Source organism: Monodelphis domestica, chromosome 3, assembly GCF_027887165.1.
Source record: "Monodelphis domestica isolate mMonDom1 chromosome 3, mMonDom1.pri, whole genome shotgun sequence".
Classification (NCBI taxonomy): Eukaryota; Metazoa; Chordata; class Mammalia; order Didelphimorphia; family Didelphidae; genus Monodelphis; species Monodelphis domestica.
Genome location: NC_077229.1, coordinates 219,903,219 through 219,975,307, shown reverse-complemented (window position 1 = coordinate 219,975,307; position 72,089 = coordinate 219,903,219). Strand labels below are relative to the sequence as shown.

Sequence of the window (72,089 nt, the reverse complement as noted above, 5' to 3'; positions counted from 1 at the left end):
GCATGTTTTTTTTTTCACTTTCTTTTTCTGTTTTGTTTTACAACATAAGTAAAGAAGAAATGTTTCTCATGACTTTATATGTGTAAATAAAATCATACTTCTTGTCTTTCTAATTGGTGGGAGAGAGTCAGGAGGGAAGGAGATAATTCAGAACTCCAAAGATTTTTCAATTAAATTACATTTTGAAAAATGGTGGTGGTGGGGGAAGCTGGGTGGCTCGGGTGATTGAGAGTCAGGCCTAGAGATGGGAGATCCTAGGTTCAAATCTGGTCTCAGACACTTCCCATCTGTGTGACCCTGGGCAAGTCACTTAACCCCCATTGCCAGCCCTTACCACTCTTCTGCCTTGGAACCAATACACAGTATTGACTCCAAGTCATAAGGTAAAGGTTTAAAAAAAAACATCGGTGCTGAGTTTATTCAATCGGAACATTATGACATCTTTTTTTTTGGTTTTAGAGAGCCTTGCTGCTTCCATTAGATGGACTTGCCTCCAAAATAAGTGGTAGTTTATTAGTATTTCATTGGGATGACTGATCCATCAATAAAGGAGTTCCTTCCCTTACTGATGATGGGGGTTGATGCAAAATCAATGATCTGAAGAATACTCCTATTCTAGAGTTTTGGGGCTTACTACTCATTGCCGGATTTTTGTCAATTGGTGGTACTGGTAGTGGCAATGAGGAATGATCCCTATCTCCACAGGGCAACTTATCTAATTCTTAAATAATTTGCATTTAAATTCTGATTTCCCTGCAACAATTCCTACCCTCTGCAGTCTGAGTTAATGTTCTCTGGGCATTATTCTCCCATTTCTCTTATATAATTGGAAACTCTTCTCCCTTTTCTTCAATATATGGTCTAAATATTCCTTGGTTTTATCAGAAAACTTTTTTTTTCTAAATAAAGTATTTGTTCCCAGTCAATTATATCATTTCTATTTCTTGAGCCATGGTTCAGAAAGCTAAATCCTGTGTTCTATTATTTTCTCCTTAGTTCGTTTCTTTAGTTTCTTTTCTTTTCTAAAAATGTAAACTTCTATTGACAGTAGAAAAAACATAAACCATGACAAAAATACATATCTAACTCCAGTATTTGTCCTCAACTTTAAGAGTATGGAGAAACCAGCATATTTGGCAAATGCATATACTATCATAGATATTATGTACTAAGCAAGGAGCACACTTCTGATTAGTTATGTCAGATCTACTTATGGCTATCTTCAAAGTTACCATGACATACATATTTCTTATTCGGGCCAGAATCAAATTTTCTTAAACTGTAGAGTTTCTTCACCAATTCACAAAGTACAAGATGCTGGTTCTTCCTGTAAAGTGCTGTAGTCCTGGCCTCAGCTTTTAATCTCTTGGTAAAAGCTTCATACTTATTTTGAGTTTAGTGGTTCAGAGATTCCCTTTATTAACTGACACTTGTTTGGATTATGTTTTGCCTCATGAGATTCATTTTCTTCTTGGCTTTCCTATCGTACTAGTTCTTCTATTTCATTTCTCCATTCCTTTTTTATTTTTCCTATACCTATATGACTATTTGCATTTATACATAAAGGCTGATTGTCACTAAATAAATTATAATATAAGCTTTAACTATCAGTAGAACTATTCATTTGCTTTCTCTTTGTCTTGCTCCTGACATCGTTGGCAAACTACCATGCATGCTGGGTGTATTGGAGACTCAATTACTAGGGTATTTAAGGGAAAGAGAAAAACTGAAACAATGACTCTAAGAAATAAGGTCAAGGAGAGTCTGAATTCTCAATTCTCCTCCCCCCACCCATTTCCTGTTTCCTCCTGTTGATCCTAAGGGCTACTAAGAGATGGTAAATTATAGCAGCTTTCAACAGACTAATTTCACTTCAAAATACTGGAAAAGGATTTATTTTAAAGTAATAAAGTGTAGGGTGTGAGGAATAAGGATAGAGTGAATTTTGGGTTTTCCTAATCTATTATAAATTCAATATCAAGAAAGTAGAGTTGAATGGTCTTAATTGGAATATTGTTAATAATTTGAAAAGATCTTCAGAGCTAAGCCCAAGTCTTCAAGTTGAAACCAGTAACCAGAAACTACAAAGTAAATCTCTCTGTCAGCTTTCCTCCTCAGAGTCTCAAGGAAGAAGGTGAATAAAATCAGTTTGTGTGCCAGCTTATTCAAACTGCCTTCTCCCTGGCCACATTCTTCTCTGGAATTTTTCTGATTGACAGATCTTCAAAGGTCCATGGTTTGCACTTGCTTGCAAGTCTTTTCTGTAGCAGTAATCAGTTTTTTTCACAAAATCCCCCTTTTACTTTTTTGCACAGAATACAACCCGTGTTCTGTATCAACAGTACTTAACTCTTAATTATATCTTGAAGAATTCCTAACTGTCTAATCTTTAACCTATACTATTTTTAAAATATTCCACTACCCCCCAAAATAAAAAAACCCTACTCAGTCTTAACTATTCTGATTCTCATACCCACATTTATTTTTTCATTACATTTCAAAGCAAATTCATCCATTTGCCAGAGGTTGTTAATTAGCAGATTACCAAATCATATTCCTCAGTTTTCTGCATATACATACCATTGTACTATTATATGTAGCTAAGTTTTATAGTGAATATTGTATTAGACTTGAAAGAAAAGAATAAGTTTAAATAATGTATTAGAAGTTTAATTCTATGATATCAGGGATATCACATATCCATTTTTTACCTTGGTTACCTCATCTATAAAACATATATAGCACCTACTTAATAGAGATGCTGTGAGGATTAAAAGAGATGGTTTTTTCAACTTCTTTGTAAGCCTTAAACATATATATGTATATGTGTATACATATGTGTGTATGCTAGTAATAATAATGATTATCATTGTTCTAAATTCCATCTTCATTTCCCATCTTTTTTTCTTCTTCCAAGTCCAAATTTGTCTGTATTCCTCTTGGCTTTTACACAGCCTGTGAAGAGCTTGTATCTGCAGTGGACCTGAGAGATGTCCTCATCCAACATTTTCTGCATAGATGATAGTGATAAAGTTCAGGGAAGCTAAATGATTTGACAAGGTCATACAAATTATTGGTGGAAGAACTGGAATTAAAAACTGTATTTCCAAACTCCTGTTTCAGTAAGTTTTCGACCACTTAACACTACTTCTCATTTGGCCCAGTTTCTATCTTTCATTAACCATGTACTAACATAACACCTTTTCCTTTGCAGCTTGAATTGTCCTTGAGATCTCATATTTAGATTTTATATTTAACTTTTTACTTGTTTGTGTCTCATCTCTCCAACTAGACTGTCAAGTCCTTGAGGAAATAGACCATGGAATTTATATCATTTTATATGTCATAAACAATAATACATGGTAGGTGCTTAGTAAATATTTCCCAGTCTAATTAATTGCAGAATTTGATCATTTATTTCAGCTAACAAGAATTGGTTCTTTCCCAGTTTGCTCTAAGGCAGCTGACATTTGATATACTTTTAAATGTAGTGCACAGTTAATAGGGTCAAAGAAATTTGATATGCTTTTAAACTTCCCAGGTCTCTTGTTAGAAAACTCAAGGGACTTTAAGTATTGACTTTTCTTAATCTGTTAGTTCATTTTAACCACGTTCATATTTCGAATACATTATGAGATGAAAAGGGGCTCCACAAATTTTTGGATTTCTTTAGAATAAGCCTTATTTTTTTTTCTTTTCAAAAGTATTTGGGGAACATTCAGCTGACAGATCCAAGAGGGAAAAATGATGTTCTTGACACTGCTCTGTGTTGTCTTATAACCATATTTCTGACCCTGGAGCATAAAAATAGAAGATAGGTAAAAGAAAAATGAAGATGATAATAACACCAAAACACACTTAAATTCACTCCCAGGAGATATCCTTTATGATTCTCTTTTTTCTCTTTCACTTCTCAAAATTTTTTGAATTTTATTTGATATATAATATAATATAAAATATAGTATAGTATAGTAGTAGTCTATTGGTAACTGAGAATGATGATTGTCTTTGTGTGTTTTCATCTATGGTGTACCCTCATGTGACTTTGAAATTCAAGATAGATAAGTGTGCACAAAGACATTTGTGCGTGAAGGAGATTTAAGTGGAAAAGTCGATGCACAGAGACAGTCCCACTCTCTCGGCGTTGGAAGCCTGGGTCCAGTGGCACGAAAAGTCGTTACACCTGGAGACTTCCTCAGCTGCATTGGATGGCCCTGTTGTCTTTTGTGCTCCAACACGCCCTAAGCACTCCACAGTGCTTTGCTGCGTCGCCCTCTCAGCCGTTGAACCTTCTTATTGGTTTCTTCCGTCTGTTCGGCCGAAGCAGTCTTCACATGCTGGGTGAGCAAAGCCCTGGTTCACCAGGGGTTGACGATGACCCGATGGCTACACAAGGTTTAGCCTGCCTGTCGAAGCCATTGACCGGGGTGTGGCCTCTGCCACATGCTAGCAGCTACTGGGAGCCACAAGTGAGAGCTGTGTGTCAGGTGGGGGTCAGTGGCTGGAGAGCTGCCCTAAGAGGGCACGACAAGCCCTCCATACCAGAGTTACTACCCCTTCCTGAACACCTCATACACCCCTATATAAAATATAAAAGAACATAATATAATACATATGATTTGCTATAAATATATGAATATAATACATATGTTTATCTGAGAGAAATAAATTCTCATATTGGGTGTGTCCACAAAAATCTCTGTTTTATTTTTCCCTCCTCCCTTCCACCCATCCCCTCTCCCCACAATGGCAGGTAATACAATAGAGATTGTATATACCTACATTTTTTCAATTCACCATAGTGTTCAAAACCTAAAAGGAAAACAAAAAATTTTGAAATTATTTATGGTCAGACCATCTGCATCAGTGATGTCAAACTCAAATAGAAATGAGTGCCACTGCATATCATTTTGAGAGACACATATTAGCATTATGCTTTATTGTACTTTTATTTATTATTTCCCAATTACATTTTAGTCTGAAAATTAGGCAACACTTAGGAGTACTTGACTTCATATTTGACACCTTTCTGGGCTAAATCATGGTTAAATGAATGGAAGTTTAATTTATATTCTTTTTTTAATGCTGTGTTATGTATAGCCCTGGAGTTCTTTCAGCTAGCAGTGTTCACACATTACTACTGTATCTGTCTATATCCATGCCAAACATCAAGCTGAAGAGTGAAAAATTCAATCATCTGGATGTTTTCAAATATTCAGATGTTTGGCATCATGTAAAACAAACATTCTGCTGCCTGCTTGAGTGGATTTTTCACTTTTCCTCCAAATTAAAAAAAAAAAAGGTGGAGGGGACTCCAGGATCATGCTGACATATCCTGAGCTTCATAATTAATGATAATGTATGGTCTGCTGGATCTTCTTTCTAAAAAAGCTAAGGATGTGGATCTCTACCTCCAGCCTCCACTTAAAAAAAAAGGAGGGCATAAGGAAAGTGAAAAAAGGAAGAAAGAAAAGAAAGGCACAGCACATATTTCTTTGCACTGTGTCTCTCCTACTAGACTATCCCAATCTAGAAGTAAGTGAGGAAGCATTCCTTTCATTATTACCAATCTTTTATTTGTACCAAAGTGACATCCCATAGATGTTATGTTGATAAATGCAATAGGAATGCATCTGGACACAGAGAGATAAGGGGGCAGTGAGGATATGAATTCTAAGTCATGGCAACTCTCAGGTCATTCTTCTCTGAATCATTCTGAATGATTTAATAGCTTTAGCAGTTTTGGAAACCACTAACATTTTGGAAGTTATTTCTGTTTTTGGAAAAATTCTTCATTTATCTTCTTGCTATTATATTTACAGTTTCTCATTTAAAGGCTTATGATTTGTGGTTGACATAATTATAAGAAACATGGATAATACGATTGGGTAGTGATAAAAATCATATGCAATCCTAGGATCAAAAGAATGTGTGTTTGATTTTATTCATATTGTGAACTCTTTTTCTGATTTCTTAGGCAACTCCCTTCTTCTAAAACTGTAGTTTTCCAGGGACTGCTATCTAGTTTGAGCTGTCATCTAGCCATTATCCCAGGGAAGGACCTCCTTCAGTTTCACAATTTAGAAAATCATGTAATGCCCTCGGAGTTCACAAAATGATGGGCACCAATTGACCATAGCTATTTTTTCCCCTTTGACTTCTTTGCTCAGTCCATGATAAAAACAGGATGCTCAGCTCTCAGGCATCAATGCTGGGACTGGCCCAGCATTATCCAAGCAGCCTTTTCCTTTTCCTCAGACTTTCCTCTGTATTTTTTTTAGGGATGTAGAGATGACATCATGCCATTGAAAATAGCTCTTTCCTACTGTAGATGATTTGAGATTCATTTGCTTTATATTGAGCAAAAAAAAAAAAGTTTAAATTTTTTACTTATTATGAAATTTTAAAAAAACAGGATATTTTTATCCTCTCCAGGTTCCCTCTTCCTTTCCTGATGTTTCAAAATAGAAGAAACTAAAATTTAAAGATAAAAGCAAGGAAGATAAAATTAATTTAAAAAAGGAAAATTGCAGCATGATTTTCCCCAGAATGGAAAAAAGTCCAATGACATTTTACAGTCCTTAACTATGGATTTCATCATCAAAACAACATTTTTTATGAATCTGAAAGAAAGAAATGCTACAAGAGGAAAATACCAAAAGCTAGAAACATTGCACCCTTGTACTTTGGTTAATTTGAGTTTTGCTTTAAGATGAAAATTAATATAATGCAATGAGTCAGATTAATATCATTCTTCCATCCTCATAATACTTATCACTACAAAATCTCCAAATGGCTAGCAGATCCTCTGAGGCAGTGTGACTCCAAGTTTAGCTACCCCCCGGATGATTGCTCAGTCAATTATAATCCTGAATATACCCTCACTGTCACTGTTGGGTGGGGTGAAGTGCTGGAAGATGGGGGTAAGTCATGTTTATGTTAAAGGGGAAAATGCAGAGCCATATCTTGCAATGGGTGTAGATAGGACTCAGTGAACTGAGAAGCATAATACAATTAGAATATCAATACATGATTTGCCACCCACCTACCCCAGGACTCAATCTCACATCCAGACTCCTGGTTTTATAGTTATCACTTCACAATCTGGGCATCTTTGGTGACAGATAATTTTTCTTTCTTCTCCTTACTGGACCTTATGCAAATAGACCCTTGCCATCTTTCCCCTGCTATTTTTTTTTTTCAGAAGCCATCCACATGCCAGGATCCAGAGTTGGGCTCACTTGGATTTAATTATGGCTCTTTTCACCAGCATGGCCTAGGGCTGGCTTTTCACTAGACATTCTGTGCCTTTGAACAACTAGCTTAACATTTCTGTGGTTGACTTTCATCATCCACAAATGTAGATAATAGCATTGCCTTACCTCAAAAAAGGGAAGTGATACATAACTAATATTTGCAGAGGTTTTGTAGATTGATGCATGAAAGTTTATGATTTAAAACTTTAGAATAAAGACATTTAAAATATATGTATATGTGTAGTAATGTATGTGGATGTTGTAGTGCATTTTAAAAAATTTTCATCTTCAAAACATGCTAGCAGCAAGTTTTGTTCCTATTTTTTTAAAATTCAGTGTTTATGTAAGATAAACACAGAATGTTTAAAGGCTCCAGAAATAATCTGCACACCATTTTCAAAATTCATTTGTAAATAAATTCATTTTTCTGTGACCAGGTATTAAAAGACTAGACTAAGATGAACTCCAGAATGTGAAACTCCATGGGTCATAACCATTTGCAGTTCTTTTTTTTTAATTTTGGGAAATAATAGAAGTTTGGAGTATATACCTCAAGTAATATTTCCCCTTCTTTTCTTCTCAGGCAAAGATAGACAATCTTTAACCAGTTAGATGATCAACTTGTCTGTGCGGCTTTTGGGCCCATATACTGAAACCTAATGTCTTAAAAGGGGCAGCCAGGAGAATAGTTAGTTATCTCAAATTGCTGTTAAGATAATGACTACAGAGGGTGACAATTTATAACCACAATGTTCTTCAGCTTGTTCAGCTACACAGGGTAAACAGACAAAATGAACAATCTGAGTAAGGTGACTAGTTTCAATCACCAATGGTACATTGCCAAATGCATGTTTTGCCTGATACTTTAATCCTTCATCTCATTTGTATTCACTTATTTGCTCACTTCTTTCATTTTCACCAATGCCTTCTTCATTTGAGAAACTGTTCTCTGCTGAGAAATAATGTTTTTTGGGTTGAATACATTTCAAAATCTCGCCCTTAAATGACCAGACACATAGCTGCAAAATAGGATCTAGTCTCAGAAAGAAAGTGTCTCTGAATGATTACACATTGGATTTATTTTTTTTCCTTGTGTTGTGATCCAGTTACCTGAAGTCTACTATCCAAATAAGTGTTAGAGCTAGTATTCCTTCATAAAACCTTATCACTAGAAAGGATAACAAAGATCATATTCCCCACTGAGTTCAGTTTAGAGAGAAGTGAAAAGATGCCCAAAGAAGTTGGGACCAAGCTCAGAATTAATTTGTATCAGCCCTCAAATAGAAATCAAGTTCCTTGAGTTGTTGTTTATAGGTCTTTTCACTGCCAAACTCTACACCTATTGAATAGTCAATCTCTATTCCTTACCTGGTGCTCCATGAACGTAATAGCTTGTCAAAGACTAAAATTCAAATGTATTAATATGGTCATGTTGACTAACATGATGGCATATTCCATCTACTGTCATTTGAAGTAAGGATTGGTCTCCATCTATTAAATATCTTTTAAACTTGAAAGGACTGTGTTGTGGCAAATTTGGTTGTATAGAGTAGACAGAAGGTTTGTTGTGCCTTTCCTAGTAAACTTTAATTAAGAGCAGACTCTGGGACCCAGCAGAAAGGGAAGACAAACATATATCTAGAGACTGAGGCTTATTGTTTTGTTTGTTTGTTGTTGTTTTTTTTTCTTTTTTTAAAGCCTCCTTTATTAATCCTCTCCTGGTGACTGAATGACAGTTGACAGCTATCAGTCACACCAAACTTATTCATGGCATATGTGGACTAATTTGACTCACTTGATTAGTTAAATATTTTGACAGGAAATTTCCTCTTGCTATGGCCATACAGACTAGTTGGGAATAAATGTTTTGATACTTTGATACCTTGATAGATTTTGGAGTTCATCTTTATGGGCAGTATTTCCATGGATGAAGATTGTACTCTCTATAACTGCTTATGCTTTGTAATTATTTTCTATATCTTTGAAGAAATCCTCCTAAGAGGATTTACCCAACTTGTTAGGGATGTTTTTCCAATGAAACTCAAGGACTAACCTACCAATTCTGTAGTCTCTGAGTATCTGTATATAAATAACTCGTGCTATTTTCTGATTTTGTATATCCTTAGTAGAACCTTTTACAACTTTTCATAAACATGTCATTGTTGATCACGTTGCAATTTTTATAGTTCCACATCTCTTTCCATCACCTAATGAATTTTTAATGTTGTTCATTCTAAGAACATGGTATTAAATGATACACAAGTAGGTAGTATCACAATGACAAAATTCATATTAAAGAAATGTTTTATTTTTGGCAATAAGATGTTTAAGCTCAATGAAAGAACATTAAACATTCCAATATTCAATACAGCATAACACAATTCTATCTTCTAGATTCAACTCATTGTTTGTTCTAGATCTAGGACAGACACACACAGAATCACACATGCAACCAAACAAGTTTATAGATACATAGGAAATGGACTGTGATCTCATTAGTATAGGGAATTCCAGGGAACAAACTCGCTCTTCCCAATGTCAATAGCAACTTTCTCTTTAGCTTTTAATGTTGTCAAGTTGACGAGAGCAATGAGATGTTAAGTGATTTACCCAGGGTCACTCAGCCAGTATGTGTAAGAGGCAAGTCTTGAACTCGATGTTCCTTGATTAATGTGTAGTTCTGTTCCCACTGTGCCATGCTGCACAAAACTGCAGAATTCATAAATACACCCAGATAGATGGAAAACATTTTTTGGTTGCTTATTATGGTATCTATCCCCTTCCCCCAATTCAGACTCTGAAAACATTAATTCAAGCCCTTATCACCTCTTCCACAAGCTCTGAAAAAAATAGTCTGCTGTCTTGGCCAATATTTGTTTATCGTAGGCCCTAAGGAGCTGGTTAGGTGGCAAGGTATTAATAACTGGAAGAATATAGAAGCTGTTCATCATCAAGATTAGGCACAGAGACTGACCAAATGTACTGACACACTTTCTCCAAACTACACGTTCTCTCACACATTTTTGAGAATCCTTAAATAAATTTGTATTAAAAAGCAGGCAGTTCTTCTTGACTTGGATGTTACTGATGAAGGAGCCAAGTAATGGATAAAAGTACTAAATCTGAAATAAAGAAAGCCTGAATTCAAATCCTGCCTTAAACTATTATTAGCTGTATGATCAGAGGCAAATCATTTAATCATTCTGAAAGGTTCAGTTTCTTCACTTATGAAATTATGATAACAATAGAACCTATGATTCAAAGTTGTAAGGACAAAATCTGAAAATATTTGTGAAACTTGATGTCATCCTTAAAAGCACATCAAAAATCAAAGCTATTATTAAGATTCTTTCTTCAGTCTAAGTGATATATTTTTCATCCACTTTGTTATTTCAGTGTGAATAATTAGACAAATTATTTCACATGATTTTGATTTAATTGAGGAAACTTTACAGTTCAATGTGATTAGTATGACATCTTATCTGAATTTATGTGAAATTTAAATATTCTTATCATGAATAAATGACTAAATAAAAATGCACAGTAAATACTAATTATGCACACATCATTGTCCTTCAAACATCATAATCCTTAATATTTTTTTTCATTTTCTTCTGAGGATTCATTTACTAGTATGCTAGCAAACACTTTAGGTGAGCATGTTTTCTTGTTTTTTTTTTTTTAATATAACTTGATATTGATACTAAACAAAGAAGTAAACCAAATTATCTCTGTGGTAGTGACTTTCATAAACTCATAAAATTCATGGCACACCCTCTGTGTTTGGAGGGCATTTGAGGCTGTCTTTCATTCTAGACACAGGCTATTTTATACCATTGATTCCATTGTCATCTATTCTTGAAATTACTTGGCCCTATGGGTTTTCATGTCTATACTCCCAAAAGAATCATTTGCTCCCTACCTGTTTTTTTCCTGTCTTATGAAACAGCAGTGTTCAAAATATTTCATTTTCTTCTTTCTTATTGTTTTTTAAAAGACCTTAAATTCTAAACTGATAGTGGCCTTGGTTTCCATGTTCTTTCATGTGGTAGGATACAAAGATTTTGCTGGTGAGGTGCTGGGAATATTTTGTTTTGGTATTTTAACATCCTTTTTGTTAGGTCTTTTTTTTGTCTTGATGGTATATGATTTTATTAAATGTCATTATGTCTTACACCCTGTGATCCTCTTCTAGGAGTAGTTTATGTAGTTTATGACTTGGGAATAAGGCTTTTACATATTTTATAAGATTTTGTATTGTTCTCCTCTCTTTCATTTCTTCATCAATTTCAATGGATCCTTGAACCATTATTTCCATTTTTTTCTCTGAATTAGGTCATCAAGGATCAAGGTCTGTGTTAACTTTATTTAGGAGTTTTGTCAAGTTGTTCAAAGAATTACTCTGCTTCTTCATCCTTGGCAATGGCAGGTAATCCATGAGGTACAATTACCTTCATGGCAGTCTATTTCCTCAAACTCAGTGTTTGACTTCAAGGCTAGGTAATAAAGGTTCATAAAATTAATGATCTTTCTTTCATCCTTTCTTTCTTTCATCCTTTCTTCCTCTCTTGGTGTATTTGGATTCTTTCCAAGGAGAACCTATGATTTAGTTTTCCAATTTAAAAGCAACTTTATATTTTCTTTATGTCATTATGAATTTCTACAAAAATCTCACAGTCAACAGCTGATAACAGCTTCTGTTTGCATTAAAGTATTGGCAGGCATCTGCTAATTATGATCAAACTCAGTTGAGCAAGCCAAAAAGTATCATATTGAGAAAAAAAGAAGGCAAAGACACACAAAAAAAAGATGTTAACTCCATCTCCCAATAAAGACTCCTGTTCAGGGGTTGTTGACCTATGGCTAATAAACTTTTTTTAAAAATATATTTGTATAACTACATTTCACTATAATTAGTTTCTGTTACAACCCTATGTATTTCATATCACACATTTAATAAAATTATTTTGAGAGATGGCCCTTAGGGGTCACTATATTGCCAAAGGTGTGCAATAGAGCAGGACAAAGGTAGAGAGATAGAGACAGAGAAAGAGACTGAGAGAAACACAGCTTTTATAAGAGCTTCAATGATGGCCCTTAAGAGAGAAAGATTTTTAAAGTAGAAAGTAAGTATAGTCTGATCAGTAGGGAAAGGAGAAGAGATCAGGGACTGGACAAAAAAGAAGAACATAATGGAAGGTGAATTTATCCATAAGAACTTGGAGATAGTTAGTTAAAGAAGCTTCTGTTACATTATGATCATGACGAGATTCTAATAAAAGTAAAAATGTAGCTGATCAAAGTAAGTTGCCTCAGAGCCAGAGAAAGCACATGAGGGGAACGAAGCAAAACAACTGTAAGAAAGCCAATTCTTCTGGACAGTGGAGATCATCTAGGTGTGATAATGTTATAGCCTGAATTTTTTGAGGTAGGGGTCTAATTTCTTATTCCTATTATTTTCTATCTTTCATAGTTGGATGACAATTATCTTTGGATAGAGGAGAGAAAAAGATTTCTACTTTCTCTTCAGCATATGATCATCTTCCTTTCTAGCCTGCTCAGCAGTCTCATGCTTTCTTTGATATTACTCTTATACCCCACTAAAATGATTTAAAATCAATTTTTTTGGTGTCCTTAGTGCAGCAGATGGCATCAATGACTTGAATAGCTAAAAAAAACCCTCCTTCTTTTCTTTGCCAGAACCTGGGAAACTAAGAGGCTTGTGAGAGTCTGACTGCTGAATGTGGCCAAGATGTTGAGACTTCAGATAGAGAACTGAGCTAGGATCTGGAGGAAATACTGACCAAGACAGAATCAGAGAATCCATAGAGGCAACAGCAGTGGCTACAATAGCTGTGAAGAGGAAGTGACAGTTATTCCAGAGGGGAGCAGAAAATGTCCCTGTATTGTTACCCCTGTAGTGGGATCCTAAAGCATATCCACTATGTTCTAGACTATATGAGTTTGTGGGTATCATACTGAATCATGGGAAAAGAGGTACTCACCAAAAGGGAGCTAATTTTATTGCCTGTTGTGTCCTTACTCTCTCTAATAATCCATTTCACAATTTATTTCTTCATTAGCTTCAGTACTTCCAGGGAAACAGTACTCAAGATGATATTCTCAGTGTTTATCCCCTACATAGTCGCTGATATATAAGGATCCCATTGAACAAACTATAGAACATATGGTTTACAAAATATAATTGGAAAATATTTAAGAAAATATAACACAGATAATGTTAATATGTGGTTTTCTAAACCACTGTGCCACAAGAATGCTTATTGATGGATCCATAGTGGCCAAATTTCTGTTTGAATTTATCTACCCCAAGCTTAGGAAGACTTGCCCTGCAGAATGATCAGATGAGACCAATTTGTTTTATAATAAATGATAATTAATCTTGAAGACTTTGAACTAGATTTAAAATTATTTATTAGTAAAGAGAAAGAGAAGAAGAAAAGGAAGGGGGTGTTATCAGCCTAACTACTCAAAGTCTTTGTCCATATATTCCTGCTTCATAGAGTTCTAGATTCCCAACAAGTCCTGATCCATTTCATAAGCAGCAGCAAGGGGGCCCAGCTAACTACATAGTCAGGCCAGACAAATGAAGGCCAGTCAAAGACCAGGCTTGAGTTCAGGAAGGGACCAGAGACAAAGAAGATAACTGAAATTCCTAGATTCCCAGTCAAGCGTGGTCTGCCAGCCAATTTTTCATTACTTGCCAGAGATGGCTTATGTAGATAAGCATTGGACCTGCTCCCTTCCCCTAAGACTTTCTAATTGGCCAGGATTTCATTTCTGTCCCTAGGCATCACATCCCTTGACTTCTGTCTCAATGGAGCATATGAGCATATGTCATTGCCCTTCATAGAAGCAAAGTTAATATTGATTTTATAATCAATCCTTGAGAAAGAGATTGAAAGTTGAGAGGAGGAAATCTCATATCAACAGGTCAGTAGTCTGTAGTCTTACTTCACAATCAAGTTCAAGTCTTTGTACCAGTCCGATTAGAAGCTTAGAGCAGTGATGTCAAACTCAAATAGAAACTAGGGCCACTAATTTATAAATAAGCATTCTGCATGGCTGAATATTATATTGATTATATTGATAACAGATTTCAAATGAAATATTAGAAACTAGGGCCACTAATTTATAAATAAGCATTCTGCATGGCTGAATATTATATTGATTATATTGATAACAGATTTCAAATGAAATATTATCTTTATTTTATTGTATTTTATTTATTTCATCAAATTTTTACCAATTATGATTTAATCTGATTCTAGCAGTACTTGGGAGAGTTTATGAACTATATTTTTGACATCTCTGTCTTAGAAGGCCATATACGTGTTTTATATTCCTCCAAGGTTGTCACATTTCTATATATGCCTTTTGAAATCATAGACTGGGTTATTAGTTCTATGTGTCCTAATAATTATCCTTTTAGGCAATTCCTTCTTTCTAATAAGAATCATGCTTGTCTCCAAAATGTGCTTCCTAGCAGCATCTCATTGGTCTGGCTTTCATTGTAGAAATTTAGGCCACTGTGTCTAAACAATCAATCCTCCAGAATTTTAAAAATTTTCTTTCCCTGAAATCTAAGAGTATATTAGAAGATACCTTACTTTCTTCTCTTTATAAGTCAGAAATATAAACTGGAACCTTCACTTCTTCTGAAGTTTTCATCAATTTTATTCCTTTTCTGGACCTTTTTTTCCCCCAAATAAGAATAAAGTTCAGAATAATATTTGCCTTTGTTATTTCTTCCATATATTTTAAGAATTAAATTATCAGGAATATAACAGTAATTCATCAGCTACTCTGCTTTTTGTCACAGAAAACAGCTGCAAATATCTAGAGAGTTAAAAAACTTTAAAACTACTATATCATTCCTCTAGGTCAGTTTTGTGAAATCTTTTCTTAACTCATTTATATTATTGTTTTGACTATGTGGCCTAAAATCAATAGCTCTTCTTTTGGATCCCTCCATAGATCTTCACATAAATACTTTCCACCATGCTTCACCTCTTTTAGTTAGTGGCCTTTCTGACATGATTCTTAGTGTTACTGCTATCTAATGCTATTCTGTTGACTTTTGAAATTGAATCCATTCTTTGAACTTGAATTTCATTATCTCCATGCTAAATTTCCTATTCTATCTGCTACTGTCTATGTCAAGGCATGGAAGACATCTTGATGAGTCAGATGGAAGGTGAGGCAGGTGAAACAGCATTCTTCTTTCTCCTTTATTTTCAGTTTAAAGTCCTTTTGATAATATTAAAAAATATTCAGTGAAAATGAGTAAATTAATAGAGCCATAATTTCATCTGTGTGGATAGTTCTTCTGTTGATATATATATCAAAGTATCTATACACCATTTTGGACTTCTTTTTATAAATAGCTTCATCTCAATAAAAGAAAAAAAATCACATTGTGGCTAATCTTCTGAAAGTGAGCCCTGCCAAATTTGCCTAGGATTGCATTAAAGCAATACTTTTCTTCAGGCCAGTATTTGCATCTTTGCATTTATTCTAGCTTTAACGAACCTAGATTTTGGACATTCAAAAATCACATCTACGTGTAGTTTCCATGTAAGTCTTCAGAGTAGGTACTCATGTAAATCTGAGCCAAACATATAATGTATCTTGAAAAAATGCATATATGCACATACATTCACATTTTTACATATACATACATACACATGTAGACATGCTATTTGGCTTATCTTTTCCCTAGTTATATACCAATGATTCCTGATCATAATAAAATATGTTCTTTTCAAGGATATTTAGTAATTTTATGTTAAGGTAATGCCCCAAAGCATTAGCTTTTCTGTAGATACAAAATAAAACACTTCTTTGCCCTAGTTATTACATATAGCTCTCAGTTTTCCATTAGCACTCCCACATTCTGGGTAATCACTATCACTGGTACTTCTTAGAGAGGTATTAGAAATATTTTCCATCCACACATCAAAAAGGTTAGAATCACTTTGCTCCCATAATTGTTAGTAAACATAAGAAAGTATGACTTACCCAAATTAAATATCAATCAAGTGGACAAGGCTGATTTCTCATCTGTAACATGGCCATTACACTTGGATGTTGATAAATACAGAGACATAATGTATATGAAAAAAAGAACAACTTTTGAAGGTTTTTGAAAGGATGGCTTAATATCACTACCAGATGTTGAAAATGATCTTTCTGTTCATAAGATGCATACAAGGTAATAATCTTAAATAAAAATCTTTCAACTTCTGTTACTAAATTTGCTGTGAGTAGGTATACTTTATGCTGATATTGATACAAATTTCCTTTCTCCATCATCAATTGACAAAATTTTTAAAGTACCTACTAATATAGGATCTGAATATGTAATAATGCTGACAAGAAGCATAGATTATTCCATAGCTTTGGGCAAAAATTAGATCCAGTTCAGCATTGTGTAGAATAAATATTTTTTAAGCCTAGAAATCAATTAGGATCTTACTACATATAAATTTAGGTGTTAATATTTACTTAGAATAAGATGACAAGCATGGTCACAGAATATTGAGTCACAATATCTGAATTCAAATGCTGACTCTGTTAATGAAGAGAGCAGATTCAGAGCAACAATTTATACAATAATGTCAATAAAGGCAAGCAAAGATTAGTATTTTAATCAACGCAATGACCAAACAATTCTAGGGAACTCATGATGAAATATTCTCCCTACCTCCTAATAGAGAAGCAATAGACTCAAATTATAGAATAAAACTAGTTTTTTTTTTTTTAATGTGCTCAATGCAGGTATTTGCTTCATAAAAGGGATTTTCTTTTTCTTGATTTCTCAGTTAGAGGTTGGAACACGTTGAGGGAGAAAAGGCAGATCAAAAATGAAATAAAATTAATTTAAAACCCAACAAAAGATAGGCAAACAAAACAAAAATCCCGGGGTACAAACTTAACCAGAATTCCTGAAAACTATGAAATAAGAGGTTTTGTTTTGTTTTTTTTTTGTTTTGTTTTGTTTTTTAATTAAAAATGATTTTTGTTTTGTAAATAGAATAAGAGAACTTGAGGGAAAAACAGCATCAGTGGTATGATCAAGACCCTAATTGCTGAGCAGTATCTCATTTAGAACATCTTACCCTAGTCTTCAGAGGGATCTCCAGTGAAGGAATCCCAGACCAAAGTGAAGAATACAATTCTGCCACTCAGAACCAATAGAGTTTTACAGCTAGCTGATTTGGGTTTAGCAACAGTCTACTATTGCTCAGACCCAAACTCAGCAGAAATGTACAGGGCTTAGACCTGGGAATGGGAAGTTTGGGGAAGTTTTGGGTCTTTCTTTAAAATTCTAGAATAATAGAATATACAAAATCCCAAGAAAGCACAGGCTTTCCTCCAAAAGTGGGGCAAAGCCCAGCATAGACATGAAGTTCAAAGTCAGAAAGAAGGAAAGAAAGATAGGCAAACAAAACAAAAACCCCAGGGTACAAACTTAAAGTTTTTATCTCTTGTTTCCACATGGAGTTCTTATGTTCTCTTTATTTTATTACAGAATTTGAAATGAGATTAACAATCTGACAAAAAAAGTTACAAAATACTGGCTATTTAACAAATTCATTAAGGACTGTAATAAAATAAAGAGAACATAAAAACTCCATATGGAAACAAGAGATAATCAAGATAAAAAGACTAAAAAAAAAAGAAAATATAAGGTGTTGTGAAAATTCATTTTTATATATTGTATTAATTCCTATATTGGGGCCTGTATTCTAGAGCGGAAAGGATTTTTGTGCCAAGAACAGGCACCATCTAGATAAGGGATCCCCAAACTACAGTCCACGGGCCACATGTGGCCCCCTAAGGCCATGTATCTAGCCCCCACTGCACTTCCAGAAGGGGCACCTCTTTCATTGGTGGTCAATGAGAGGAGCACTGTATGTGGTGGTGCCCCAAAGCGAGGTGTTGCTCACATATAGTACTACTTCCCGTGACATCCTTTGCGTAGTGCCTTGTTCTGAGGGTACCTGAAAGAGAACGAGGCGCACAAAGGATTATATGGCTGCACAACGCATGGTGAGCAGCGATCTGGGGGAGGGGAATTCCACACTTTGTATACTGCTGCCCAGTTAGGGTTAGGGTTAGGTTTTTATAGTCTGACCCTCCAACAGTCTGAGGGACAGTGAATTGGCACCCTGTGTAAAAAGTTGGGGGACCCCTGATCTAGATTATAGATTTTTACATTTTCTTTATTCTTAGGAATCCCTAGGAATGTGTTTCCTTTAACAAAGAATTTTGTTAATAAATGAAAAGGACAAGGTTCTTTTTCTCTCTGTGTGTGTGTGTGTGTGTGTGTGTGTGTGTGTGTGTGTGTGTGTGTGTGTGTGTGTGTGTATTCTCTATAACACCAGGACTGGGAATGGGTGTATAGTGTGGCCTACCTATTTATTAGTCACCTACCATTTAAAGATGAATTGGTATGTTCAAGGGAGGGGCTGAATAATGAACTCCTAAAATATTTATTGAGCTTCCTGGCCAAGCTTTGCAGTTCCTTGTCATTGCAAGAGGACCATTGACCTCTGTCACTTTATTGATTATGATGCTGGCCTAATCAATAAACTGATGTGATCAATAAACAGATATTCTTACAGAAAAAACATTCTCAAGATATTTTAATCATTATAGTATCTCATAATGAAAATAACTGATTTGGGAAAATAGATCAATTTTTTAAAAATTAATCATTATAAATTAACCTGAATATCATGACTTAAAAAAAGAAAAGTCGAGGCAGTTCAAGACATTAAAAGAAAACTCCGATATCCCTAAGAACCAGGGTGTAATACAGGAAAAAGAAGAGTTCCTTGATAATTTTATAGAGGAAACCACAACTTGAAAATTCCCAGGAATATCATAGCCAAAATCCATAGCTTCTAGTCAAAGAAGAAAATACTGTAAGCAACCAGAAAGAATTCAAGTACATAACCACCATAGTAAGGATCATGAATGATCTATCACCTCCATTAAAGAAGAGCAAAGAAGCTGGAATATATTATTCCAAAAAGCAAAGGATATGGGCTTTTAGCCAAAAGTAACTTAACCAGTAAAACACAGTATAATGCTACAAGGAGAAAATTGGCAGTTATTTACTTTTTTCTTTTTTCAATATTTTCTTTTTCCCAATTATATGTAAAAGCAATTTATATATATATATATATATAAATTTGAACTCCAAATTCTTTCCTATACTTACTACCTGTCTCTGCTCCCTGGAACAGCAAGCAATTTGATACAGATAATATATGTATAGTTATGTAAAACATATTTCCATATTAGTCATGTGATGAAAGGAAGCCCCCCAAAACTAGAAAACTAAAGTTAAAAATATATCATTTGATCTGCATTCAAATTCCATCAGTTCTTTCATTGGAGATGGATAACATTTTTTTTCTTCCATAAGTCCTTTGGAAATGTCTCTCATCATTGTATTACTCAAAAATATCTAAGTCATTTACAATTGATCATTGTATGATATAGCTGTAACTGTGTACAATATTCTTCTAGTTCTGATTTCATTTTTCGTCAATTCATGTCTTTCCAAGTTTTTTCTGAGACCATTCTGCTTATCCTTTCTTACAGCACAATAGTATTTCATCAAAATCACATACAATTTTTTCATCCATTCCCCAATTGATGGGCATGCCCTCAGTTTCCAATTCTTTGCCACCACAAAGAAACACTATAAATGTTTTTGTGCAAAAAAAGTCCTTTTCCTTTTTTAAACATTTCTTTGGAATATAGACCTAATAGTGGTATTTCTTGGCCAAAGTGTATGCATAGATTTAGCTCCCTTCATATGTAGTTCCAAATGGTTCTCTAGAGTAGTTGAATCAGTTCACAACTCCACCAAGTGCATCAGTCTCAATTTCCCCATATCCTCTCCAATATTTTTTTTAATTTTCCCTTTCTGTGATATTAATCAATCTGATATGTGTGGGATGGTACCTCAGAGTGTTTTGATTTGCATTTTCCTAAAAGAATAATGTAGAGCATTTTTTCATACAATTGGGTAGTTTTGATTTCTTCATCTGAAAATGACTCATTCATATCCTTTGACCATTTATGAATTGAGGAATAACTTTTCTTATATATTTGACTCCATTCTCTACATATTTGATAAATAAGGTCTTTATTAGAGAAATTTGTTATAAAATTATTTCAGTTATGATTACTATGCATTTTCCTCTCTCCTATTCCCCATGTTTATTCTACTCTCTCTCTCCTTTCACCCTACCTATCCTCAAAAGTATTTTGCTTCTGACTACTGTAAAGGGGAAATTTAGGTCTCTGGGAGAGGGTTATAATATTGTAATGGCTAAAATGTGGCTACAGGATTTATGTAATATTGAACAATGGCCGCCAAGGAATTTACTTATGAAATTCCTAAAATGAACACTCAAGTCAGAATGGAGTTTATGGAGGTTTAATCACAACGGGAGTAGGGAAAAGGAGAGGGAGAGAAGGAGAGAAGAGAAAAGGGAAAAGGGGCTACTCAACCTCTGACCAAGGCAGAGGGAGTTTAGGCCTAAAGGCCCAGGTGGAAAGAACCAGTCCTTAACTCACGTGACCGATCTGAAGGAAAGCTGTCTGCGGGCGTCCTCTCTCTCCAAGCTCCTAACACCAACCCCCCCTAGCTCTCTCCCCACAGGAAGTGCGCGAATTCCAGAGGCTGTTCCCTACCTCACTTCCTGTGTCTCACAAATCCAATGGTTGGCTCTAGCTTGGCTTAGGACAGCCCAGGTGGGCAGTTAATTATTTCTGATTAGTCATTGACCAGCGCATGCCCGTGTAGGTGGGTGTGCACAATTTTTTGGGTGCTAGACCAAGATGGAGACTTTTAAAATTCACAATCCCCCCTGATGATGATTGGGAGACTAGTCTCCCCAATTGATCACTAAACATAAGCATACTGCACCCCAAAAATTTCTAACTATAAGTGTATACAAATTTTTTCCACTAAGAGGACAATTATAATAGTTGTAAATATGGGGAAATAGAGGAGAGAGAAAGACAGCAAAAACCAATGTTTTGCTGGGCGCATTGACAAAAGCCAATTAGGGGGCAGTCCCCTTTGGCATAAGAGTGTACATTCAAAAATGTTCAATCAACCACACCCCAAGGTTCATTCTGGATCTTCCTGTAGTGAAAAGGTTTAGATATCTTTCTGCAAACAGTTCATTCTCTGGATTCAGTTAGTTAGCAAGCTTCTTCTCTGAAGATTTCTCTCGAACAAAATTTAAATCTTGGATTTTATGAAATACAATCCCCCCTGAAGAAAGTGTTGAAAAAAACACTGAGTCCAGCTGAGGATTCAAGTTTTAGTTGTGGGGGTGTGTGAGTTAATTCAAAAGAAAAACAAAAAAATATGAAAATAAAATCAAAAATCAAAATCAAAAGAAGAAAAAGGGAAAAAATTAAGGGAAAAATATATAAACCCTTTTTATATGCATATTTATATTAAAGAAGAATTCAAATTCAGTATCAAAATTCAAAAAAAAATCTATGTATACAAAATTTGAGAAAGCAAGAATTAAATTTTTTTTTCCACAGGCCCCTGTATTAGGGTCCAGTTAAGTAATTTCTAATCCCACAAGTCTGTAGGACAGAATGTAGCATATTTTACTTCCCCATTTGCAGCCAAGGCTACAGGAAGTTGCCATACTATAGGAGAGAAAAAAGAGGACCAGATTTTTTTTTTTTTTTTTTTTTTTTTTTTTTTTTTTTAGTATCTAGGGAAGTGTCATTCCCTCGTCTGATTTTACCTTCGTTCTCAGGGATGGATGGAGCCAGGACGGTAGCCAACCTTAGGTACTTGTCTGTAGGTACTTTCACGAAGAGTGTGGATACAGGGAAGGCCTACATCTTAACGTCTGTCAAGTGTCGCAACCCCGAGTCTCACACTAGGTTCAAGTCCTTAGTATTGGCTTAGAAATGCATTAATCCTACCTGGATTGGTCTTTTGATTTTTAGACCTGTGAGCTCTTTTGGCATTATCCAGGTTATCTCTGTGCTCCTTGTTTGATCTCATTCCTAGAATCAGACACAAACATTAATCATAGTCCCACAACAATTATCAATAACTGGCAGGTTCCCATAGTCTAAAGCTGTTTGGGTGCGTATTAGTAATAACAGCAAGTATATATATTTAAACTAATATTGTAGAATAAAAATTAATATTGATCATATGTACCTTAAGTACATAGAAATGAGAAAAAGGGAAAAAATAAAATAATGTAAAAATAATAATAATAATAAAATAAGGAAAAGAGAAAAAAAAGGAAAAAAGGAAAAAAACTAAATTTAGGAATTCAATGTGTCAAAAGCAGAATAAAACATTTCCACTTGTCAATGGGTAGTTATCTCCAATGCATGTATAGGATAGAGTCAATCAGTCTCAACAGAAGATGCTCTCTTTACATGAGAACAGTGAATCCAAGAGTCCTTTTCTCCAACCTTTATAGATGTTGGAGTAGTTAACAATATTTGGAATGGTCCTTCCCATGAAGGTTCAGTTGCTCCAGTACGCTTGAAATTCTTTATATACACGTTGTCTCCTGGGTTCAGGTCGTGAAGTGAGAAGTCTAGTGGTCCAGCTTGTACTGCAGCTCCGGATTCATGTAGCTCACGCAGTTTGTGCTGTAATTCCTGTATATAGGAAGCAATAGTAATATCTCCCCCTAATAGCGATGTATAAGCCGGGGAGAAAGGCTTAGCCTGTATAGGCGGATGTCCAAAAAGCATCTCAAATGGTGAAATATGTAAGTCTCCTCTAGGCCTGCTTCTAAGATAAAATAGGGCCAGAGGGAGAATTTCAGGCCATTTTAAATGGGTCTCAGTGCATAATTTTCCAATCATAGTTTTAAGTTCTTTGTTCATCCTCTCAACTTGGCCTGAACTCTGGGGATGATATGGAACATGGAATTTGGGAGTTATCCCCAAGCAAGAATATATCTGGTTTAGAACAGAATCAGTAAAATGACTCCCCCTATCGGAGTCAATACGTGCTGGTAGGCCAAAGCGAGGAATAATTTCTTTTAAAAGCACCTTAGCAACAAAATCTGCTGTGGCTCGGGCAGTAGGAAATGCTTCTGGCCATCTGGTCAGTTGGTCTACTATGACCAAACAAAATTTATATTGTCCAGCCTTTGGCATCGTTATAAAATCTATCTGCAGGTGCTCAAAAGGTGTGTAAGCCAGAGGACGTCCACCAAAGGCTTTACCACGAAAGGCATGTTGGTTATATGCCTGGCAGGTAGGGCAGGATGAACACACTTTAGAGGCTATGGTAGTTATACCAGGGGCTATCCATACTCTCTTAACAGAGTCCACGATGCCCTGGGTACCAAAGTGGCCATTATTATGAACAGATTGGCAAATTTGGTGATAGAAACTTCTAGGGAGCAGGGGTTTTCCTTCAGATGACACCCATACTCCATTAATCTGTTTTGCTTTAAATTTTTGTTTCCATTTTTCCACTTCCTTTTCATTATAGGAGAGTGATAAATTTAAATTATCAGTGGTTGTTAATGTTAAAATTAATCCAGGTCCTTCTATGGCTGCTAGTTTTGCAGCGGCATCTGCTTGGTCATTTCCTCTAGAGACAGGGTCAGAGCCACCTGTATGGGCAGAGCAATGAACTACAGCTAGGGCTTTAGGCAGTTTGAGAGCAGAAAGAACTTCATTAATAATTTCTGCATTAGCTATGGATTTTCCAGCTGAGGTTAAAAATCCTCTTTGGAGCCATAGCATCCCGACTGAGTGACAAATGCCAAAAGCATATCTAGAATCTGTATAAATTGTTGCCTTTTTATCCTTGGCAATTATACAGGCATGTTTCAGAGCTATGAGCTCTGCTCCTTGAGCGCTAATGTTAGAGGGCAGTGAAGCTGACCATTCAGTGGCAAATTCTGAGACTACGGCAGCTCCAGTGTAACGTATGCCATCCCTCATAAAAGAGGAACCATCGGTAAATAAGATCAGATCTGCATTGTCTAAGGGAGTGTCCAAGAGATTATCTCGAGGCTTTTCTGCCATGGACACTAATGTTTCACAGTTATGTAATGGTTCTCCTGAAGTAGGTAAATCTGGAAGCAAGGTGGCAGGGTTAAGAGTTGAACAGCGTTTCAAGGTAATATTTTCACTATTTAATAAGGTTATTTCATACCTTGTAATTCTCTGATCCGAGAATGCCTGTGTTCTATGTTTTACCAATAATGCTTCAATCTCATGTGGGCACATTATTGTTAATGGACATCCCAATACTAAATCAACGGTTTTTGTTACTAGTAAGGCTGTAGCAGCTACTCCTCTAAGGCATGGTGGTGCTCCTGCTGCTACTGGGTCTAGTTGGGCTGAATAATAAGCAATTGGACGCTGAGAAGGTCCCAAAGTCTGAGTTAAAACACCAGAGGCTACTCCTCTTCGTTCATGTACATACAAAGTAAATGGCTTGTTGTAATCTGGGATGCCTAGAGCAGGGGCAGATAAGATAGCCTTTTTTAGCTCTGATAGAGCTGACAGGTATTCAGGCTCTAATTTGAGGGGTTCCGGGACTGCATCCCTTGTTAGTGCTATAAGAGGTTTAGTAATTTCCCCATAACAAGGAATCCATTGTCTGCAAAACCCTGTTGCTCCCAGAATTGCTCTTAACTGTTTTTTAGTAGTAGGAGCACTCAATTTTTGAATATTCTCAATTCGCTTGGGAGAAATAGAGCGGGCACCAGCTGTCAGAATGAACCCCAAATATTCTACTTTGGGGAGACACCACTGGACTTTGTCCTTCGAGATCTTATGACCTCTTTTGTGCAATTCCAAAAGAAGGTGTTTGCTATCTTCTTGACATGTTTTTGCATCTGTTGAAGCCAAGAGTAGATCATCTACATATTTGATTAATTTGCTATTTTTAAATGTTATATTGTCTGTGTCTTGGCTCAAAATTTGCTCAAATAAGCTCGGACTTTCGACATAACCCTGTGGCAGCCGACACCAGGTATATTGTGAGCCCTTCCAGGTGAAAGCAAAAATATGTCTGGAGTTTTCATGTATTGGTATGGAAAAAAAGGCTGAACACAAGTCTACTACTGTAAAGTATGTAGCTGTGCTAGGAATAGATGAAATAATAGTATGTATGTTAGAAACTACGGAGTGTCTTTTTATAACGTGATTATTTACTGCCCTTAGATCCTGTATAAATCTATAGATGTGCTTGCCATCGGGCCCTTTTTTTGGTTTTTTAATTGGTAGGATGGGCGTGTTGTATTCAGATTTGCAAGGGATTATTATTCCCTGTTCTATTAATGAGTTAATAACTGGTGTAATACCCTCAATTGCCTCCTTTGAGAGGGGATACTGAGGGATAGAAGGAGGTGGGCTAGATTTAGTTTTTATCTGCACAGGAACAGCAGATTTAAGTAATCCTACATCAGAAGAAGATGTGGCCCAAAGAGACTCAGGTATATCTTTAGGTATTTCGAAAATGGAAGGCTCTTTTGCGTCCTGGTTTTCCGAGAGAAGTACAGGGAGTAATTTTAAAGATTCCTCTGGTACTTCTAATGATAATGAGCCATCTGGGGAGCAGGTTATTGTGGCTCTGAGTTTGCATAGAAGGTCCCTCCCCAGCAAATTTAAAGGGGAGTCAGGCATCAAAAGGAAAGAGTGTTGTACCTCTAGGGGTCCTACAGACACCATTCTAGGAGGAAGTCTTTTAACTCTTTGGGTTATTCCTGATACTCCCATTACATTCTCTGAGCCAATAGAATAACATTGTAAATCAGGTTTTCTCTTTAATACAGACCAGGAAGCTCCGGTGTCTAATAGACAATCATAATAGGTGTTACCCACCTTTAAGGTAACATGGGGTTCATTAGTATGGGGAGGGCAGTGGATAGGGACAACGGGTAGTAGGACATCAGGGTCCGGGAAATCAAAGGTTGTATCCTCTGATTCCTGTGCCCCAGCCCCCCCCGGGCACCATCATTGTTTTTGGGATATTCCTTGGGCACCCCCCTGAAGGGCACCTCTCTGAGGGTCATTAGTACCTCGAGTAGTTTTTGGACGAGCGCCATTTCTCATATATTGTTGAGTATTATCATTAAAATTTTCTTCAATTTGAGCATTGTCATTAATTTCCCAATTCCTATTTCTATAGTTCTGGTTTCTAAAGTTCTTATTTCTATATTCATTATAGTTATTATTTCTAAAACTATTATTAAACTGTGTATTCCTTCCAAACATCTTAAGAAAGGTTCTACATTCCATCATTTTGTGGCCCTTCTTCTCACAGAAGTGGCAAGTAATGGATTGATAATTGGATTTCTGGAGAGGGGCAATTGTCGTTGGTTCATTATCATGCCCACTTTCTAATTTAGTTATCCTATCTATTAAATATTTCATTTTTTTCTTCATTTCCTCCATGTCATCATTATTTTCTATCTCCTTTTCTTCGTTTCCCTTTAAAACATATATAGCTGTTTTTCGCAATTCTTCAAGGTCCATATCTGACCATCTTGGGCATTGTGTTTTGAAGTAATTTTTAATTGCTTTGCAAGAATTGTTTACAAAGATTCTTCTAACTTGTCTTATACTACTCTCTTTAGTTAAGTCCCAATCTAAGTATCTGTCCCCAAACTCGATAATTCTGTCCATAAATCTGGAGGGGGTTTCTTCGGCCTTTTGCTTAATTTTTTCCAGTTCCATCCACTTATCTGTATTGTCTGCACATTCCTTCATGGACGTGAGGATGGCCTCTCTACAACGGTATAGTTGTAGATAATCATCAGGATTGTTATAGTCCCATTCGGGATCCTGAGATGGCCAATGTGCTGCATTACGCCCCCTGGTTTTGTTGACATGAGCAATTATTTTATTTTTTTCACGTTCACTTAAAAAAGCCTGTAGTAAGCTCTCAACGTCCTTGTAAGACGGATTATACTGAAAAAATATGTCTCCCATCTTTTTTGTTACTAGAAAAGGATCTTGTTCATATGTGGGGATATTTCGTGTAAATTCATTTATTTCTTGGGGAGTAAACGGTATCCTATGTCTTAAAGTCACCACATCCCCATTTCGTCCTATTTCAGGTACTTCTCTTAGAGGAAACAGGCCTCTAGTTGAATTTTGCACCTGTGGGTCAGTTTGACAAGAACGGGTTTCCCTAGGAGGACAAGATTTCTCTTGCATTGGAATTTGGTTTTCTGTAGGAGAAGGAACATGAGAAGCTGGGATTGCAGGGGGAGGGTTTTGGGGATTAAATTCAGACAAGATTTGCACTGCACGAGAGAAGCAGTCTGTTAACTGGGCTATAGGGAGGGTGCTTTCCATCTCTATTTCAGGGAAGGAAATTTCCTCATTCAAAGGTTCAGAAACAGGTCTGTTTCTGGTAGAGTGGTTGTTTTCCACTTGATCTTGTAAGAGACTTTTTAGATCTTCTAATTGGGCTTGCATTTTATCCTCAATTTTTTTTATTTTTTCATCTCTAAATATAGTATTGAGGATTACAAAAATGACAGTACCTATTAATATAAAAATTTGGAGGTATCCTTCATTCCTCAATGCCCCTACTTCTTCAGCTGCCATATAATTGTCAAAGAATATAGTAGTCATTTTTATATGTATATTTTGTAATTTCACAAAGCAAGTGGGGAGCAGGGCAAAGCAGCAAACTTTCCACAGGCTTTTTCTTTTTACAGTAGGTGGCTCTGAGATACAGGCTAAGGGCCTATTGTATTGTAAATTCTCCTTCTTTACAAAGTGTATGTGGGTGGGTCCCAGCAATCTTCTTTGGCCCTCAGGCTAAAGCCTCTAGGACCATGTGCTATCTTCCTTGAGCAAAGCTCACTTAAATTTTTAAGACTAGAAAGGCCAGGAAACAGAAAAAAAAATGGGTTTTAAGTTAGCTCCCTAGCTGTATTCAGCTGTTTTTTGCGGGCTAGGAGCTCCTAAGAGCTCCTTCTCCTGAGGTTCCTCCTTGCTTAGTTGATTAGGTAAGCCTGGCCTGCCTCTCTCTACTGAGCCACCTCCTTAAAGTAAAAGGAGACGGAAATGAGAGACAAAGAGGAGAAGGAAAAAAAAAATCCTGTTGACCCCAATTTAACTTAAGGGGTAAAGGGAAAAGAGAAAAGGTGTTTTATACTCACCTGTTCTGGCAGCTGTGTCTTTAAGCCAAGGTATTTGGTAACAGGGCTGACGGAGTGAGCAATAAGTGGGTTGAAAAGGCAAGAAAATTCAGGAAATTTATTGAGGTTCTAGAAACCTTCCAAGCACTAAGGCAGGGCCAAGAGCCAGAGGGGGTAGCCGGGGTGGGATTTCTCCCAGGTGATAGTAAGGAGATCAGAAGACTGATAAGGTTCAGGAGCTGGAGCGGCTGCGGGGGTGGGCAAGGCCGGGACCAGGTACCAGGTGAGGATGATCAGGGCTGCAGGCTGCAGGCAGGAAGCGGCGGGGCCGAGCCAGGTGGGGTGGGCAGCAGGTCCGGAGCCTGTAGCAGCTTTGCGAGGGTAGAAAACCTTGGCCAAGAGAGATATGGCTCAAAAAAAAAAATTTCTAGGTACTAGCTATTAAAACTGAATTTAAGATCAGAAAAGAAATCAGAAGACTGAAAGTTCTTTTTCCCGTAGTGGTTGCCAAACTGTAAAGGGGAAATTTAGGTCTCTGGGAGAGGGTTATAATATTGTAATGGCTAAAATGTGGCTACAGGATTTATGTAATATTGAACAATGGCCGCCAAGGAATTTACTTATGAAATTCCTAAAATGAACACTCAAGTCAGAATGGAGTTTATGGAGGTTTAATCACAACGGGAGTAGGGAAAAGGAGAGGGAGAGAAGGAGAGAAGAGAAAAGGGAAAAGGGGCTACTCAACCTCTGACCAAGGCAGAGGGAGTTTAGGCCTAAAGGCCCAGGTGGAAAGAACCAGTCCTTAACTCACGTGACCGATCTGAAGGAAAGCTGTCTGCGGGCGTCCTCTCTCTCCAAGCTCCTAACACCAACCCCCCCTAGCTCTCTCCCCACAGGAAGTGCGCGAATTCCAGAGGCTGTTCCCTACCTCACTTCCTGTGTCTCACAAATCCAATGGTTGGCTCTAGCTTGGCTTAGGACAGCCCAGGTGGGCAGTTAATTATTTCTGATTAGTCATTGACCAGCGCATGCCCGTGTAGGTGGGTGTGCACAATTTTTTGGGTGCTAGACCAAGATGGAGACTTTTAAAATTCACACTACCACCTTTCCCAGTGAGTCTTTCCTTCTTTTAGTACCCCATTTCTCTTATCTTCTTCCCCAACTACTGCTCTGTAGAGTAAGACTGATTTCTAAACCCAAGTGAATATGTATGTTATTCTTTCTTTCAGCTAATTCTGATGAGAGTGAAGTTCAAGTACTCACCCCTACTCCATCTTCCTCTATTTTGTAAAAGCTCTTTCCTGCCTTTGTTAAAAGATAATCTGACCCATTCTACTTCTCTGTTCCCTTTTCTCTCAGTGCTTTCTTCTTGCTCACTCCTTATTTAATTTTATATTTTTAGGTATCACTCCAAATTCATACGTATGCTTTTTGTGTATGAATGCTCCTTCTAATTTCCATAATAATGATAAAGTTCTTAGGAATTATAAGTATCATCTTCACATGCAGAAATGTAAATCATTTAACCTTATTGAATTCTTTATAATATCTACTTGTTATTTACCTTTTTATGTTTCTCATGAGCCTTATATTTAAAAGTTAATTTTTCTATTCAGCTCTGGTCCTTTCATTAGTATTGCTTGAAGTCTTCTATTTCATGGAGTATCTATTTTATTCCCTAAAGGATTATACTCACTTTTGCTGTGTAGGTGATTCTTGGTAGTAATCATAGTTCCTTTGCCTTTCAGAATATCATATTATAAGCCTTCCTTTCCTCTAATGTAGAAGTTACCAAGTTTTGTGTTTTCTTGTGACTGTAACTCCACAATATTTACATTATTTCTTTTTTAATTCCTAGCAATATTTTCTCCTTGACCTGGAATGTTTGGAATTTGACTATACTATTTCTGGGAGGTTTCTCCATCATCAGGGAGAAACTGTGATCAGGGGTCCTAATCCCTTTAGCCAAATACTCTAGTGTCCTAGTGGTCCTTCTTGCCTTGGACTTACCACGTAGGATTTTAATCCAGATCTGCATATAAGCAATGCAAAACCATCCTACATCCAATATTAGCAAAGGTACTCCTTAAAAATCCTTATGACTAGTTGTCTGACCCCCTTTTCCATCTATGCATCTATGAGCTGAGTTCCAGAGGCCACTAATGCTGATTCAGTTGTTCCTGAGGCTTGCTGCTCACTTCTCAAGGTGGCCTGTCCAGGCATGGTCTTCACTAGACTGCACGCTGCTCTTACCCAGGTGCAATGATGAAAACCCCCTCTCAACAATTATAAAACAAGTAATAAGAATGAAATGTTATATTCAAATGTAGGGAGATGATACCTATGTCCCCTCTGAACTCTATCATCATTAGAGACAACTGACAATTGGTGACAATTAGTGACAGTTGGTGACAGTTGGTCACTAAAGCTTTTTAATGGGGTTCTTTTAAATCTGGGGTGCCATTTGTATTCAAGGTGTGGTTTATTTGTACTAGAGGGGGTCAGTCAGTCTTTCAGTATATAGAGAAAAAAGAGTGGAGAACTCCCCATTCTCAAAGAGAAGTTCAGGGGAGACAGCTGATGGGGTTGGCTCAGAGAGAGGAGAGGGGGTTTGAAGATTTTCCCCCTTCTGCCTTCCCTCCTTCACTAAGGCTGCTCTCCCAGATTTGCTCTTGTCCCTCTTGTTCCCCCCTCCATTACTAGAGACTACAGGGTCTCCCCTTGAACTGTTAACTCACACTTGATTCACAGCTTGGGAAAAAGATAGCTATTTTAATGTCAACTCAATCAGGATAATACAAAGGAATAACTAGCAGGGAAAAAATGGGAGAGGAAAGTGGGGAGAAGGTGGCTCCTGTCTCTATCTAAAACCCTTTTCCCTTCATCTTCAAGTTTTGGGGGAACTCAGGCCTTAGCGGCCTAGGCCCCCTGAGAAAAAGTCATGTTGACACCCTGGGTTTGGCCCCTTGGCTACAGTTCAGACTCAGGGCAACAGGAGCTGAAGTAAAGTCAGACAGAGATTTTAAAATGTCTTTCTCAGGTTTCCTCTTCAATAGTCTTTTCAATTGGTAAATGTTGGGGGGGGGGAAGATTTCCAGTCACAGACAGGAAAAAATGAGTAACCCTCAGGAAAAAGTCTTTTTCAACCTTGTCTCTTCGGCTTCTCCCACCTGAGAGCCCAACTCCTCTACCAGCCAGAATCTTCTCCTCCTCCTGATTCCAAACAACTCCTGGGGCCCCTCCTCTGGTGAGGTGATCAGTTCCACACACTCCTCATCCTGGCACTTTTCTTATTGGCCAGCCTCTGTCACAGTAAATGGGAGGGAAAAACTGATATTTGAACCTCATTGACATCTGAATTTAAAAAGAGATGGAAGAATACACACACATACAGATATAGAAATGCATTTCAATCAAAAGGAAAATAAGAAGGAAAGAGAAGAAAGGTAGAGGGGAATAAAAGAGCAGAATAAGGAAGAGCTAGTCTTAAGAAAAACAAATTCTAATGACATATAAAAGTATTTTCAGATCTTTTTGAGGTTGTAAAGAGGGTGAATCTGAGGGAGTATATATAAATTGGGAAAAGAATGAAACTTTTTTATACATAATTATAATAGATTACTAGTGTGCTGAATTCTTATCAATGTAATGACTAAGCAGAATTCCAGAGGACTAATGATGAAACATGCCACTCATCTCCTGATAGATGAAGGACTCAGAATTCAAAATGAGAGGATTATTTTTACCATGTCCAACATGAGAATTCATATTAATCAACTATACATATTTGTAATGTGTATCATTTTTCCTACATGTTCAACTTAGAGGAGAAGAGTTGGGTGGGAGAGGGAGATTTGGATTTTGGCCAGTTAAAACAAAATATTTTTTTAAAATAATAATAATGAAAATAATATAGCTTTAGTACCAATGTGTTGGTTTGGGGAAATATTTAATGTTCACTGTTCACCTGAAGGAAAAATTTATATTCTATCCTCTTTCTGTCTTTTCCATAAAGGTGAGGATCACATTGCATAAATGGGTTTTAGAGTGCTTTACACATAATGAGTTTTATTTAGGCTAAAAAGAATAATATGAAACAGCCCTCTAAAACTAAAGTGGACTCCTTTAATTGATTTCCTATGTGTTATCTCCCTTCAGCTTTTATTATTTCCAGTATATGGGAAAGATATTGAGTTGAACAATAGTATTAATGATAAGCTATTTCATTAAACTTGTTTTCCATTGAGTTTAGAAAAGAGTTCCAGGATTGTCAGCAATTTTATGAACATGTAGATTAATACTATAAAGAACTATCATTCTTTGAACTGCTTTTGACAGAGAAACAGAGAGAGAGACAATGAGAGACAGAGAGAGAGAGAGAGAGAGAGAGAGAGAGAGAGAGAGAGAGAGAGAGAGAGAGAGAGAGAGAGAGAGAGAGAAAACAGAACAAATGAGAGAAGTAGTATCATCCTCCTTAGGAAAAATCTCTGTGACATAACCACTATTTTGGGGAATAATGAAAACAGAAAGTTATGGAAGATCAATTACTCTCTAAAAACCAATCAAGATTTTCCAATTTTCACTTATTAAGAGTTATGCTTGATTGGACTTTGGACTTTGAAGTTGCCATGTATTTTCATATTAACACTTCCTGTAAACTCTCAAATTATTCAGAAGATAAATCATTAGGTATAAATTATTCAATTTCCCTGGTGTCTCCTGTTCCCATCCCTCTAGTCCATACTGCACACAATATATTAAGTAATTTCCCTATAACATTATATTTCCATTGTGAAATTTGATAGCCCCAAATTCCTTTGGTTTTCCAATATCCTAGAGATCTGGAAGTTTCCCAAGATATGTGTCCACACTAGAAATGAGGAAGGAAGTTCATTGGGTCACTCAAAGAATGGGGTATTATATTATCCTAATAGGTATATCTAGGTTGTATAGTAGAGAGACCAAGAAGAGAATAGGCTATTGCTGGCTTATTTATAGACTCACTACATTTCAGAAGCTCTAGGGTAGACCTTGTTGACATTAGATACAAATGTATTGCCATTACCTTGATGCAGACCATCTTTACTTCACACAATAGGCAATAGCCTGTTGGTTGATGTCTCTTCCTGAAGTCTCTCTTTAGTCTACTCTATCATCACTCAGCTGTCAAAAGGATCTTTCAAAAGCACAGATATTACCATGTCACCCTACTCCCATATAATAAACTCAAATCACTCTTCATTATGTCCAGGATCAAATATAAACACCTGCTTGTCATTCAAACTCCTCATAACCAGATATATCAACCTCTGTTTGTTTATATACATACCTAACCCCCCACATAATCTGAGATCTAGTGTTAATATGTCCCTAATTATTCCTTATAAGAAATCATTAAGTGTCACAAGGTAGATATCTTAAACCTGGAGGAGAAGGTAGAATCATCTAATCCATTCATTTTTCAGAGGAAGAACCCTGTACAGATGAACAGTCATGCCAAGTAGGTGTATATCAGATTAGCTATCAATAATACCAGACAATTTCCAATCTAGCATGAAGGGAATGGAGATAATCAAGCATAAGACACTCTTGGATAATGACTATGTCCATCAGCTTTTGTTAATTTTTTATATGTAATGTAATGAGTCCCAACATGAAACAGAGACCAAAGAAATGCAGAGGTTAAGTCATTTACTGATAGACAAGAATAGTATAAGTCTTGAAGTTAAAAAAAAGGCACTTATGGGCAACTGTACCAAATTCCAAAGCTATCTCCTCATAGCTATATTTCTTTAGGTTTCTCTCCAAAATTCATATGTAATCAAGAAAATATGAACACAGTCACACTTACCAAAAATTAAACAAGCCAACAAATAAAACTCTTTATAATCAGATCACCTCAGCTCTTCTTAAATTTGCTGGTAATCAAAATCACCAAATCAGGGATATCAGTCTATTTCTGTGTTAGCTTCTCTTCTCATTAATTAAGCTAAATAAAATAAAATAAGTTAAAGAATGAATATCAAAGCTTGGGCACAAATCATAGTTAATAGCCATGAACTTCAATAACATGATGAAACAGCATTAAAAAAGATAAGCAGTTAAGAAATGAGGATAGAATACTACATTTTGACTTTCAAGAAATTATATCCATTCTCCCCTCCCTAACACTCTCATACCTCCAGGCCACTGGTTAGAGAAAAACAAAAACAAAAACAAAAACAATACTCATTAAGAGGCTTCCTCAGGCAGCATTTCAGGTAAATGGATGAAAATGATGAGTTGGACTTTGATCATCTTCTGGGACAACTTTTTTCTCAACCAACTCTCTACATACATGGTCCCATAATCATATTTCTTCTCTTCCTGAAAATACTGGTGCCATTGGTACCAATATCCTTCTGAAGACCTCTTCTGAGTTTGCCAGGAAAAGCCTGGACCAGCATACAAAGATAATTCTCATTCTCTTCTCTGTATGAATTCTTTTTTGGAAGGAAATTCTTTCAAGGCCAAAAAATTCTGGAAATAGGACCTCAGGTCTTCCCCTATGCACAGGAAGATGACCTAGCTTGTGTTTCTCCACCATCTCAATCACAACATCTCAGGGAGGAGGCGGGGAAGAGATAAAAAACCCTTTACTTTCAAATGTGCATAGTGTGGTAGAGCCATGTTTTTATTAACTGATAGAGGGCTTAGTCCAGTTTCAAATGAAAACTATAAAAGGTTCTTTAGATAAGTTATTAAAATTTTAAGTATGATTCCAAACCCTCAGGCTACTTGGCTTTTCTAGTTAACATTTTCTACTGAAATAGCAATACATGATGTCTATCAAAAACCTGGAGCCATAATAGCTGTAGGCTAGTTTCCCAAAATAAAATAGCAGTCTATATCAGTCAGCAGAATGCTAGTTCCATGTTGTACATGGCTTGCATTAAGGGAAGATAATTCATACAGTTGAAATGAGCATGGAACTTGGCTGCAGAAGACTGGCTCTGTGCTACAATATGAAACAAATTATGTCCTATCCCTCTATGTGACAAAATAAATGTGGGCAGCCTGTTTTTGATAACAAGCAAATGGGTAGAGAAAATTACTTACCCTTTCCAAAGGAATAAAAAAGCCATAATCAGGATCTTTCAAGATAAAGTAGCCCCATATTGTTAGTTTCTTGGAAAGAGTAGAAAAAAATGAAGGGAAAATGACCTGTACTGTCAAATAGGAAGAGAATTCTCCAGTTACAAAGGGTGATAGAAAAAAAAATTCTAAAGTAAAAATTCATTTATTGTGTCTGAGATACTTTCTCATCTTTTAATTCTTTTTGTCTCATCAGTCTAAACTGCTTTGCTGAAGGGTTACTTTAAGAACAGAGAAAGGGCATCATTGATATTTTTCTTGCTAATGCTCCAGGTTCTCTTCTCTTCAAGATATTTCCATCAATCACTTGGCACTCTTCTATTCTTTATTATTAGGGGTGTTACAAGGGCACAGAGAGATGAGTAGGATGGATTTATAGTGCTCTTTCTTCCTCTGCAAAATTAATGAGCTGAGACAATGTAAAAACCTTTTTTTTTTTGAGTGTTTGGACTCTTCTTCAGGATATTGTACTAAAACTATCTTGAAAAGAACTCATACTCTTTGTGAAAAAAATATGATGGTTTAAGATTCTTATATATCTATACCTTAAGTCAATAATTTACTTCCATGCTACAAGATCTAACTAAAATCACGAACAAAATTTCTAGTGTGATGTTGACAATAAAAGAACCATTGACTATTGTACTTTGAGTTATAAAGACAGATACATTTTTCTTGGTGGAGAATAATATCTGACTGCTAAATACAAGGGAATCATATTTAAAGGGTGCTTGCACTGAAATGAGCTCTTCTGTTCATTGCCACTAATAAAGTGCATATATTCTATGAAAAAGAATTGTGAAATTAAAGTCATTCTTATGAAATTCATTCATCTAAACTGGCGTAAGGTGATCCCTGGGGAGAAAATAAATCAGGTATTTCTATAACTCGAGTCATTGTCTTCATTTATCATGAATTATTTTGAAGTTGGAACAAACTTCTACTTTCCCCTTGCATATTGTTCATGTGGAAAACTACATGAAAGAAAAAAAAATCCCCCTTGGTCTTCCCTTCTTCTGTTCTTCTCCAGATTAACTGACATTTGTTCCAAAAGGGATGTTATAAATGCTTTAAAAACCAGTGAAACATGGCTCCATTCAAAACAAAAGAAAATTTTGTTACCAATCTAGGACCAGATTTTGCATTCATTTTGTAGCAAACGTGTACTGCAATTCTTCCCTTTACCTTAATATTATTAATACATTAAACTGTGCATGTAAGAGACATATCACATGCTCAGATTGCCTTTGCTATATAGAATGAAAGAAATGGATCATGTAATTTCTGTAAATAATTCAAAAGAATCTAGATGATAGATTGTGAGGGAGGAGTGACTGAACCAGGTTTGTTACCTATGATCACTTATTACAGCACAGGACAGAAGTAAAGCTTTGGTCAGCCTATAAAGGAGTGGTCAAGATGTTCTTCTGACCCTGCAAATCTATGGAGTGGTTGTGGTTAGGAAGCTAGTCTCTCTGTATTAATTACATCAAATACTGATGGTAATTGAGAGTATACAGAGAATGGAATGAAAATTTGCATAAAAATGTCACCAACAGCCATCCTCCAAGACATCTATGAATATCTATATATGTGTGATATATAAGCAAATAGTTGTCAAGAAAATATTTTTCAAACCATAATAGAACACATTGAAACTTGCCCCAATGTCCACCAATTAAAGAACATATGAACAAATTGTGGTATATAACTCTAATAGAATACTATTCCACCAGAAAAATGAAGAACAAGATAATCATGAAAAAAAAACTTTTACTTATATCAAGTGATACAAAGTGAAATGAATAGAAACAAGAGGATTTTTCACACAGTAACAATAAAAAAAAATAAGATGATCAGCACTGAATAACTAAGTTATTCCCAGCAAAGCAAAAATCCAAGACAATTCTAAGGCACTCATGACAAAAAGGCTAACCACTGCTATAGAAGCATAGAGTCTGAAGGCAGATTGAAGCATACCATTCTTTACTTCATTTCTTTCATGAATTTTTTCTAGTGTAAGTAATATAGTTCTTCTTTCATAACATAATGAATGTGGAAGTATGTATTTTATAATAAAACATCTACAACCTATATAATTTTGCCTACTGTCTTGGGAGAAAGAGGGGTGTGTGTGGGGGGAAATAACATAGATCACAAAATGTCAGAAAATGTTTATTTAAAATTATACCAACATAATCTGGAAAAAAAGTAAGAATAATGATGACTGTAAATAGAAAAAGGGGTTAATTTTTAAAGGATTGGACTGGATTATTTGAGTGTGGTCACAAGGAATTTATATGAATTCCAAAGAGATTTATTTACAATTTATTTACAAAATGTAAAAAGAGTAAAGTAAGAAAAATCAGAGAGAGAGGATAGGGTAAGATATCTAACCTAAGTACTAAGTAATTTACTTCCAGCCCCTAGCCCAACCCAGAAAGAAAGAGTTAGTTCTTAGCTGGCCTCAGCAAAGCCAAGGACCTGTGGAGAAACTCTCTCTCAAGAAGCTAGTCTCTCCTGAAGCTAGTTTCTTCAAGAAATATCCAGGAAAAAGAGTCAGCTCTTTCACTCACCATGTGTCAGTCCAACAGTCTCATCAGGAACAGGGTCTCAGGTTCAGTCAGCAAATTTCTCCCTCAGCCTCCACTCCAAAGAATGAAGAATTGTCCCTCACAAAAAGTGACAACTCCTTTTAAAGACACTTCTTTTGCATCACTTCCTGTGTCTTCCCTAATTTTACGTCTACAAAACACAGTTGAAGCTTTGCTTTAAGACTGTCTAGGGGCAGTTAGTTTAATTCTGATTCATCACCCACTATTGCACACATGGGTCACAGACCTCCCACTTAATAATTAAGTGGGATGTTTACACTTTTGATGATTAGATCTAAAAATGGACAGATCTCCATACTCAACTTTTTAAGTAGGGTGTTTATACTTTTGGTGATTAAAATATAAAAGTAGGCAGGGGTTATAATTTTAATCTTCACAATCAAGGGAGAGTTAATTTTAATCTTCACATAACAAAAAAGGAAACAGTCCCCAAATTACTAATGCTAGAAAAAATTAAAATTAAAATTACTGGTATTTCAATTCACCCAATGAAAATTTGGAAAATGGAAATAAAATAGGAATAGAAAGGGGCAAAGTGGTTATAGAAATCAAATAGACTGATAAATTGTTTGTAGAGCTGTGAAGTAGTCCAACATTTCTGGATTTCAATGGGAAATTATGCAAGAATGTGACAATGATTCCTTTGCCCCAATATTAATAACACCACATATACATGTATGTGTGTGTGTGTGTGTGTGTGTGTGTGTGTGTGTGTGTGTATAAAGGAAGTCACAGGAGTCAGTAGTTAAGCAAGAAGCATATATTAAGAGATTACTGTATATGTGAACTTGTGGTCAACATTGATAATTCAACATATGTAAAAAGACCAAAAAAAAGAATTTCCTTTGTAATATAAAAAGTATAGATAATATTTTCTGAGAGCAAAAAAAAAAAACTATCAACAAATTTGGGAATGGCTAGGAGAAAAAAAACTAATGAATTTAAATAGTACTATTCAATAAATTATTAATTGTGGGAGTATCTGTATGAATTGATTCAAAGCCAAATAAGTAAACCAAGAGAAACAATACACACAAAGGTCATAACAATGAAAATATAAAGATCACTTGAAGTTGAACTCTAAGTAAAAGAAAGATAGTGGAAACATGATTTTTAGGAAAGGGGGAAAGGAAGGTTATACAGAGAGAGAAGGTATATATATATATATATATATATATATATATATATATATATATATATAATTGAATTCATTATCAGTTAAAGGAAAGGTTTTGGGAATGGAATAAAGGGGAAAAGGTTAGCATCTGACTCTTATCCCTCTATATTTAATCATCTAATTAAGCTTACACTGACTACCTATCTAACTAAAGAGTATCAATGCTAAATCCCACATCAAACCTAAATCTCACACACACAGTCAATGGTTGATCAGATTTCAGGAATCCCAGGTATGGTGTTCTCAGATGATCTCAGCAAAGTAGAAGTCTGCTCTCCAGTATCTGTTCACCAGAAGACTGGAGATTTCCTCTCACCACAGCCAGCAGATCCTCAAAGGCCAGTTGCTTGATGGATGAATTTCCAGGGTATCTCAGCTATGCACCTTCCTCCTTCACCTTTCTGCTCCAGAGTGGCAGTTGGCAAAACTGTTCCTTAGAACTCTGATTCAGCCAGCTCAGGCAAGATTCCATGTCTCAAGACTGTCAATCATTCTCTCCCTTGCTACAAAACCCAGAAGGAATGATAAGAAAAACATGTGGGAGAAGTGAGAGAATACCAAGAAAGAAATTTTGCATAGTTATATATGGATTCTGATTTGTTTTTTGTTTCTTTGTTATACTTTATCATGAGAAAGGATTCAATGTGTAGTGAGAAAAGGTAATGTCATGTAAATACACATATTAATTTGTATGTATATGTACTAATATGAATGTGTATGCTTATATATACACATGTATATTTTAAAGAAAATATTAATGTAATTTAAGATTAACTTGATGCAGAAAGTAGTGGTCTGAATCAGAGGGCTGGAGGTAATAAATGAATAAATTTTATAGATGTATTGTTATAGAAATTAGCATTGCAAATAGCATATCCTGGCATAGATTACTTAAAATATTGCGGATATCTCCAGAAGTAAAGTCTGCTTTTATGTAGCTTAATTTGTCCCCAGAATAAGATTTGATTTATGGAGTATAGGAGTAGTAAGGATTAAGATACCTCCAGCATTTTCATTTAGCCAACAAGATCAAATGGACTCTGGTCATTCAGTAAAGTCTTTATCATTGTGTAAATTCATAATTTTAGATACAGTAATGACAACATTTTTTTCAGAGATATAATATGTAACTTTGTATTGGGGTGTGTTTGGACTGATTTCCCTGTAGCTGGGCAAAGGGGTCTGAAGACATTGAAATGCCAATTTACATATAATCTGGATGACACAGTCTGAGCCCTGTGGAGACACAAGATAACAAAACAATTGATTTAGAGTGAAAAAGTGCATTGGAGATCATCTAATACAACACCTTTATTATATACATGAGGAAACTAAGTCCAAAGGTTAAATGAATTGTCATCTCATAAGTAGCGGGTGGGATTGGATCCCAGAATCTCTAACTCAATGTTTATGCCTACTGCACCAAGAGTTCTGTGTTATGTCTCTGCACAATAAATGCACACAAAAGGAGGAGTGTACACTGTCCCAGAGTTTGTGGGTGAATGAATCCATGATTGCAGTTATTGTAAAGTTTTAGTCTTACTTAGGAAGTTCCATAAATTCATGGACAACACAAAGCTACAACATGGTGGATTATTGTGATAGCATTTTTCTATCCTATGAACCATCAGGGGATGTAAAGGTAATCTGGCTATGGCATCTATCACCATTAATATGGCTTTTTATTTAATAATATATTTATATAATATAATATAATTGTATTATATTATATAAATATATTATAATATATTGATTAATTCGGCTGATGTAGCTGACTAGGTGAGTGTCCTCTTCTGTCCTTACTCCTCCATGTGTGTCCCTTCCAAAGCTGAGTTCTTGATGGATGTATGTCCTTGCCTGATGGAGGCCTGCTGTTCTTTGGTCAAGACTTATATGAGTAGCTGCTCTTCTCTACTGGAACAAGCTCTCAAGGTCTTATTTCTTATGTACCTTCAGGATCATTTTATGTGTAAGGCAGAGCAGGTAGAAGCTTACATGGGATGATTCTAGGATGCTAATAAAAATATCTAGCCCCCAAAATACCTTCCTACCTATGCACAAAGATCTGGAATTCTCTCATGAGATAGTTATCCCTTTAAATTTAAACTCCCACATCCCTGTGCAGTCACAAATACCACTGAAACTCACCAAAGGAGCAAATGAAAGGACTTTACTTTTGCCCCCCAAACCACAAAAAACTGAACTGAATTTTGAATGAAGACTTTGTTAAGTAAATATATACTTATTTGTTGGAAATGGCAACATATTGATGGGAAGAAATGTGTAACAAGGCTTGCTGTTAATGTATGCCCAGATCTCCTAAATGGAGGCACTCTGTACTCTACCTCATGAGTAAATAAAACTTCCTTCAACTGGCTAACTAATGGACATAGGCTGTGACTTTAAAACCAGTAAGATTGGCGAGCATTTACTAAGACAGTCACTCTATGTCTGCCACTTCTTGAGTCATAATCTTTTCTTTTGCATCCAGTTCACTCATAGTGCTGGCACTGTGAACTGAATCTATGAGAAGGGAAGGGACTCCTTTCCCTGCTCCTTCTTTTACCTCTGAGAACAATACCTATGGGCATTTCTATTTGTTCTGTGTCATTAATCTTCAGCTTCAGGTGCTGGTGCCATGGTGGCCTGGGAACCAGGATTCAATGCAGCATGTTGCAGCCAACCAACTCATCAGGAAAACCCAGAGAAGCAAGTGTAACTGGGACTAAAGCCCAGTGGAGATTTAGATTTGAAACTGGAACTATGCTTTATAGCAATGGAGCCCAAATAATAAGTGGCAGAACCAGAATTTGGACACAGGTTCCTTAACTCCAGATCCAGCAATCAGCACTTCTTCAGGTGTGAATTCACCATGTCTTCAGGAAGGCTCTCCAATGCAGGAAGTGAAGGATTGAATAGGAGGAATCTTATTAATCTAATTACTGACATTTGGTAATTACATACCTGTGGACAAGTCACAAATCCAGGGACCACATTTCTCTTCAGATTCATATTACCCATCTATAAAATGGGAGTTGATGCTAACTATAATATACCTTACAAGTTTGTGATTAAGAATCAAATTTGTCAATGCATGGATTTTTCAAAAATGTAATTTGTGATCTCATAGGTAACAGCAAACCTTGGTGAGGAAATGCCTTCTACTAATACAGATCCATGAATTTTCTTGATCTTATAGTCATAAAATCTTTGCTGTAGACACTAACAGTTTAAGTAATTTTCTTATGGTTACATAGTCTGTATGTATCAGATGCAGGACTTGACCCCAAGTCTTCCTAACTCTTAGATCAGGACTTCATCTACACTGCAATCCTTTGTCATCTGTAATCCTATAAACATCAGCTATTTAAATTCACTGAGACTAAGTTTTTGGGGAAATAAGAGAATATGTAGATGTGAGGTCTAGATGATGTTAAGACTAACGTTCTCTGGAAACTGTATCTTAATTGATGATTACTATTAAAATAACTTAAAATGGGGCAGAGGAAAAGGCACCACCCACATGTGGTCAGCTGTTCCCTTCACAAACCTCCTTTCCCAGCCAGCTTCACCAACTTCATTGTCAGACCTCAGGTGCCCCAATGCTTTCCTGGGCAGCCCTGAGCCTGATCATGTGCATGCACCAGGGCTCCCCTAGCTAGTACACTTCTATGCTGGCACTCTCCTATCTGCCTCCCCTCAGCCAGATTTTCAGCCACAGCATGGGAGTGCCAGCATTCACCTACCCACCTCCTCTTAGTAATTCAAACCAAAAGAGACCTAAATCCTTTCCTTAGTCTCAATGATGCTGCTTTTGACATCACTTTTCTGAACTCCTCTTTTTTTCCTCACTCCCTGAACTGACATGACAAGAGTTCCATTGGGTTATATATGTATCATTCATCAAAATCTATTTCCTTGTTATTCATAGCTGCAGTAGAGTGATCTTTTAACATCAAAATCCTAATCCTATGCATATCTAACTATGAGATTTATCATGTTTTTCTTCTTGGTTTCTGCTTCCATAGTTTCTTTCTCTGGATATATGTAACAATGAAAATTAAACACCCTCCTTACCACCACCAAGCTCAGGACAGGAAGTAAAGAGGCAGGATCCTCCACGTTTTTACCAGTTGCCCAGAGAGTGGCTCCAAGAAAACCTAACTTCTCGTGGGCAGCAATCAGTAGCCCAGCAGGATCAGCAACAATGGTCAGGGTCAGGGTGGAGGCCAATTCAGGATCAGGAGAAGGAGTGGGGCTAGAGATCAGAAGGAGGATTGCCAGAGGCAGCAGAGAGGAACTGAGGAATATAGGCTCAAGCAGAATCCCCTGGCTAAAAATAGCCTGGAAAGAGACTGGGCAAAAAGTAGGGAAAGAAAAAGTTCTCTTGGAGTTTGCAAGGAAGGGTGGGTGGGTGGGTGGGGTGGACAAAAATCCTTGGCAGGAGAAACATGGCTTAAAAATTTATCTAGGCTATCTTTAAAAATAGAGAGTTTTTCCTCCATCTTCTGGTTGCCATCAATGTAACAATGAAAATTAAATCTCAATAATAAAAATATTATATTTTAAGGGATTTCTTAATGATTATTAGAAATCAAGGAATAAAGAGAATACAAAATAAAGACCACATGCCCATGGCTAATCAGCCAATTCAAAAGTCCACCTTACCACCACCAAGCTTAGGACAGGAAGTAAAGAGGCAGGACCCTCCATATCTCCACCTAATATCCCCGTCTACAGGAAGTATGTAATGACAAGAAGTTGGTGGGCTCCCAGGAAATGTAATTCTTTTTCAGGATAACAGATTTTCAATTATACAATATCAAAAACATTCTTTTTCACACATTTCTCTGGATCATCCTAGGTTATTACATTATTGTTAGTAGAAAAGTCTATTACATTCAATTGTGCCATAATGTAAAAGCTACTTTTTCTAAAGTGAATAATTACTTCTTTGTTTATCTGTCAGAGATTTCTATCTTTGTCTTTAGTTCTCATTACTTTAAAAATGTGCTCCTGAAAAGAATTGTAAAATGGAAATTTGAATAAACTATATATTGGTTTCTAGTTGACCAACATCAAAATTTCATACATTAATTTACAAGAGAGAAAAAGTGGTCCCAAAGAAAATATATAATAATACTGGTCAGGATATGAAAGGCCTGACTATAAAACACACATAGTTGGAAAAGCATATATATAGGAAGGGAAGATGAAATGTAATTGTGCATTTTAGGCCTAGAGAATTTAAAGCTAAAAGGGATCTTACAGATCATCTAGCTGAAAACCTATATTTCCTATATCATAGAGAATAAAACTGTGATTTAAGTGATTTAGTATCCTGTCTAAAACAAATAATAGTTAAAATTCAAACCCAGTTCCTTTGAGGAAACCCAGTTCTAAATGTTTGGATTGGGTCAGCGTACTGACTCCATGCAGCTTATATTTTGTGATCATGATATCCTAAAATTTCTAAAAGATTTGATGAGCATGAGGATAGTAGAAGGGTCTTTTAGGCCAGGTTGGAAAAGAAGTCAATCAAGAAAGGGGGAAAAAAATCATACTGTATGAGAATAAGGTAGTCTTCTATAAGAAAAAAAAATCATCAAAAAAAAAAGATGACTATTTGGCATCATATAATAGATATTCAGGAAATGTATCTGAGTTGAAAGGCTCAGAAGTATAAGGTGTGCTTACAGTCTCTTTCTTTCAGAATAAGTCACTAAATGACTTAATCCCCAAATTTATTCCTAAAATGTTTGGATTCAAAGAAAGAAAAAAATCAAACCAAAATAGAGTTAGTTATATCTCTCCAAAATATGGACACTGGATGAGTACTATATACAGGCTCCTTCCATTGAGGAAATATTTCAAGGCACTATTTTCCTCTTCAAAATAATTTCTTCTCCACTTCAATCAACAAACCTTTATTAAGCATGGCTCTATATCAGGGACTGTTCTAGGAACTGAGAGTATGAAAACAAAGAATGAAAGATTGTCTTCTTACAGAGAGTTTATATTCTACTGGAAAAGAAAAATACATATGTATAAATGCACATAAATACATATGTATATATATATGATAATATACACATAAATATGATGTGGAAAGATGTTATATGTATATATATACTTATAAACAAATAATATAAATACATTTATACATATATGTGCATATAAAATAAATGTGATATGGTAAAATGGAAAAAGGAATAAGACGTTATATAGCACTTACTTAGCACTCCCAGGCAATATGCCAAGTCCTTTTTTTTTTTTTTACAAATATCACCCTTAGTTGATTTTCACAACAATCCTATAAGTAGATGCTGTCATTTTACATTTCATAATTGAGGAAACTGAGGCAAACAGAGATTAAGAGAGTTGCCAAGATTCAGACAGCTAGTAGATGTGTCTAAGGCTGGTTTTGTACTTTGTTCTTTCTGATCCTAGGTCCAAAGCAGTTTGGGATAGAGCATTTGATGGCAAACCTTTTAGAGACTGAGTGCAGGTGCCCCCCACCTCCTACCCCAGACAGGGGAGAAAGGAAGTGCTCCCAGTGGGTTGAAGGGCAGAGGGATGAAGTGAAAAAATGTCCTAATGTGGGGTGGAGAGGGGGAAAGGAGAAGCTTGCCTCCCCCCAGTCCCTCTAGGTTTCTAGTAACGAACTTTAGTGGGCCATGATGCCCATGCCCACCAAGAGGGCTCTGTGTGCCCTCTCTGGCACATGTGCCATGGGTTTGCTGCCATGGGCATAGGGAATACTACTGATTAGGTGATTAAAACAGCTTCATGTAGAAGGTGATATATGAGTTCCTGTTGTATTTTGAATAAAGAGAGGGTTCTGAAAGGTGGAGGTTAGAAAGGAGTGCAGTCTAGGCATCAGGATCTAGTCAGTGCAAAAGGTGCAGAGTCTACTGCTTATTGTTTGACAAAGAAAAAAAATTTCAATTTCTCTGGAACTCAGAGTATAGAAAAAGAACAATATCCAAATCAAATGGAAAGCTAGGTTGGGTACAATTTGCAAAGATCTTTAAAAGTTATAAGAAGGATTTGACATGTTTTACAGAGGCAATAGGGGACCCCTGGATTTCACTGAGTAGAGGAGTAACATAGCCAAATCTGTTCTTTGGAAAAATTGTTTTGGTACTGGTGTGTACATGGACTGTAGTGTACGATATTTGAGGGGTATAGAGTACATGGAAATTAAAGTACCTCTCTGTCTCTGTCTCTGTCTCTCTTTCTCTCTTCTCTCTCTCTGTCTCTGTCTCTCTTTCTTCTCTCTCTCTCTGTCTCTGTCTCTCTTTCTCTTTCTCTGTCTCTGTCTCTGTCTCTCTTTCTCTCTCTTCTCTCTCTCTGTCTCTGTCTCTGTCTCTCTCTGTCTCTGTCTCTCTTTCTCTCTCTCTGTCTGTCTCTGTCTCTCTCTCTGACTCTCTCTCTGTCTCTCTCTGTCTCTCTGTCTCTATCTCTCTCTGTCTCTGTCTCTCTCTCTCTCTCTCTGACTCTCTTTCTCTCTCTCTGTCTCTGTCTCTCTGTCTCTGTCTCTCTCTCTCTATATATATATATACACACACATATTTGTGTGCACATGTGCACACATATATATGTATTTGTAAATGTATGATAAATCAGTCAATTGGTCAACAAGTTTTTCTGTATCAGCTATGAACTTATTGGCAAGGCTTTGTATTCGCAGCTGGAGATATGAGTACAAACAAGAGAATGATCACTATTGGCAAAGTGCTTATATCTTATTGGGTAAGAAAATAAATTCAAATAATGTATGGTTCAAAAGTCTTAAGTCTAAAATTTTAAAAAAAAGGCAAGAGTATTAAGCCTTTAAAGCTCAAGATTTCACTAAGACTAGAGGTGGGGGACAGCTAGGTAGCTTGGTTCATAAAGGACCTGGGTTTGAATTTGACCTCGGACACTTCCTACCCTTGTGTACCAGGAAAAGTTACTTAACCCCAATTGCCTAGCCCCTGCAGGTCTTCTGCCTTGAAACTGATATTGATGGATTCTAAGAAAGAAAATTAGGTTTAGAAAAAAAATCTCATTAAGACTTTTAGGATAACCTGTATAAATTTATTTGCAGAATATACAGATAAACAGAAGAGTAAATACTTCATACGGTGTTGGAGGGCCCTAGCAGGAAGCTGTTGCATTGATCTAGAAGATCAATCAATCCAGAAGATCAAGAAAAGATAAAGACCTGAAATACTCTGGTATTGGTAGAAAATAGGATTCAGATGTGGGCTGTATTATGAAGGTAAAAAGGGCAAGATTTTGCAACTGATTGAATATGGGGAGGGTGGGAAAGTGAGGATTCAGGAGTATTTTTAGAGCAAGATTCTAGGAGGCAGGAAGGATGATGGTGCCTTTGATAGAAATAGGGAAGTTTGGCAGAAAGAAGGGTTACAAGATCAATCCTAGACGTTAGGGAGGCTCCAATCTAGTATGAGAAATGACAGGTACATGAATAACAGTAACCCAAAGTAGAAAATGATAACTGCACAAGAGAAATACACTCAAATGTTATGAAGAAAGGCCAAAACAACAACAACCCCCCAACCCCCAACACACGTAAAATGATCTTTAGTCTGGTAGTAGTATCGGGAGAGGATTCATAAAGAATGTGGCATTTCAGGTGGCTTTTAACACCGCTACCATTCACATAGGGACAACGGCATCTAGGAATAAGGAAGGGTAAGAACAGAGTCCATGCTTTACCTTGCTCCCCCAAGCCAAGCCAAAATTGGAAAAATGTTCCCTGAAGGAATTGCTGTGTCTCATATTAGTGTACTAGCAATGTTAGGAGCATAAGAGCTATGTCCTCCGCATATCAGGTCCAGCATCTAACAGATTGTCAATGCTAATTTGTAAACATAAAATTAATCAATGCAATACCTTAGGCCTTTTTGTTCAGATACTTAGGAAAAAATGGTTTGTGTGCATTTCAAATATGCGCCTACCTGTACACAGCCTAAAAGTCAAAAATGACCCCTTCTGACTAATAAAGGACAGGCATCTCCCGGAAGGGCGCTGTTGGTATGCGCCCAGCTGCTCTGACTGAGCTCACATAACCACCTTTCTTGTTAAAGGGTGTAATCTGCCTACATTGAACAACAGTTGCTTACAGGCCCCCTACAGATGCATATGCAATCATCAGAAGGTCAGCCTGTCCACAGAAACTATTCCTGCAGAAAGGAGGGAAATACACAATGCAAATGATTCTTCATCCTGGCAGCCTCGTCCCAGCTGATGCTAACTGCCTCAGGGGCTAGCACTCCTGAACAGAATGGTGTAGAACTACCTAGTATCCCCCTGAGAAAGGAGCACTTGATCTAAAAAGGCTTTTGTTTCCAGGAGGCTTTGAAAGCAGAGTCAGAAGGTAGTTTGCTTTGATGAAAAGCTACCCCAAAGGGGCATTTTCGCCTTTCTCTATCCCTTTTCTTGTACTCTACTTAGCCAGAAATAAGCATGAGTTTTTTAGGGGGGTTTTTTGGGGGTTTTTTTGTTGTTATTGTTTTGTTTTGTTTTGTTTTTTGAGCCACTAGTGGTGGCAGGTAGGGACCAAAACAGAGATGCTGAGCACTATTTTCTCTGTCTATCCTATTGGCCCTCCCTTAAGTGCCAGTCAAATAAGTATAGATTTTTTTGGCATGTCTTTCCTTCTGTAGATCTCCCAATAAATGTGTCAAATAGAAGTATGGAGATACCCCACTACTATGAGATGTATCATGAGCCTAGCTTGTCACTGGGGACTTAAATTACATCATATTATCCTGACCGACATCTTCCAAAAGCATCATTCAAGAGAAATGGTGCTGCTGCCTGACAGTTCCTGTTGCTAAGGAGTATTAGGCTGGCAGCTTGCCCGAGTTGGAAGTTCTAAGCTTGTCGAGGGTCATTGATTGAGTGTCCACAACAAATCCAGCTTCAATATGGTGACCCTCATGGAGCATGAGGTCACTGAGCTTCCTACGTAGAGTTGAGCTGTTCTAGATTGGGAAAAAAGGGGGTGGATCTGGTCCACAAGTGATTGTTACACTTCCAACCTAGGAAAGACAAAGCGATCCAGTCTCCAAAATAACAACAACAACAATGATAGTAATGAATAATAATAATTCTATAATAATTATAAAATAAATAATAGATAATAAAATAAACATTATTATAAAACAAAACTCACTATTTTTGGTAACAGAAGCACTGATAAAACTTTTTTTTTTTGCAATGGACACCCACTGATAATATTTTCTATAGATCTAAATTCTCCCTGTCATATTATTTTTCTTTTTCTCATACTTTTGTGAACCATTTCATTTATATTAGATAAACCTGGATATCCTGAATAAAGGGTTTATCATATTTTTGACTAAAAATTACAATAGATAAAGTAGGTATGGGAGGAGAAAGATGAAAATATGCTCAAGCCAGGCTATATAGAAGGTACCTTACATGAAAATACAATCAAAGGTGACCTTTAAAAAAAATCTTAGAAGCATTGATTTCCTTAGGGGTCCTTTTATCCCCATGTGTGAGTAAGAAAGCCACCTCCTGTGAAGGTTGAGAAAAAACATGAAGTCTTCCTCTCCAGAGACTTGCTAAAGATTCTGATTCACATCAAAGATCATGGACACTGCACACTGATCACACATTAAACCTTTTCTCCTCACCCCCAGAGGATCACTGGATTAATGAGACTGATAAACTCTAGCTTACCCTTTAGCTTGGTTTAACTGAAAACACTCTATGGAGAGCATTCAGGGCCATCAGGACTTGTTATCATGTCTTACAGACCAGTTGTGGCCATTGTTCCTTAGCCAACTTGGAATCATTATGAATTTAAGCATCCTCCAAGACTTTTTTTCCTTTTTTTCTGAAGGTGAGTGGAAAATCTTCAAATGTTCCAGTTCTTTTAATGCATTGAAAGGTCAAAAGTCATTATGGTGCAAGAAAATTGCAAGGAAAATTATCAATAAGTCATTTGTAAACACAGCATCTTAATTTTGTTCTTTCTCTTTCACATGATATAATGGCCAGTTTCTACTCTTCCTATCAGGCTTCCAGAAAAAAAAATTTTTTTTCTAAATTTTTTCAAATAAATATGAAGTAAAAGGCATTGGTTTTCAAAATGTTTACTGGTATTTGTAAAGGTAATATGATTCCAGCAGAAACCATCTATCTTGGTAGTCCCCTAAAAGGAATGCACACATTTCTTTTTAATGAAGTTGATAAAAGTGTTATCAAGGACTAAAGAAGTTATAATTCAATGCAGTTAGCATGCCATGAATGTTATTTTGTATTTCTTCCTATAACATCAAACTCTTTTATTGAGTCTCCCACAACCAACACATTAATTCTCAAAGGTGACTCACACTAATATAGCAAATAATTCCTACTCCCTCTTACATTCAAGACCTCTCATATAGTATGCTTACCCTTTCTATGGCTTATCTTGAAGCTCTATCAATTTCTACTTTAAATCTACTGCATAGGAATTGTGTCTAATTTGATTTCATACTATGCCAAGCTCATTGTTGTCAATCCATTTCATTAAAAGCGTGTTTATACAAAGAACACTGAAATTGAGCTACTTCCACTTTATTTTTCAGATTAATCCCTTTCTGATACAAAAATACCAAATGATGAATCTACATCATTATTATGTTAACTTCCAAAGGAGTAAAGTGACATTGGTAGATGTTTGGAAGGTTTTCCTCCTCCCTCTTATACAAAATGGCAATGAAAATAATCAAAAAAATTCATCAATAAATTCATTTCTGAAACTATTAATAATCCTACTGGGCTGATGCAATGTCACTGCAATATTTAGAATTCTTACAGTCTTCATTGACTGCAGAAAATAGGTGTTATCTCTTAGAACTAAGTTAAGCTTTAGCAGTAATAATGCAGAAGTGATATCACCTTGAATTATCTTTTCTTTGCATGAAAGTCATACTATAACAACACAGAGTATGTATGAGGAAACTTTTTGCTTAAAGAAACCAATGCTTTGGATTTCTTGACATTTGCTGGGCTAGAATCCTAACCTTAATGTAGACATGCAGATTTGAAGATAAAGATACTTCTTTTGCTATCAAGAGCAAAAGCAAATGTGGGAAGCACCAGATGGCTTCTAGATTTGTAAATCTAAAACCCTTTCCAGGGTAAAACTTAAAATGAAACGTGCTTTTCTTGACACCACATGGCTTTTCCCTTAGCAAGTCAATAAATCCTTGCTAAAATTTAGTATCAACACTTGTTAAAAATTCAAGATGGGAGAAAAAAAGAAAAAAAATTTTCATGAAGACAACTTGCCTGAAATCACATACAAGTATGGATTAGAAAATCTCCTGTAGTTAGAAATGAAAGCAGCACAAAAGATGATCTCTTCCTAAACTATCATTTTATACATGAGCAAACTGAGGTCTAGATTAATTGAGAAGTCTAAGGTTACATGAATGATGAATGATAGAGTCATTCCATGGAAAGTGCTGACTATTGGGACAGAAGAACTGAGTTCAAATTGTGTTTTCAATACTTATGACTTCTATGGTATTGACGAGAAACAATTTTCTTGAGCCTCCATCTCCTCATCTGTAAAATAAAGATATTGGACTAGATATACTAAGAGTTCTGTCTGTTCTAGGTCATAGTATCATAGAAGGATATATTTAGAACTCCAAGGCAACTGCTAGACTATCTTGTCCAATGATTTCATTTTACAGATGAGGAAACAGACTTAGAAAGGCTTAGGAATTAGTTTGGGAGTCATGCAGCTAGTATGCCCCAGGGGCATCTGATCTAGTATTCAGAATTAGATCTGAGAGATGAGAGGCCAGTTAGAAGACAGTAATATATTGATAAGTTCACATAATAACACTAAGAATGTAGAATAAATGTTAATGAACAAAGCGGGGAAAAGTGATTGTGCTTGTTGAGAAATTGGCTAAATCATGCACCATTCATGGAGTAAAAATTCTCCACCTTAGCTGCTGGTTTGGGTTCCTTGACTTTGTCTTAGTTTAGTGATCCCTTGTTCGCTTAGCATATTCAAAGATACAGAGAAGGGGGAAATTGAAGCACCCTAGAATGCTTCTCAGATACCTGTTGGTACAGGATGTGGCTCCTGAGAATGAATAAAATGGCTAGGGACTGGGAGAAAGTAAGCCTGGCTTATATGTCTAAGCTCTCTTTGCGAATCAGTCTTGACTTGATGCCCTTCTTTTCAACTCACCTCCTTTTGGAATGACAAGAAAATAAACATAAGAGGTAGTTATCCAATATTTGTGACCTAGTCAGCTTAACTATTAAGTATGCACACAATATTCTGATTTAGAAATGATAGAACAAATAGAAGGGAAAGACCCAATTAATAGATGTCTGAGAGGATCCCTTTTGACATGCACATATAACATACATACATACATATATACATAACACATACAAAGACACATTATACATATAAGTTAATAGATTATTTTTAGTTTGAGATTCAATATTTTCTCCATATGAAGTAGATTTTAAAATCCTCCCCTGTGATGAGGGGGTAAGCCATAGTTAGTCCCAAGTTTATCAGTAATCCAAATTAACTTTTTACTTCAGGGGAGCCACAGGCAGAATTGGGAAGTAGACAACATTTACCTTTAGCATTCATTTCACCAGACTCCTTTGCTTTTTGATAGTCTCTCCCCTAGGCCAACCCTATTGACCTGCATACCCTTCAGGCACTTTTGCCACCAGGATTTATTACTGTTATGTTCCTTGCTCCACCTCCAGCAAATTTATCTGCCCATTGCTCAAGATTTATTTGTCTGACAAATGATTCAACAATCCTTTGTCCAGCATGCTTAGTCACTGTTTCCTCCATCAGTCTGTACCTGGACCCCTTATTTTCTCTCAGAATTTATTACTAGAACTTCTTGATAATTGCAATGAGACCTCGATCCACAAAATCCTCTTGCATAGTTTATTTTTAAATAAAAAGAAGTTTATGAAATATTTATGTGATTGAAGTTATGTAGGTAACCTCATCTGAACTTAAAATAGAATGTTTTTTTTTTTTCCTGTGTTTATTGTCCCAGGGCTCCCAAGAGTTTTCAACAGGACTAGTATGAAGCCACAACAATGAGATTCAACCTACTGGGATCTTTCATTGGAAAATGACAGAAATAGTAACCCTTATAATTAATTCAAAGGTAGTCTGATAATAGAGAGTTCTGGGGCCATAGTCCGAACGACTTGGGTTTAAACTACTGCTGACATTTACCAGTTATGTCATTTAAACTCTAGATGCCTCTGGAAACTCTCTAAGATATAAACATCAAGTCAGAGAGGGATGTTAAGTTATTATATGGCAATAGTTATAAAACTAGACCTTGGATTTCATAGAGTTCATATCCTTCTCTGTATCCTTAAGAAAACGGAGACCGAGGAATATCAATTATCCCAAAGTCATAGTTAAGATCTTGTTTCCCTTAATGAAGAAATTATATAATTATTCAATTAACCCATTGCCTTTCTTTATCCCTTAAAGTGAACTAGTGTGTTCAAGGAATCATGTATATTTACCCTTGTCCCCTCCTAAACACACATACCAGTTCAATATCATCTCTTTCTCTTTCATTGCTTCTCATTGAATGACATTTCAGACCTCTGATCATTGTATACTCCCTGGTAAGTTCTATATCTTCAGGAGAAGGAGCCATGGTTTATTAAATTGAAATCTGATTGCTTTATCATGAAGAACATATATCAACAAAATTTTGATTCAGAATTTTGTTGTTAGGAAGTTATTGGAAGCCCATTGATTGGTCATATGCACAGTTTCAGAAAACTAAGAAATCAGGAAGACTTGAGTTCAAATCCTACCTGTAACACATATTGTCACAACTTGTTTTCAGATTGGTTCCTTTTTTAGGTCTTCATGTTTGTTTTTACTAAAAGGAAAGAGAAAAATATGTCATTCAAAGAGTCTACATAGTTGTGTTATGAAAAAAGGAGGAAAGAGGAGCAAAGTCAACAAACTATAAATAGATTTATGTGGGTAATGTTGATGAACAGAAACAGCTGAGAATTTTATACCATCCTTTTTTCTGCAACATTCACTTTTGCACCTCTCTTCATTTCACATTTGGTACATCATGTCATTTAAATACAAGTAGCAGAGCACTCACATAGGTGGCCAGTACGAACTCTCAGTAGGAAAAAAAATGACATACTTACCTAATTTATGATCTTGTCTCACAGCTCTCTCTGTGGAAATCCTGAGGTCAAGTTCTCAGGGAACAAAGCAAGAATTGAGGATGATGTAGGAGAATTCTTTGATCTAGAACAGCTGCTCCCAACAATATACATTTTGGCAGTGTGTTAACCCATGATGTGAAGACCAAAAGAAAAAAAATTTTTCTTTAAGCCCCAAGGAACATTTTCCAAAACCAAAAAAAAGGATGTTCTGTACACCTCATTTCTTATGGGGCTTCTCAAATCAGTTTTATTTGATGACATATATTACCAACCCCATGGCTACTGAGATGTATCCTTATGCTCCCCAAGATGAAGAATATGACACACAGGGAAGATGGGTGATTCAAACAAGGTCATGGAGTGCATCAATAAAATTGGATTCTTGGTCCACAGTGAAATTCTCTCTAAACTAGCAAACTGATTCACGGAGTTTACTGTGCACTAGTGTATGCTTATAGAACAAAATAGGCATGTGCTTCATTTTTCCTTGTTTTTATACACATCTCTAACATTAGTTTGGTTATTCTAATAGACATGTAAAAATAAAGTACTATAAGCCTGCTGGGAAATACTCAGTTTTTGTGGTAGCTTATGACGTTTGGCTCAGGGTGAGTTCAAGCAGGGGTTGGATCACAACTTTCCAAAACATAACTAGCATGTGGTAAGGAAGGTTTTGCCTTACTTTTCAAAAATCTTGATGGGTATATTATTTTTTTCAGCTATTCCTGCTTTTTTGTCTTATGATGCTCTGACAATGTTTTTCTATTGTTGTTTGTTGCTGTTTCAGTCAATTCAGTTGAGTCCAATTTTTCATGATAATATTTGAGGTTTTGTTTGGCAAAGTTACTTGAGAAGTTGGTGATTTCCTTCTTCAGATCATTTTTACAGATGAAGAAACTAAGGCAAACAGGATTAAATTACTTGCTCAGGATCACATAGCTAACAAGTAGCTGAGGTTGGATTTGAAGTCATGTTCCCCCAGGATCCTATCACATTCATGTTATCCTTCTGGGTCCAGTTTGTTTCTTTGTTTCTTTCATTCCTTCAGTCTCTAACTATTTGTAAGGATGTTACAGAGAGAATTTATTTGTTAAATAGGGTTAGGATTCTATTACTGCCATATATGAATTAAATGGAATAAATTTTATATGCAAGATATGTTAAAGCTAATATTTTTCCTTGATGATTACACAAATACTGACAGACAGAAATATGATTAAGTTTAACATATAATTAAGATAGAGGTTCTTACACTTAATTTCAATTAACGTTTTCTTTTGAAAGGCATTGTTAAATTTTTATTTACCAAAAAGGGAATGAAAAGGACATTTTGAGTAAAAGATGGAGAAAAGCATTTTGGGAAGAAACACAGAATATGTTGAGAGTACCTGAGGGGAAAAAAAAAAGCAGTCCCTCAGATAAAAATTCTGAGATGAACTGAGAGAGAACAGCTGCTGAGTGGGAAATCTACTGATTAATTATAATAATGACTGCAGTCATTGTTTCCCAGCCGCTAATAGGAATATGACTGTCTTAAGGACTGAATAGTTTATTGAATCAAAGAAATATCCAGGGACTACTAACTATGGTATATCCACTATTTATGTTATATTTAACAGAAATGTCAATTTTGTTTTTCCTCTGTTAGAGAAGGTTCACTACACCTGATGAGATGAGTTGCCACACATAATCTCAAGAAAGAGAAGTCAGGAGATTAGGAGTCAATGATTGAAGAAATCAAATGCAGGAGAGGGATCAGAGTAGCCAACAGGAGGAAAAAAAAATAGAAGCCTGGACAACAGAAGTCAGAACACAGAACACTTAACATAGAAGTCTATGGAGATGAGAAGCTGACACAGTTTGGAGACTGACAGAAACTAGTAGTCGCTGCCTCTAACTTCTGCTAAACCGTAAAGATCATATGAGGGAAACTGATCTAATTGTAGAAAATCTGTGCTATTCAAAAGACCTTTTTGGAGGACAAGAGAATCCTCAACAAAGGATTAAGACCTGAATCAGTTGAAGCCTGCCTTTCTCTCTAGTGTCATCTAAAACTTGAGAGAGACTCAAATGTTTGCCAGGTTGGTACTTTATTGCCCTTTATTACTCAAGAGAAAACTCTTCTAGTCTATGAAGTTATTGAATCTTCTAAAGCCTATACAAAACAAGACTCTACCCCCACTCCCCCCAAAAATGTTTTTGTAATACCACAATTAAAGGGAAATTATTTTTACAGAAAAAGTAGTGTGCTATATCTCAAGTGAGAAGACCTGGTATAAAAATGAAAATTAAATTTCAATAATAAAAAATATATTTTAGGACATTTATTAATGAGCATTAGGAATAAAGGGATACAAAAAAAAAAAGAGAGACCAAGTGCCCATGGCTGATCAGCCATTTCAAAATGCCTGCCTTATCACCAACAAGCTCCCTGTCATCATGCCAAAATGGGAGAAAGGAGGACCGCCCACTCAATTTATTTCCTGTCTACAGGAAGTTATGTGATGACAGGAAATCAGTGGACTCCCGGAAATGCAGTTCTTTTTTAGGGTAACAGATTTTCAATTCTACATCAGGGAACTCTGTAGAACCAAGTCTTAAGGATGCTATTAGTTAAAAAAGATAAATAATGCTTTAGTTGCCTGGGAGTATCAGAAATGCAATTTCATCCAGTAACAGGGAAGAGAGATTCAGAAAAGTCTGGGTTTCCCATATCAGGTAGCATGTTATGAATATTCCTCAAATAACAACACAAAAATCCAGTATTATAGTCATAAGTTGCCCTGAGGTACATTACTTTCTTATTTATATGCTTCACTGCTGGGTTTTTTAGCCCTCCCCACTTTCATGGACAATGTATGTATTAGTGGGAGAAATTATGCTCATTTTCATCATCTCTTGAGTAAATATTTTGTTATTTATTATTCTTGCTTTTCCCTTTTTGATTAGTAATTATTTCATGATAAACATTTAATGGTACTGTTTTGATTGATTTGTATAGAAGGGAAGCAGATGGGAAGTACAGAAACAGCAGTTGTCAATGTTGAAAAGTGTATTTGTTGCTTATCAAAGCTACCCACGAGGCCATGAGAATGAATTAAAGTCAGTGATCTAATGGTGCAACATCATGCAGGAAAACTAGACCTGATTGGTAAAATTCAATATGAGAACTGACACCTCAGAAATTATCAAATGTCACATAAATCAGGGTTTAAATGATTAATCGTCTAAAATCAAGAAAGTGATATAAAACTATTAATTATTTAGATTAGGGACTTTCAGGGACAGAGCAAAGATGATGGAATAGAAAAAGCATTCAGTTAAACTGTCCCAACATTCCACTAGAAACAACTTCAAAATAATGCCTCATTTAAAATGCTGGAGTGTCAGAGTCACCAAAAGTTCAGAATGAGACATTCTTCCAGCCTAAGACAATTTAGAAGTTTGAAGAGGTTTGTGATAGATAGAATTACAGAAAATAAAAGAGATAATTTTTAATACATGAAATTAAAAAGATTTTGTAGAAACAAAAGAAATATAGCCAAATTTAAAAGAAAAACAGGAAACAGGAAAAATTTAAACCATGTTTTCTGATAAAGGGCTTCATTTTTGAAATCTATAGTGAACTGAGCCACATTATAAAACTAAGAGCCATTTCCCAGTTGATAAATAATCAAAGCATATAGATAGGCAATTTTCAAAGAAAATAAAAGTTATCAATAGTCTCATGAAAATGTGCTTTAAATTACTACTGTGAATTTTAGATTTACTCCACCCTGCTTAGTCTAACAAAACAGGTATGTCTACACCCCTACTTAAGGATTAAGTGTTGAGAAGGATGGCCTATGACAGACATGTGCTAGCAAATGACAAATCAGAAACAACTGACAGATGCCCTGAGCTGTCCTAAGTCAGGCTTAAGCTACCATTGGTATATGTGAGATGCAGGAAGTGATGTAAAAAAACGTTCTATATATTTCTCATCACTTCCTCTCTTGGGGTCTTTTCTCAGAGAGGTGGCACTGGCTCTGGTGGCAGAGAGGCAACTGGTGGCTACGTGCTGAGAGTCTTGGCATCTTGGCGTGGCTGCAGCTATTGTCCGGGTCTAGCAGTGAGTATCGTTGATACAGTAACTGGGAGAAGCTTAATATCGTAGATCAAGTGAGGGGTCTTCTCTGAGCTCTCTTGGAGTTTAGGCTTATTCTTTTTTTTCCTTTACCTCCTAAAAACACCATCCTCCTATGAGGCCCCTCATCTCAGAGGAGGCCTCGTGGCTGAAAGGTCTGTGAACTCCCCTTGGCTCAGGCTAAGCCAGAGAAATCCTATACCCTTTTCCTTCTCTCTTCTTCTTAATTCCTTCTCTCTATATTAATTAAACCACCATAAAATTTCCAAACTGACGAGTATTTTATTTGAGATTTGAATTAATCCCTGGTGACCATAAGGATAATATATTGGTCAAAACCCCTAAATTTACCCCTTACACTACTAATTAGAGAAATGTAATTTAAAACAACCTTCAGAGACCACCTCACACGATAATCTTAATCTTCCAGATAAAGTAGTATATTCCTTCTTCTCCATACCTTCAAATTATTTTCCATTACTTTAAGAGTATGCATTTGTATTTAATTTTATGTGCCAAGAAATTTACCTCTCCCAGTAAACTGTAAGTTCTTGATGGTAAGGGCTCTTGTGTTTTGTTTTCATATTCCCCCAACAACTGGTACAGTGTTTCTCACCTAGAAGCCAGTTAATAAAGTAAATGCTTTTTATATGGATGTTTATAATCCTACATTCAATCAGCTCTTACTGTGTACAAGTCAATGGATTTTAGCCTCTGAGACTATGGCCTTAGATTCTTTTCTGGAACTACAAAAGAAGCATTAAGTGAGATAGGCCAATGCAAGGCTGTATAAGTTCTGTGGATATTCTAAGAAGGAAGTGATGTAAATTCTCTTGTACACAAAACCTCTCTTTTCTGTCCCAAGTGTTTCAAAATGGAACAATAAATGACCATTTTGGCCACTAGATCAATTAGTCAATTGCTAAGTGTTCAAGTGCCAGAAACTATGTGTATGTGTATGTGTATGAATGCAAAAAAGAAAACACCCACAGGAAACATACATAATAGGAAAGATAATATGAAAATACCTAGGTATAGACAAACATTACCAGAATGAATACAGATAGTTTAAAGACAGAGAGCATTAGCAGAGTGATAAACCAAAAAGGTTTCCCTGTAGAAGAGAGCATTTGAGTTAATTTTTAAGGAAAGTAGGCTTTCCAAAAGGTAGGGTTGAGATTACAGATTACAGACATGGGGTGTAGTCAGCTCAAGGGCAAAAATATGAAGAAAGGAGCCTTTTGTTTGGAGAAAGGGAGTAATATATAGGAATAATGAAATGGTAGGAAGCAACAAGATTATGAAGATTATGATTAGATTATGAAGAATTTTGAATTCCAATTAGAAGAGTTTATATTTTCTCCCAAAGGTCATAGGAAACTACTAGAATTTATTGATTAGTAGGATAATATGGTCAGACCTGGAATGGAGGAAAATCATGTTGGCATCTAAGAAAAGAGAGTGGAGAATGGGAGGCTTACAACCTTTATTCAATGTGTATTTGTAAATTTTCAGTTGTTTTTCAATCAAGTCTGAGTCTTTGAGACACCATTTGGGGTTTTCTTGTCAAAAACACTTAGAGTGGTTTGTCTTTTCATTCTCTAGCTTATTTTAAAGTTGAAGAAATCAAGCAAATAGGGATAAGTGACTTACCCAGAGTCACTCAACCAATAAATATCTGAGGCTAGATTTGAACTCAGAAAGATGAGTATTCCAAACTCCAGGCTTAGCACTCTGTATACTGTGCCTTCTAGGTGCCTGTAAGATTCAGACATAATGTTAAATCCTAGCAATAAGATCTAATATAAATATGAAGTCCCTTGCATGGGCTATAATGAATATTTGCATGAAACTAAGGACTATATGGCAGTTAAGACTATTGGACTTCAGACTATCCCCAAACTGCACACTTCATTTGACACTCTTTTTTTTGTTTTATTTATTTATATTTATTTTTATTTTTTTGAAAATTTTATTCAATTAGATGATTTAGATTTTTTCCTATGGTTACAAGACTCATGTTCTTTCCTTCTCCTCCCCTCAAACCCCCTCCCATATCTGACACACAATTTCACAGGGTTTAACATGTGTCATTGATCAAGACCTATTTCCATATTATTAATATTTGCTCAAGGGTGATCTTTTAGAGTCTACTTCCCTAGGCATATCCCCATTGACCCATGTGATCAAGCAGTTGTTTTTCTTCTGTGTGTCTGCTCACACAGTTCTTCCTCTGAATGTGGATAGCATTATTTCTCATAAGTCCCTACAAATTGTTCATGATCATTGCATTGCTGCTAGTAGAGAAGTCCATTACATTTGATTGTGCCACAGTGTATCAGTCTCTGTGTACAATGTTTTCCTGGTTCTGCTGCTCTCACTCTGCATCACTTCCTGGAGGTTGTTCCAGTCTCCATGGAATTCCTCCACTTTATTATTGCTTTTAGCACAATAGTATTCCATCACCCACATATACCACAATGTGTTCAGCCATTCCCCAATTGATGGGCATCCCCTCGTTTTCCAATTTTTGGCCACCACAAGAGTGCAGCTATGAATATTCTTGTACAAGTCTTTTTCCTTATTATCTCTTTGGGGTACAAACCCAGCAGTGCTATGGCTGGATCAAAGGGCAGACAGTCTTTTATCACCCTTTGGGCATAGTTCCAAATTGCCCTCCAGAATGGTTGGATCAATTCACAACTCCACCAGCAATGAATTAATGTCCCGACTTTGCCACATTCCCTCCAGCATTCACTACTTTCCTCTGCTGTCATGTTAGCCAATCTGCTAGGTGTGAGGTGGTACCTCAGAGTTGTTTTGATTTGCATCTCTCTGATTATAAGAGATTTAGAGCACTTTTTCATTGTTTTTTTTTAAAGAGAAAGCTTCAGGCAAGATAAGAGGCAGTATATGGTGCAATGCATCATCTCCTGACTTGAAGTCTCCTGCTGAGGCAGGACTTAGCTCCCTCTGACTCATACTTAGGCAATTGATGACCTATTGTCAGTGGGCCACCCACCAGTTAGATCTGCTTAAATTTAGAGATTAAGTTTATGTTGCAATGGCCTGTTCATAAAATGCCCATGATTTACCACATAATAGAATGAGCACAATTAGTATAGAGAATTCATCACAAAGTACAAAAGAAAAGGCACCAGCTTTCTCTGTGCCAGCTTAGTCAGACAACTCTAAGGTGAGCATAGAGGAAGATCTGTGAGGTTTGTTTTCCTTTCTCTGCCAGATCATACTTAATGATGGTCCCTGTTGTACAAAGGTGGAACAGTAGAGAGTGCAGGGCCTGAATTTAGGAAGACATCTTTCCAAGTTCAAATCTGGCTTCAGTCACTCATTAGCTATGTGACCCTGGGCAAGTCACTTAATCCTTTTTGCCTCCAATATTTTTGACACAAAACCCCCACATAGAGTCATGATGAGTCAGACACAACTGAAAAATTACAGAATAACAAACAACAAAAGCTGCACAAAACTCACTGAATCTTACAGGATAGTTTGTCAGCCATATCCAAGGGGGGGGGGGGTTGAGAGCATGGCTTCAGCCAGAAATTGACTGATTTTCTGGTTGTGGTCATTATTCTCAACTGTAGTAAGATCTTAGAAAGAAATCATAGATTCCTTTTTGGCTTTTTGTTTTCTTTTGTGGTAATCGAAAGTGCAATCAGTCATCTTCCAGAAACAAAAAGGGACAATGATGAGTGACCCTATTTTTCTTCCTAGACAGTTGGGGAAACACAACAGGGACAGTCATATATTTATGGTGAAGATGGGAATCACTGTACTCCTTAGTCATCTATATAACAGTATTCTGAAAAACTTCTAGGCCCTTATCTAGCCATAGTTTCTTAAATGAGGAAAGGAGGTCTGTAGGTAGGAATAAAAGTAAGTAAAAGACTAGCCAGTGAATGTGCAGGGGTAAAAATCATAATGTGTAGGTAAGCCTACTTTATTTTGTCGCTATAAATATGTAGCACCTCTCCTTTGTTTGCCTTCTAGGGAATGTCTAGCCATGGTGCTGGCTGGTCAACAATGGCCCTTCCCACTTAGATTCCTAGAGGGAGTGGTTGAGAGAGGTGAGTACTTGTTGCTGAAATAGGGTAATTGATGGGTTCTAAAGTCTAATCATTTGGCACTCCAGAAATTATTCCAACTTTGGTATGCATTCTCATCTGTCTTAATCATGATTAGTGAGTGCATTCAATCATGTCCAAGTAGCTTATTTAAAGGAATGCACCCCTGGAGGGCTACTGGGGCCTCTCATGCCAACCTTAGGAAGGACTGACCAGTTCTTTTATTGTGTTGTGGTATATCCAAGGATCCCTGGATAGCAAGGCAAAAAAAAAATGCTGAGACCTCAGGTGCCTACATCATAGAAGAAAACATGGCTTTTGTTTCAGAATCAATAAATTTTAAATAGGTAAATTCCCTAACAATCAGATTTTTCTCACCCTCCTGAGTCTATAGCCAAACAATTACATATAAAACAAGTGACTGAGTAATTTACAATCATAATAACCTATATTGACATAGCTTTTATATGTTATATTAACTCATTTAACTTGGTATTTATTGAGTATGTACTATGTACCAGTTACTATTCTAGGAAATGATGACATGAAGACAAAAATAAAACTTTTTTTGCCCTTAAAAGCACATATTCTCTTGATAATCCAGAACTCAGAATGTCTTTCCTCTGATGACTATTTATAATTTATCCTTTCTATGTCTGTTTTTTACATAGTTTGAATGTTTTTTCTACCATCAGATATACACATGTATAGAAGTACAAATGCACCATCAAACTGTTCATTCTTTGAGAACAGAGATCCTTCCTTCTTCCTTCCTTCCTTCCTTCCTTCCTTCCTTCCTTCCTTCCTTCCTTCCTTCCTGTCTTCCTTTTCTTTCTTTCTTTCTTTCTTTCTTTCTTTCTTTCTTTCTTTCTTTCTTTCTTTCTTTCTTTCTTTCTTTCTTTCTTTCTTTCTTTCTTTCTTTCTTTCTTTCTTTTCTTTCTTTCTTTCTTTCTTTCTTTCTTTCTTTCTTTCTTCTTTTCTTCCTTTCTTCCTTCCTTCTTCCTTTCTTCCTTCCTTTCCTTCCTTCCTTCCTTCCTTCCTTCCTTCCTTCCTTCCTTCCTTCCTTCCTTCCTTTCCTTCCTTTCTTTCTTTCTTTCTTTCTTTCTTTCTTTCTTTCTTTCTTTCTTTCTTTCTTTCTTTCTTTCTTTCTTTCTTTCATTTTCCTCCTTTCCTTCCTCTTTTTCTTCCTTTCTTCCTCCTTTCCTTCTGCTTCCTCTGCCTATAACCCAGCATTCTTTTCTGTACTCCATGTTGCCTTCTTTGACAAATAGATAGATGAAACACAGAATTAAGAAGGGGTAGGTTCTTCTTTCCTTTACACAAACAAGTCTTAAGATATTTGTATCTTACATGGAAAACTGCTATGACTATCATTCACTGAATATAAGGTAAATATTTTCTTCTTTGGAAGAGCAAACTACTTCAGTTAGCTCAATTTCTTTTCCCACCTTTGATGATTTTTGAACAAGTGTCTAGTAATGACAAACAGATTGGATGACACTGGTAGCTGATCTGATTCTTTCTAAAGTTTGGACTTTTCTGGAGAGTAGTGACCTTAAAATTTCTAAGAAGAAGCAATAATCCATGTGACCATCAGTCCCTATATTGGTGGTTGCCCCTTATATGACGTCCACTCAATAGTGTTCTCATTTTCTATTGTCCCTACCTCCCAAAATTACCTGGCATTTTTCGCATGTATTTTTAAAGTATACTTCTTTCTATGTTTGTTGTCTCTGTTTCTAGAATGTTAGCTTCTTATAGTAGGGATAATTTCACTTTTGCCTTTGCATCCCAAATACATGGCACACTCTTTGGAACATGTTAGGTATTTAATAAATGCTTGTTGATTAATAATGTAAGCTAGGAGTACTTCATATACATCATCTTATTTGACCCTCATCATTTGATCAAAACTTCTAAGGTAGATAACATTATTGATCCCCTTTTACAGAGAAAGAAATTGGCCAAAAGAAATTAAATGACTTGCTAGGGTCACCCAGCTCATTAGTGATCAGAATGGTTCTTGAATCCAGGTTTTCCTGATTCCATCTGCATCATTCTAAAATATGTGCTCTGCTATTTACTCAGGTACTCTTTATTGAGGTTAGTGCTTTAAGAAAATGGAAGAAGCTTTCTATTGAAAGAGGTTGGTATAGATCGCTTGTCCACATTTCTTCCCAATTTACCTGTATTCTGAAATTCTATTAGTAAGTATTCACTATTAGGCACCCCACATTATTAGACAATTGTCATGGTAATTATCACAAAAACTAATTAAAATATATTTAGTCATCTGAAAAAATGCTATAAATCACTATTAATTAGAAAAATGCAAATTAAAACAACTTTGAGTTACCACTTCAGACCTATGAGACTGACTAATATAACAAAAATGAACAATGATAAATGTTGGAGAGGTTGTAATAAAATTGGTATACTAATACACTGTTAGTGGACCTGTGAAATGATCCAAACATTTCTGGAGAGTGATTTGGAATCATATCAAAAGGGTAATAAAACCATATACCCTTGGAATCAATAATACCACTATATAATAGTTAAAAAGATTTTGTCAAATTGTAAGAATTAAAAATGGTTTCCACATTTTAAGAGATTAGAAAAATTATTGTGGTCACCATTTATAAAAATTAACTCTTAAGTCACAAGGATGTTAGGAGCTTTAATAGCTTTATTACAGCAAAGTAGAGATAGTAAAGAGAGGGAAATGTAGGAAGGAGGTAGAAAATATTGCCTAGCTAAATACCCTAAGTCCAGATTATGCCTCTAGACCACAAGTGTGAATCTGAATGTGAATTTCACCATCCCACAAGAATGTCTCCAGCCAAGTGTTTCACCAACCAAAAGACTGATGTTGAAGAGGCTGAGCCACAAAAGGCAGTCTCTACCACCAAGGAGGTAAGAGTCTCACCAGAGTAAGTGTCCCTCTTTAGCCCAAGTCACCAATGCAGGAATCTGAATCCAAATGTCCACCAGAATCCAAAGTCCAAATCAAGGAGCAGAAATTAGAAGCTGAATCAAAATGAGAATGAATGACTTCCTGTTGCATCTCACCTTATAAGCACTTTTCTATACCCAACAGTTCTCCCATATCTCATCTCAGGAACCAATCATAGTTTCTTAATTTGTCTAGCACTTCCCAGGGTGGGCAGTGCCTGTGGGATCCACTTCTGGTCTTTGAGGTTATGAACTTCCTTTTCTAGTAAAAGGCTCTTTAAGTGCTTGACTGACTAAATGTGAAAGGAGGGGCACTCCAAGTTCTTGATTAAGTTAAAAAATTAAAAATTCCCTTTTAAAACTACTGGGTCAAAAAAAAAGTGGGGCAAAACATAGCTCTAGGCTCTCTGGTAGAGAACATATCCTTTATCAAAAGCTCTAAATAGAATTGTGAAGTAGGCAAAATTGACTTTAGGTTGCCCCAATTTTCCTTTTTTTTTATAAAGAAAAAAATTTTTAAATTAAAAAAAAAAACTACTAGGTCTATATCCTAAAGAGATCAAAGATAGGAGAAAAGAAAGAAAAGAACCAATTAGTACAAAAATATTTATAGCACTTCTTTTGTGGTGGCAAAGAATGGGAAGGATATTCATCAATTGAGGAATGACTGAAATATTTATATGTGATTACAATGGAATACTATTGTGCCATAAGATATAATTAACAAGATAATCACAAAACACAAACCCTAGAAAGACATATCAAGTGATGCAAAGTGGATTGATCAGATCCAAGAAAATGTGGTACATGATAACAATATTGCACAGTGATTAATTGTAAATGAATTAACTATTATCAATAAGACAAAGACCCAGGACAACTCCAGGGGATCCAGGAAGAAAAAGGCTATCCACCATCATAGATGGAACTGATGGAGTCTGAATGCAGATTGAAGAATATCATTCTTCACTTTATTTCCTCCATTATTTTATAACATGATGAGCATAAAAATATGTATTGCATGATAACATATGTACAACCTATATCATATTTTGGAGGTCTTGGAGAAAGAGGATGGATGGGAAGGAGGGAGAGAACATGGCTTGAAAAACATCAGAAAATGATTATTAAAAATTGTATTAATTGAGCAGGTTCTAAGTTCAAATCTGTCCTCAGATACTTCCTAGCCATGTGACCCTGGACATGTCATTTAACTCCTACTGCCTAACCCTTACAGCTCTTCTTCCTTGGAGCCAATACCCAGTCTTAACTCTAAGACAGAAGCTAAGTGTTGACTCTAAGACAGAATGTAAGGATTTTTCAGTTTTTAAAAATTGTATCAAAGTGTAATCTGGAAAATACACAATTTTATTTTTTAAAATTAAGACAATTGCCATGGGGAAAAGTATGCTATGAGGCTTTATCAGTTATCATTTTGGGCTGAAGGGAGGTATTAGAGCAAGCTGAGAGCAAAATCTTGAAAACATGAGACCTTGAGGAGACCAGAGGATCAGAAGGAGTAAAGGGGAAATAAAATTAGAGGCAAAAGGTCATTGACTTTACAGTTGACTTAACTTATCACTGACTATTCAGTGATAGGAAGAAAATAAAACTTAAACTTGTTATTTCCCCTAAAAGAGAGAGAACATAATATTATATGCTCTTTAGGAAATGATTTAGCTTTCCAATATTTCATTGTAGCATTTTCATTCATTGTTAAAAAAAAAAAAGGAACAATACTTATTTTTTCCAATTGGAAAGTGTGTTTGATAAGTGCAGGAAGGTAGGTGACCTTTATTCATGATGGAATTGTGAAAAAGATTTATATTCTCAAAGAGAGCCATGTCCAAACAGACAGCAATTGCCAACATTCCCAGCCTTTGCTACTGCCTAATTCCCTTCTGCCATATCTCTCGGCTTCGGTGTTCAGTCATTGTCTTCTTTGGTGTATTTCAATTGACATGAACATTTACAAATGAAATTCTTACTAAAGGTGAAGTGAAAAGATTTCCTCCTTCAAGGCCTGAATTTAGGAAACTGTCTTTCCTCATAACAGCTGATGACATTGCTAGTGTCTAAACCAGAAGAGAGATTCCATCCATGTGGCAGGAAAATAAAAGAATGCATTTGGGAGACTTCATGTCTGGAATGCTTATATTTATTTGGACCATAAAAGTTTAAAGTCTGGACAGAATTCAGTTTAAAATACAGTGGTGATTTATTTGCAAGTTTTCTAAAATAAAAGTGATGATGATGATTATGCAGATAACACTGAATAATTAAATAAATATCCAGTTGTGAAATATAACAAAATGCAGAGTGCTATAGCATATATTGTTACATATATTTTCTATTAATATAACACAAAGTGCTATCAAATAAATTTTCTTATTCTTGTCTAGTGACAACCCGAAGAGGTAGCCAATATGAAGACACTGGCTTGATTTTCATGACCATTGTTCAGAACAGGAAACTGAGTCAACCTACCAAAAGTCAGAACAACTCAAAGGAACAGAGCTGAGGTTTAAAAGCAGGTCATAGGATTAAAAATTTATTGCCTTTGCTATGAGCAAATATAGAATAATATTTTATTCGAGAGAATCTTTAAAATAATTCATTTTGTAAATCTACTTTTTACTCTCCCGAAGGGGAGGAATCTTCTTATCTTCTGTCACCTCAGCAAGGGTAAGAAAACAAGAAGTCAAAGTAATGGAGGGCAATAGTAAAATACAACACTTCTTAAAATTGTCCATATCATTTTTTCCAGGTAACCCTCACAGTTTTAATCCCCTGACATATCACAGTAGCATGAATTTTAAGTTGCATACTGATATTATTTATGCTTTCTTTTTTGGCTTTAGATGACAAAATTGAAACATGGAGCCCAAAGAGCTGACTGATTCAGCAGAATAACCTGTCTGGCTTCTGTATTTCACAAGTTCATCAATGCTGAAAAAGTTGGCTCCTGTGAGCTGCCTGGATTGTGTCACTCTAATGATATATTACAAAATTTCCTGCACCACAGAGCAGCCGTGAACACAATCCCCTTCTTGTTAAGAAAAGAGAGGTCAAGAAAAGCTCTTCCTGTTGCAAAATGGTCAATTTTAAAGTAATTTATATCAATTACATGGATTCTTTTTTCTAACCTCCCAACACACACACATATCCACAGTGAAGACTGTGTTTACACACATAGATTTAGAATACATATGTATATGTATATAAAGGTGTGCAATTGAAAAATATTTTTGAACTTATTTTAGTTTTAGTGTAAAATAATTTTGGTTTTGAATATTTTTTAAATTTACATTATGAATAATGTTGTAAGAACAAGAATTGATCCCAAAGCATAATCCATGAGCAATATAAAGTCTCTATCTTAAATGAAGTTGCTCTTCAAAATCATCAAGGCAGTTTGGTACATTGTGGAAAAAGCTCTGCATTAAACATCAGGAAACCTGAGCTTAGATATACTTAATGTCTATTCTTAAGTAAAATTATTTAACGTCTGAACCTCAGTTTCTTCATCTGTAAAATATGGGGTTTAGAATAGATAAATAATCTCAGAGGTCTATTATATGGCTTTGTTTTTATGACATGGATAATAACAAAGAACTGTTTTCTTTCCACAAATGACTGTGGAGCATGGGACGGAGAAGAAAGAAGAAAAGAGCGGATTGGGGAAAGGTGTAAAAAAGAAAGAGAGACAATTAGAGAAGTATGGCAGGAGGAGAAATCTTGAAGAAAAAAATCAGTATAAAAAGAAAAAATATATATACACACATATATGTGTATGTGTGTATTAACCAAAGTGTCAAATTACATTGAAGAAATGGTGCTTTAAAGATTCTTAACAATGGGACCTTTTATTAGGCAGATGTGTGTTTAAAACATGACTCATTTGATGTAGTGAAACTTTTTTTTATTTCATCTGTTTATAAAAGTCTATTCTAATTACAGTGGGGCAGTGGGTGGCATTCAACATTTGGGATGAAGGCCAGGGGGCCCTATGGTGCAATGCTAGTGGTCCTATTACCTTTTAGTTCTGGCTACAGACTTGTTCCTTTGAAATTCCTCTAGTTATAGGCTACAGCTATTGTTAAGGTGAAATGAGCCCCAAATAGTAGTTGAAACTTCTATTCTGGAATCCTGAGAAGATTTAGGGGAACAAGTGTCCTAAAAAGATTACTTTGTGGTATATTTAAGAGTCTGAAATCAGGAATCCAACTTGTCACACAAGCCAATCCTTCCTATCCATCTAATGTCTGATCCCCAAAGTTTCCAAATTAGAAGGAAGAAACATTTATTTTAAAGTGCATGTTATGTTCTTGGCACTAAGTTAAGTGCTTTACAAATATATCATTTGAATCTCACCACAATCCTGATGGATAGCTGCTAATATTATTCCCATTTTACAATTGAGGACACCAAGGAAGACAGAGGTTAAATGACTTTCAAAAAATCATACAGGTAAAGTCTGAATCCTTATTTAACTTTCTTCCTGACTTCAGGCCCAAGGCTCTCTCAGTTATAGCCCTTATAGGCCTCTAACAAGAACCTAAAAGAGTTTGGAAAACCCATGAATTAAAATATCCTTTATTGAACAAATAAAATTTTTTACAACTTTTCATCATGAGCACTTCTCTCTCAAGCCAATTGAGAGGATCCCTGAGTGTTAGTTCTCAGAAAGAACACTATGTAGCAGCACTTGGGAGGCTACATTGAAAAGATTCTGACATCATTCTTCTGTTCTTAGGTCAATATTTTCTTCAGCTTTTTTCCTATTACTTCTTTATACTACTTTTATCAAAGAATTAAATATTATTGAAGAATGGCCCACTCTTCTCTTCCTCATCTTGAATTCTTAGCCCCACCTTTTGTTAAGATTAAAATTGCCAAACTGTTGCAGGTAAAAATTAGTTTCTCTGCTAGAAGTATTATATTTTATGAGGTTTATTAACAGTTAAGAATTAAAGAAAATACAGAATAAGAAAGCACGTGTCTAGGCCCAGAGAGCCCATTCACAACCACTCACATCTTGCCTGCTAGGTGGAGTCTGCTTAGAAGCAAAGTAGCAAGAGCACCCAGTAGGCATAGAGCTCCTTTAAATGATAATTTGTGATCTCATACTCAGGGAGATTAGAGAGAATTCTGGGAGCTAGCAAGGAATTCTGGGGATTGAAGTCTGGGGTTCAAATCTCCATTTTTACACTTTCTAACATGGTCTTAGGGAGTTTAAGTAGTATGGTGGATAATTTACTAAATTTGGAGTTAGGAAGACCAGTCTAAATAATGCCTTGAATGATGACAGGGAATACTATCCACCTTCAGAGAAAGAACTGTTTGTGTCATCTTTCATAGCAGTATATCTTTGGTTTTCTTTTGGGGTTTTGGTTATCAATAAGTGTGCTCTTACAACAATGACCAAAATGGTAGTATTTTTGCATAACAATAAAAATGAGGGAGATGGGACTTCCGGGTAATCATGGCTGCAATCTAGACGCCGCACGCTTCCTCTCCCCAGCACCGAACGAAATAGACTACATCAAAGGAGCATAAAATCACCTTTGGAGGAACAGAAGGACTCCCCAGTACCCCACAGAGGCAAAGGTACGTGGGGCTTGAACATTTCCACACTAAAATAAGAAGGAAAAGCTTGCACAGAAAAGTGAACTGAGCCGCCCTTTCCCCACCCCACCTCCCCCACTAAACCAGAGTGAGCTACCTGAGCGCTCACCGGGACAGCAAGTGAGTGGGGAGCGTCTCTGTCTGGGGGGGCACTCCAGGGTCCTTGGGATCTGGGGACTGCCAGGAAAAAACGTCTCAGGGCGCTTTCACTGGAGAATCCAGCGGACCTGGACTTGGGGCGGGCTGCGCTGAACGAGCGCTGATTATCTGGGCGGAGCTGAATACCTGGGCTCGGAGGCTGGGAAGAACTAGTCTGAAGCAACCTAAATTCACAGAAAAACCGCTCTTATAACCCAGACCCCAGACCAAAAAGGAAAGGGAAATAAAACCACCAAAGGGATGGCTCACATGGCCCAAAATCAAGCCTCCAGGAAGAAAGGGAAAAAAGTGACTATTGAAAACTTTTATGGTGGAAGTACCCAAGGAAAAGAGGAGAATGAGGAGGAAATCCAAATAAATTCAGAACACGCCTCCCAAAATGGAAACTATCAACAAGCTCTGGAAGATCTCAAACTGGAACTTATCCAAAAGATGGAAACCTTCTGGAAAGAAAAATGGGAGAAAGAGATCAGCTGTCTGACAGATAAGACTGCTCAATTGGAAAAAGAACTCGAAACATCCAATAGAA

General features: G+C 36.3%; 2 long non-coding RNA genes across 3 annotated transcripts; one reads left to right on the top strand and one right to left on the bottom strand.

The window, feature by feature from the left end:
• Window positions 1-40,401: 40,401 nt before the first annotated feature.
• LOC107651830 (uncharacterized) lies at window positions 40,402-56,501 on the bottom strand. Its single transcript, XR_001628950.2, has 3 exons — window positions 56,269-56,501; window positions 54,230-54,297; window positions 40,402-40,591 (listed from the first exon to the last, which is right to left on the bottom strand). It is a non-coding gene; the product is annotated as an uncharacterized LOC107651830 (long non-coding RNA).
• On the top strand, window positions 56,439-69,230 carry LOC103095649 (uncharacterized). Of its 2 annotated transcripts, XR_464992.3 has the most exons (5): window positions 56,439-56,685; window positions 58,617-58,715; window positions 62,745-62,821; window positions 64,907-64,964; window positions 68,635-69,230. It is a non-coding gene; the product is annotated as an uncharacterized LOC103095649 (long non-coding RNA). The 2 variants fall into 2 exon arrangements; XR_464991.3 differs by lacking the exon at window positions 64,907-64,964.
• The last annotated feature ends 2,859 nt before the right edge of the window (window positions 69,231-72,089 follow it).